Source organism: Papaver somniferum, chromosome 6 (genome assembly GCF_003573695.1).
Source record: "Papaver somniferum cultivar HN1 chromosome 6, ASM357369v1, whole genome shotgun sequence".
Classification (NCBI taxonomy): Eukaryota; Viridiplantae; Streptophyta; class Magnoliopsida; order Ranunculales; family Papaveraceae; genus Papaver; species Papaver somniferum.
This window is the reverse complement of record NC_039363.1, coordinates 149579938-149652026: the sequence shown is the minus strand read 5'-3', so window position 1 is coordinate 149652026 and position 72089 is coordinate 149579938. Positions and strand designations below refer to the sequence as shown.

At 37.7% G+C, this 72089-nt stretch overlaps 1 pseudogene; it reads right to left on the bottom strand.

Moving 5' to 3' along the window:
• Positions 1–39031: 39031 nt before the first annotated feature.
• Positions 39032–45719, bottom strand: LOC113291654 (annotated as a pseudogene).
• Positions 45720–72089: the final 26370 nt, after the last annotated feature.

Sequence of the window (72089 nt, the reverse complement as noted above, 5' to 3'; positions counted from 1 at the left end):
CTCGGACATGATTGTAACCTAGCATATATCTCGCCCATACAGAAAATTCTGCTAAAGGTCTTCGAGAAAGCTTAAACTCTATAAGTGAAGCAGAATAATGTCCTTCTTGCAGACATAATCGAATTATCGCTCGAGGAGATACTAATTTCTTCTGAGTAATGTCCCTGGGATTGACAAGAAGACGAAATGAAGAGCCTCGAAGACGTTTTTCAGGTTTATATTGAACTATAAAAAATTCGTCATTCGTGTTTGGAGTATTCTTGATCCTCTTCATCAATTGAAGCAGCGTCATCTGTGTTTGGAGTGATCTTAGTCACCGCTTCTTCCTCTTCGTCAATTAACAGAGTCTCATAACCATCGTTCGACATCTCTGCAAAGTAGTTGTGACATCCATACAACATTTCTGCTTCAGTACGCCATTCGTAGGTACAAATTTCATCAAAGAAGTGTAATTAAAGCACGAGGATATAATAAGGATGTTCACGTCAGCGTCTAAAAAAATGGTAACTTTCCAACAATTACCTGTTTACAATTCCACTAACATTAGTGATTGTGATACAAGAGTTAATACTTCAAAACTTGCTCGTTTCTTCAAACCTGCAAACACGAGCAAAAAACACGTTATTCAAAAATAAAAACTTGATTTTCATAAAACCATGAACATAGTTTTTATTATGTGAATATCCACTATTGAATTGTGAAAGCTCACACTGAGACAATATTTCATCATAAATAAGTGTCCACTTTCAATGATTATTCAAAATCGATTTTGGTATTCAATAAAAAAAATATATAATATAAAACATGAATTATTCACGTAATTAAAAAAAAAATTGACGTGAGCAAACTCATAAAAGAAAATTTCGTGAATATGTCACGTATTGTTTTTTAAAAAAAAACTTTTCTCTCATACGAGCATTCGCCTTTGAAATGAGAGTTTATTCAACTTTCGTGAAAGTTCACACTTTTAAAAATAAAATTTTGGTTCACATGAAAGCTTGTAAAAAAAAATTATCATTAGCCGCATGTCTATTTCCAAAAAATCTCTCATGAGTTAGGGATTATTGTTCGTTTCTTAAACTAATGAACGAACGTTCGTTCCTAAAACATGGGTTTTTTGTGAAAAAATCACATTCACATATACTTATATACATATATAATTTTTTAACATGAATAACACATGAACAACTCATGAAACAACAAAAAAAATAAAAAAATTCACGTACCTGGTCGGTGCCGGCCGAACATTGGCGGCTATGGTCGGACGGCGGCGGCTTCGGCAAAAAAAAAAGAAACCTGATATTGGGGCGTCACATTCCAATAGAGGGGCTTCACTAATAGGACAAAAAATGGGTCACCCGCTAGTAATTTCAAAAACGCCGTATCTAAAATATTTTCATAATGACTAAACATTCCTTATTTAATTAATTAGTGTTAATAATCTAATTAGCTAATGACTAGATTAATAAGCTTTTTTATTTTGTATAGTTAGTGATAAAAAAAACAGATCAAGTGTAATATATTGGTATGAAGGAAAATTAGAAAAATAAATTGGATATTTTTTTCTAATTAAAACCCTAGATTTTAATTCAACCAACCAATTTTCTTTTTATTTCTCAAAGGAAATCAATGAAAATACGTAAAAATATTTTTTTTATTTGAATTTCAGACAACTTCTGATCAAGTTTTTTTCTTCGTAGCCAATTGTAAGAGAGATTTACGGTTAGTTTATGACGAACTCCTAACCGTAATTGGGTAAATTTGGGGAAAAAACCAAACCAGAACTAGTTATGGTTAGGTTTGGTTAATATGTTACTATCCGTAAGTATTATTCTGTGTTGGTTTTAATTTTTACGGTTGGGAATATATAGTTATGGTTGGGAAACTAAAATTACAGTGGGTCCAATGCATTTTAAGTTAGGCCAAATTTACTTGATTTATGTGATCGGCTTGGTTTAAGCCGAACTAATTTATCCATATCTTAATGATACAATTTAGCGGAAGAAAATATATTTTATAATTGTTTTGTTAGGTAATAAAATCTTTTTTTTTTCCGAAGAGAAGACGTGCTTAAGAATCCGAAACTTTATTAAGTTACCCCATTGAAATTTAGGTTAGACGAGATACAATCCGGTGGAGAACAAGCATTCCACCTATGAGTTACATTTTCATGCATAGCAAATTTGCATAAGTTATGAGCCAACTAGTTAACTGGTTTTGGCACATACATAAACTTAATGTTAGCAAAAGAGCTAGCCTCCCTACGAATATCCAATATCACAGATCTGATACTCCATGGGATGTCCCTGGAATCACCTAGAATAGCAGTCACCACATTCTTTGCATCACCTTCAATGATAACATGTTGCAGAGACAGATTCTTAGCCAAGGAAACCCCCCAATTTACATGCAATATCATGTGCCAGTAGAGAAGAAGTCGCAACATAGGTAGACGTTTCACACCCTAAGAAGAGACCTTAACTATTTTGTGCAATGGCTCCAGCAGCTTCATTGTTTGGGACAAACGCCGCATCCACATTGATTTTAGTAAACGGCTCCTCCGGAAGAGACCAACACATATTATTTGCACATTGAGTAGTATCAAGCAGAACTGATTCACGCCGTTGATTGCAGAGGTCAAAATCCAACGCCGCTTTTCGTAGAATTACATCCATCGAGAAGCTATGTCCAGAAAATATCATATCGTTTCTAAGTTTCCAGATATTCCAGAGAATACAAACCCTGTGAACGAAACTGAACACCGTATTTTCCTCCATCCAAGTTTTTATTATATTCAACGGGTTGTCATTAAAGCCTGAAGGATCAAACTCTAGAGAAGCATATCTAAATGTCATAATAGAAAGATGACATTCAAATAACAAATGATAAACAGATTCTTCCTTTTGATTATATAAGGAGCACAAACCATCATCATGCTGCGAAAATCTGTTGGTATTTTGTTTAACCGCTATAACACCATGTAATACTTTCCATATAAAAATATGGATCTTTTGTAAAATTTCCGTGAAAGACCAAAATTTCTTCCACGGAAATTGACTAATGGCAGAAGATATGGAAATATCATTTGCTAATAAGTGATAGCAGGACTTCGCAGAGAACTTACCCGCTGTAGTGCACGACCAAGTTAAGATATCATCTTCTTCGGCACTTGGAACCATAGCAGTAATGTTTTGCACAATATCTGGAGAGAATAACTCCTCTAAAATATGAATTCTCCAGGTATTACTCTCATGATCAATAAGATCCGAAACTGTCTGAACATCAATTGAAGTTTCTGTATTCCTTGTTAGCAGATGCTCCATGTGATCAGGTAACCATGGATCTTCAAAAATTTTGACTTTTGTACCGCTAGAAATATGCCAAAAGACCCTATTTTCCATAATATGCCTTACTTCCAACATGTTGTCCCAGATCGAGGAGCATTTATTAGGCAGAGTAGTTATCCAGAAAGAAGATCCCCTTTTGTATTTTGCTGCTAAAAGTTATACCCACATGGCATCCTCTTCTTCCAGGAATCTCCAAACCAACTTACAAATAAGAGATATGTTCATCATTTCAGCATTACGAATACCTAAACCACCTGATTCCTTAAGAAAACCCATTTTCTGCCAGTTGATGAAGTGCATCTTTCTTTCCTCAGGAGAATGACCCCACCAGAAACATCTTTGGATATTATCAATGTTTTTAGTGATCCCCTTTGGAAGAAGATAAATTCCCATTGCATACACAGGAATAGCTGACAAAGAAGATTTGCTAAGAACATTCCTACCCGCCAAGTTGATAAAATGTTGCCTTTATCCTGACTGTTTAGAAGCAAACATATCAGATAGAAATTTGAAGCTTGAGATTCTGTAATCAGATTTCATAGGGTATATGCCCAAGTACTTGTCTTCTTCTGACATTTCCCGCACACCCAAGTCTTGAATAGTAGACTGTTTTTTAATTTCAGACACACCTCTGCTGAAATGAATAGCAGACTTTGTGTAATTTATTTTCTGACCAGACACCACCTCATATTCTTTCAATAATTTCTTCAGATTAAGAACATTCACTCTTGAGTGATCACCAAAGAAAAATAGGTCATCTGCAAACATTAGGTGGCTAACTGTTGGAGCAAGACTGTTTATTTTATAACCTTGGTATAGTCCTTGAGTTTCATATTTATGCATCAGAATTGATAATCCCTGCGTGCATATGATGAATAAAGAGGGCGATAGAGGACAACCCTGCCTTATTCCTTTCTCACTCTTACAAAAACCTTGAGGAGATCCATTAATATTGATAGAGAAAGTTGCAGTCTTCACGCAATTCATGATTAGAGAATGAGCCATATCTTGAATACCCATTAAATGAAGCATATCCCCCAAGAAAGACCATTTAACCCTGTCATATGCCTTTGACATGTCTACTTTCAAAGCAAATAGGCCATTGACAGCATAGGAGTTGTTCATTAAATGTAGAAGTTCCTTCGCCACAATTATATAGTCCAAAATTTGCCTCCGTGGGACAAAAGCATCCTGCGACCTACTTATGAAAGAATAAAAGTATGGTTTAATTCTATTTGATAGTATTTTGGCCACTACTTTATTTGGGAGTGACCGAGCAATTGATTAACGTGTAAAAAAGCAATTGTATTTGGTCTTATCAAGAATCTTTTAAAGATAAACAAAATCTTGTTAAGAATCTTTCCATTAACAAATTAAACAAACTTCTAAGATAGTTAAGATAAATGAATAAACTAAACCGACTTTTAAAATAAATTTACTGTTTTAGAGTTGACAACTAATCGGAGAAATGAATGATTACGGCTAAGTTTGTAAACTCGAACCTAACCGTAAAAACATTTGGACAAAATTTGTGCACCCAGAATTTTTTACGGTCCGGTAAAAGGAAAGCAACCTCAACCATAAATTAGTTACGGTTCTTTCTTTAAATTTCAAGCCTAGCCGTGAAAAAAATAACGTAGTACCAGGAGTTTTTACGGTTATATTTTTTACAACCGAACCCAACCGTAATTACGGCCACAAATGGTTAGGATTTAATAATTTGTGAATCGTAACTTCTTCAGGAAAATAGTTTTTTTCTCTTAATTGAGTGGATTTAACAAAAAGAAAAAAAAAACATGTGAAGGAGATGAGGTTTATGAAAAGACGAGGGTACCCAAATACACCACAATCCTTTATTTATCTACCTATAAGTCCTCTACCAAAAGTGAGTGTCTATGGACAGAGTCGAGACAATACAACGAATCGGTTCACACTTCGTGTGATCGTCTATGGATACGAGATCGAGACAATACGACAACAAGATAACTTGTGTGATTGAGTATGGATACAAGATCGAGACAATACAACAATGAAGTATGATACTTGATAATAGGTTCGGACTTAACCAAACTCTATAGGATCACTATAGAGTTTGTGTATTTTACTTCTAATTATAATAAAAAAATTATAATTGCGAAAATAGAAAAGTAAAAGACACAACAAGATTTTGTTAACGAGGAAACCGCAAATGTAGAAAAACCCCGGGACCTAGTCCAGAATTGAATACTCTAAGAATGAAGCCGCTATACAAAATATATACCAACTTCGTATAGTTGAGACCAAGCAAATAAGCCTATAGCTCACCTAGTTTCTTCAGTATCCCTGCGCTTCCGACATTCAATAAGTGCAAGCACTGGAACAATTCCTTTGGATCATATTCCAAACAGTAAAGGAACAACAAATCTGTTTGGTAACAACTCTCTTGATTCTTTCCAATGAAGATATCTCAAGTCATATGCAAAGGCTCTTCCGTTTAACCAATAAACTCTTTTGCCTGGTTAGATCAATCCAATCTTCAATTACCGAAGTAATAAGATCCGGATTCGTAACAATCAAATCGAACTCAAGAGATCTATTATTATTACCGATCTAATGCAACTAATCAATCAAATAAATCCGATATTAGTTGGATCCCAGCCGATCAAGTTTTGTGCACACCAAAGATATAGAAACCAAATCAGAAATCTTCTTTGTCTTCAAATCTTCTTTAATCTTCAATAAACACCTGCACAACACAACTTGAATCTCTTGTGATCAATCACACACAGAACGGAGTCTGTTAACAATATATTATCATAAAACGTCTTTAAATCTACAAATAGTTCTAAAGATCCCATCGATACGTCGATTTAGTTTGAGTGAATCTTATATCAGAAGAGAAGATTCTCAAGAATAAACAAACTAGGTGCAATCAAAGTTCAACAACCGTTAGTCAATCAAATCAATCGAAAACTAAAATAAACTGCAATTATCTAGTTTCCCACCAACGGTATTCGTAGAGCTTCTTGATCCCACAAAACTCTTTAAACGAGCGGTTGTAAGAGATTTCGCCTAATGAGGTTACTTTCCTCTCCGGATAGACGTCTCCACCACTAACTAACAAAGAGATGTATTTTCTCTGGCTCTTAAGATAGTTTGCTCGAAATGCAAACTTGGGTATTTATAGACCAAGGAAGTTTGGACACCAAGGACTTTCCAATACCGAATATTCTCAAGATATGCAATATATGCCCAAATCGGTTTTCATAATTCCTGGAAATGATTTGTCCAATATTACCAAAATATCACTAGAAAATCTCCAATTAGTAAATGCACGCTACCAATTTTTATTCTCCAGAGATATGCGTTTAGTTGCTGGTAATTAAAGCATATAAAACTAATAACCTTAATAAAAATATTCTTAATTTATTTCGGTCCGGGATCTCCTTGAGTTGTTAAGGAGAATATCTTTGAATAATAAAAGATAATAATTACTGAGCATGTTGAAAGTATGTCGACATCTTTTCTTATGTAAATCCTCTTTCATATTTACAATCTTGGAACCTATTATACCACACTTCTAAACAAGTTTAGAACTGGTTCATCTATACTCCAAGACAACTATGTGATTGATCATATATCAATTCACTAATCACGGTTTTAGGGTTTTACCAAACACAAGGATCGATTCTACCTCCATATGGTTACTGGGACCGATTACATCAGTTACCAGGATCGGTTACATCAATTACCAGGACCGGTTACCATATTCTCATGGTATTACTTGTGATCGGTTACACAAGGTGAAAAGCGGGGGTCTAACAACACCACCCAATATTTCGCTTAGCAATCTTATGGACTAACTCCAATATACTTTAATAGAGAATCAACTAGACAGTAAGACTCAATATAGATTAAAGTATATCGAGGAGTAAATATCTCTCTCTTGATTTGATTTACTCGAGCTAATAGAATCAGCGAGTCTTTAATAAAATACAAGGAATAACTTAGATGGTACCAAAGACCAATATCCAAGGATCAATCAATGACAATCAACAACCAAAGGTTGGATTACTCTAATTGATGATCTAACGCACAACCTGTATTATCTCAATTATAAAGATAAAACAATATAATGCGGAAATTGAAATAACATAGACACCAGAAATTTTGTTAACGAGGAAACCGCAAATGCAGAAAAACCCCGGGACCTAGTCCAGGTTGAACACACATTGTATTAAGCCGCTACAGACACTAGCCTACTCCAAGCTAACTTCGGACTGGACTGTAGTTGAACCCCAATCAATCTCCCACTGATCCAAGGTACAGTTATGCTCCTACGCCTCTGATCCCAGCAGGATACTGCGTACTTGATTCCCTTAGATGATCTCACCCACAACTAAGAGTTGCTACGACCCAAAATCGCAGGCTTTGACAATAAACAAATCTGTCTCACACAAACAAGTCTATCAAAGGATCAATCTGTCTCCCACAGATAAACCCTAAAGGTTTTGTTCCGTTTTTTGATAATAATCAAGGTGAACGGGAACCAATTGATAATCCGGTCTTATATTCCTGAAAAACAGCCTAGAGTTATCAATCACCTCACAACAATCTTAATAGTATGGTAGCGAAACAAGATGTTGCGAAATCACAAACAATGAAATGAAGATGTTTGTGACTACTTTTTATATCTTGCGTATCAGAGATATCAATCTCAATCCAATCAATCTGATTGTACTCGTACGATAGAAGATGCAAGATCATATCACACAACTACGATAAAAGTCGCATCGGTCTGGCTTCACAATACCAATGAAGTCTTTAAGTGTTGTTGATGGTGGATTTTCAACAAGGGGCAAAACCGTAAAATCATGAGGCATGTTTTTGACACGGCTTTCAGGCATGCATCGATTCATATTTTACGAAGCCATGATGAATATGTTTTCGAAAAGCCTCCACTAGCTGAGCGTTTCGATCCCTGGCATTTCATCGTGACCTATGTGCAGAATAACGTATTTGGGAGGTTCTCCGTAGATGGAGATCTTAGTGCCTTCAGGACGTCGGTGATACTCATTGTTCCCCGACTGCAGGAGAAAGACCCACCTCCACATAGAAGAATAGTTGGGCGGCGGATTTCTTCAGGACATCGGTGACACTCACCGTTCCCTGATTATGTGGAGAGACTGTGCATAGATTCAGGCAGTTCTCTGTAGATTGAGAACACTAATGCCTTCAGGTCGTAAACAACATCGTGACTCCCTGACTATGCACCATTCAGAATAGATGCGACGCTTTAACTGGCTAACATCTTTTCTGCAATAGGTTAATTCTTCCGTGACATTCACTACTGAACACCCAGAATAATCTATTATTGCTCCTATTCCATGGTCGAATCCACGGTCTGATCCCATGGAATGACAATAACAACTGCTCCGATTCTATGATCGAATCCACGGCTTGATCTTATAGAATGGCAATAAAACAACTGTACTATCTCATTATTCCGATTTCATGATCGAATCCACAACTGATCTCGTGAAATGGTGATAGATAATTTTAATTACCCCGATTCTATGGTCGAATCTACAGTCCCATCAGGTGGTAATGCTTGTTTTATTATTCTGAATTCGTAGTTCGAATCCATAGCTGATCTTATGAATTAATAAAGAACAACTATTCATTTTTATTACTCAGTTTCATGAATTAGACTCCACTGAATTTCATAAATTAGTAATAAACACTCAACAATTGGGCATCTGGACCATTACTGAGTAAGCCCCACAAAAATGGTGCGAGTGTACTCGACAAGGATGCACGACTGAGCACCCGGATGCACGAACGAGTGTCCAAAAATATGAAATGATGAGGAATCCTTCGCAGAACACGAGAAAACAATAAACAATAATAAAATAATAAGAGGCGCCCAGGGTGGGCCCACCAGCTGGCCGGCCGGCCGTGCCCTATCCATGGTCGGTCCATGCCTCTCCCATTATTTTCCCTATTTTTTTTTTATTTCGTGAACTCCCGAAAACTCCTTGGTTTTAACAACTTTCCTTGTTTTTGCAAAACTCGTGAATTCTCACGAAATAATATTATAAAATAAGGAAAGGTATGCGGGATCGGGCAACCTAGCCGTCCGGCCATGCCTAAGACGTGGCCGGTCACACACTTTACAATTCTTAGCTTTTATAATTATTATTCCCTAATCTCACGAAACTCCTCCGTTTCAACAAAACTCATGGATTCTCCTTAACTTCAAGGATTCTCCATACCTTCAAGGATTCATGAAAAATAATGAAATAGGGAAAGGTGTGCGGGACCGACAACCTATCCGGCCGGCCATGCCCTAGCCGTGGTCGGTCCCACACCTTGCAATCCCTAATCTTTGATAATTATTATTTTCCTCAATTCATGAAACTCCTGGGTTTGAGCAAAAATCATGATTTCTTCATATTTTCTCAAATATTACTCAAATCACGAAAAACCAAAAGCCAACATAGTCACACGACTAGCTAGCCTCTCACGAAAATTCTAAATATTAAAACATTTTATTTTAATATTTCAAGATATTGATGAATTGAGCATACATGCTCATTTTAACAAAAATCGAGAATTCTCAGTCAAGATGAAACTCTTCTGAAGATTCACTACGTTGCTCAAACACACATCAGAAAATACTGAAACTCTTAGTATGGAGACATGGACACCACGACAACACGTGCATGCCTTCATGACCGACCAGAGTCATTCCTAGGGCTCGCACAAAGTCGGTCCCACATGTTTTCATAATTCTGACCTAATTTGCTCAATTGCTCGTGCTGGGCCCAAACTCTCTCCAACCAACTGGAGGATTCTCAAAACGGCCAACAATTGGTCACGTGAACACCAAGAGCCGGTTCCATGGCCTCTTGATTGGTTCCCATCTCTCATACTTAGGTTTTATCACCTAATGCTGAATCCAGCAATTTTTCAGTAAATGATGAAACCACCATTTAATCATCATTCTTTCACCAACTCTCAAACTGAGAACCATGGTGCGTGCTCACTTGAGCACTGGGCACCACATGGACGCTCATCATCCCATGTGGTCGGTATCTCTTCATTCATGACCAATCCTCACCAATTCGCTAATTGATGAAGGATTGATCAAAAATTAGGGTTTCGAGTAAACGCTTAACGAAACCGTCATTCTGAGCAGACACTAATAAATTTATGTTGATCCAGCAATCAACATCTAAATTAATTATAAAATATTCGGTAATCCACCAATATTCTAATTAATATTTTATTGGGTCACGTCACCAGTAAATAATTCGTTGAATTGAGCAAATACTTGCTCAGTTGCTCGAATATTGATCCAACCATCAATATTCGGTAATTCATCAGTAGTTTGTCGAATTGAACAACACTTGCTCAATTGCACGTCAAATTACCCATATTCAGTATTTTGTTGAATTGAGTAACACTTTCTCAGTTGCACACCAAAATTATCAAATTTGTCGAATTAAGCAATACTTGCTCAGTTGCTCATCAAACCCTCAATATTCAGTAATTCGCAGAATTGAGCAATACTTGCTCAGTCACTCGTCAGTAATTCATCAGTGAATCAACAATAGTGACATCATTTTAGATAACTACATGTTCGACTCATGAATTGCTGAGCATTCATCACTCATGCTCGATTCAACAAAATCTAGACTCATTGTCTAAACAGTCAAGAACTGACTAATTAAAACACGTCTGCCTTGCAGACTCCACGATTCGTGAGACATCAATCACGTCACAAATGGGGGATATCACTTAGGGTTTTGGTTTGGAGGTCTACAGCACGTGGATTCATCCACAACGAGAAGTGTGCGTAAGTTGTGTAAACAGTTGAAGGAGTTAGAAAAGTAGTGGATGCACGATCAGTCAAGTCTCCACATGACATAGAACTGACTTTACCACGATCTTCCAGTTTCCCAATCTTTCACTCAAGAAAAAGACACACTTACATGGATCAAGCTGTTCACAACTCTGACAATATAAATAAGTCTCTGAATCCATGATTGAAAAACAACAGATAATGAATGATTGCTAGTTATCAACTGTCTACACAGAATTTCTCGAGTTACTACTCTCAAGAATTCATCAATCACTCAGAACTTATTCGAACTCAACAGTTCATTACAAATTGCAGAAACCTTTCAACACACCCATAATCCTTGATCATCATTGATCCTACACAATTCTCAGCTTCCCTCTTACAGATCAACCCATCTCCCTATTTGCGACCGAATTGACTCTGGAACGGCCATTGTCTTGGTTTAGGCCGGAGTCATACATATTGATTTCCCGAATCTAAGCACCCCCTTTGCAGTGGTGCATCTGTGTGAGGATTAACATTTTTCCCGACTGAGGAGTCTCGACAACACGCTCGTCTCTTCACTTCCCCAAAAAACCGACGACTCGTTTTTCCCCATCCATAGATTGGCGACCACAGTGGGAGATTAATCTCTCGGTTGAAATCTCACTTTTCGCAAAATGGTTGATCTGAGGTCAGGTTCAGTTACAAATCCTAACACGAACAATTCTGGCACTAGCAACAACAGTGGAATTCCCGAAACTATTCCTGCTTCCAACAGTGGTGGTGATACTATGCCTCTTCACAACAATGTCGAAAATCATCCTCTCTTCGGACGACATCCCGAGGAAATCAGAGACAATCCTCCTACTACTGCTGATCTCATGAAAGTTCAGGAAGTTCTCGCCAAGAATCAGGCTGATATGGCTGCTACTCAGAAGGAACTATTCGACTATCTCAAAATTCTCACTGACAAGATGTCATACAAAACTCAAGAGAAAGGAAAAGACAAGGAAACGTCCCCAACTGTCTCGAAGTTATTCTAGTCCCTAACGATGATGAAACTCGCAAAGCTGCAGAACCTGAACCTTCCAGTTTCATCACTCGTGAAGACCTGGAATGTTTTATGGAGAATCGAGGAAAAGGCGACGCAACATCTGTGCACCGTCACCAACCTCCATATCCCGCTGCTACACAAAGGATTCCTCTCCCAAAAGGTTACACTTCTCCAACGTTCACACTCTACAACGGAACGGGGAATGCCCGAGAACACGTTTCTCGATTCTTGGAAGCATTAGGAGACCATGAACAAAACCATGTCGTCCATTTGAAAGAGTTTTCAAAATCCCTGACGGGACGAGCGTATACTTGGTACAATAACATTGCACCAGGGAGCATAGCTAATTGCGGAGAAATGATTAATGCTTTCTACAGGAAATACTTCTTTGTATCTGAGCAAATTACTCTTTCTGACTTGGGAAGGATGGCTCAGAAGACTGCCGAAAATCCGAATGATTATGTGAAGAGGTTCCGGGTTCAAGCTTTGGATTGTCATGATCCCAACGTTACTAAACAACAACTGGTGGATTTGTGTATCAATGGGATGTTCCCAGTTTACAGAGCTTTGCTGGAATATCTTCGCTTTCAGGCCTTTTCAGAACTTCATGAATCGGCCAAGCGATCAACGACTACTGCTTCCGCATTGCTAGAAAGAACGAAAACTGTCAAAGTAGAGAAATCGAAAGACAACTGAAGCAGCACTGTCCGACGTCTGATCAACAAGCAGTACAACGTTGAAACTTCCATGAATGTTGCTGAAGAGAGAAATAGAAAAGCCGAGGCACAACAACATAAGAATGCTTCTCCGACGTCTCACCCTCCGAAAGCTCCAAGGAAGGACAACCAGACTATAAATACACAACCTCAGCAGGATGATCAAGAAGTTCCTGACTTCCCTTTTCCCATTGAAGAAGTGATCGAACTACTAGGACTCTGGGTCCAAGATGGTGCAATCAAAATACCTCCTGTCAAAAAAGGAACCAACTGCGGAACAAATGGAAAACTCACGCTACTGTCATTTCCATAGGTATGTCAGTCATCCAACAAGTGATTGCAAAAGTTTGAAGCGCATTTTCAAAGAGAAGGCCGACTCAGGAGAACTGGTGACTGAAGGAGTGTATAGAAATCCTCTCCCAATCAGAACATTCGCACTCTCCGAGCAGCCAATCAAGGAAGCAGTTCAATCCTTAATTGAGCACCTCTGCGAGTTGCTGTACTTGTCAAAGGATCAAAGAGATGATATGTTTGTTGCACTGAATCATATTGTGTCAGGCAAGAGACTGACAATTCAGGAGACACTCCCTGAACCGCCGGTGACGGACAAAGAGATGTACGACTGGGGACTTCTCACTGTGGTCTATCTCAATGGAAATGAATTCAAGCGAGTATTGGTAGACGTTGGCACTGTTGTCAACATTATCCCTTTGAAAACCCTCAGATCTGCTGGCATCACTCGACAAGAAGCAACTCATGCTCCCATCTCAGTCAGAGACCATGAAGGAATCTCCAGGGATGCTTACGTATACATCATTCTCAACATAAGAAATGATTCAACCTGGACAGAAACTAAATTCTTCATAATTAAGGAGGATCCGGGATATGACATGATTCTTGGGCGAGCATGGATTCATGATGGAAGAATTGCTGCGGTATCTTCATCCTCAGTTGCACAATTATCCGTCGAAGAAAATTCTGACTCGGAAGATGATCAACCTTTCGAGAATTTGGATAAAGTAAAAACCTTAACAGGACTCACACAAAAGCCCGAGGAAAGCGCACATGAATTTATCAGGAAATTCCGCATGCAGACAAGTTTTATTCCCCCTCATAATTCCATATTAGCAACTTTCAAATATGCTACCCCTATCTGAAGACTCAATCATAATCATGACCAAGCTATCATAAAATTCTATGAGTGGGTAGTCTCGCCTCAGCAGTACTATACTAAATGGTTGGAATCTCTTCGAACTGAGGACCCCATTGGAAGGTTCATCGCTGAAGATCTGGCTCGGTTCCACAAGCATTATCCAACATATTCTCCTCTACGTGAATGTCCACATGTGACGCAAAATTTTAAAGCTCCACCAACATGGAATCCACGAGGAATTCCAAACCAGCAGAAGATATTCAAGGCGCGTACAACCAAGCCTAACAAATTTCAGGAAGGAGATTTAGTTCTTAAGGCAGCTAAACGTGATCTCTATTCTGCAAGGAGCTCCAATTGGGAAGAACCTTTTATGGTTGCAAGATCCATAATTGGAGGATACTACAAGCTAATTAACATAGATGTCAGGACCATACCAGTAATTCATGAGAATTAGCTCAAAGCTTTTGATGTCTGAGGTATTCGGCAATTCAGGCGTTCCTTGCCAGACACAGAAATATTTGGTTTGCTTTTAGGATTTTCTTTCACATGTATTTTCAATTCCTCCAAAACGTTTGCAATACTTGCATCCAACATTTGAATTCAGTAATTTATCAAAGTTCTTTATTCAAAAAAAAGTCTCTATCAGATCCAAAATTCAAAAGAAAATCCTCAGTCACTCATGAATTCACAACCAATCAAAAATTCAAAACCAAAATAAAACCTCACATCTCTCAGAAGTTCAATGTTCGAAGATTATCGGAAGAAAACTAAAGGAAGCCGTCGAATTATGATTCCTGCTTCTCAGCATTCTCCAAGACCTGCAAAGCCGCTCTCTCCAACTCCAGCTTTTTGGTCAGCTCAGCAATCTTGGTCATTTTCTCTATCACAGCATTACTAGTAAAAGGGATGTTCTTCACTACTGCATACTTGATAATTTTGATCTTCTGACGAAGCCACTTCAAGTTAAAGCCAAGTCTCTCAGAATTCTCCAAGTTGTACTCTCAATCAAAGAGTACATCTCGAGTAACAATACTTCTGGCCCTGGTTCGTATGTCATCTATAACACACAATATGTTCCCCAATTGCATTGTCAAGAAGTATCTACGATCAGGATCCCTGTCAACAACAATATGACCATGCATTTTCCACAACTTCTCATACATATTGGCATACCCAGTAGGAACGTTGAATCCACCAGCATATACATGATACGGGAGTTGAGCACCAAATGGAGGCTCACAAAAAATCCCTGCATTGGGATATTCGTGTATTACTACACGATTCTCAACTACTGGAGCATCCTCTATTGTCATTACAGCATCTTCTTCTGGGACAGTCTCTTCTGTTGTTTGCTCGGTTTCAATAGCAATTGGAGTCTCAGTTTCCTCCACGGATTCAACAATGATATTCTCATAACCTGGAGGTGGATAGTTGGTAATGTTACTTCTTTGATTCACCACATTGCTCGAATCTTCAACATTGTTTCCGTTATTCTCAACTTCGGTATTTGGTACCTAATGCGAAGATTACATGAGATTAGAGCAGGAAAATCAAAGGCAACATAAAATTAAGAATTTAAGTGAACTAACATCATCTAAGTTCCTTATTTTGCACCCAAAACATGAGCAAATGGTGTAGGATCCATGAAACACGTTTTCAAACAAGCTCATCTGAAGAGATTCTACACTGACCTGTATTAAACGACGAACTGGGAGAAATTGGTAAGGAATTTGAGGTTGGGTCATATACAATTCTCTTCGTATGGAAGTCCTCTTCAACATATCAAATTTCGTAATAATAGGATGAACGAGCAAGGATATTTGGCCAAAACATCGGATAACATGCAACCTGGAAAAATTCTGAAAATCTCCTGGAAGTTTACTGTCTCGCCTTTTTCAGACCCTAAACATACTCAAAAGTCAAAAATATTCTTTTCAAAAGCTTGGAAATTTCCTGGGATTGAGGATACATATGAAGATGTCGAAAATCCGACTACAAACGAAGATTTTACGGTGTTTTTACTAAAAGCTGAAGTCTGAAATTTCCTGGTGACGTATTCCGGCAAAATTACTCGTACACTCGCATGGATTTTCACTCATTCATTCATAAATCAGCAATATCATATATCTATGAAGATTTCGCAGGAGGTATACTTACTAGTGGAGTCTCTAAACCATTTGAAGGCTCTGCGATGTTGGAATCTCCGTTAGCAACTCGGTTATCTTCATTCGGTTCGGGATTTCGGGAACTCTCCATATCTCCATGACTCAAACAAGAGTGTGCTTCATCAACATGCTGTTTATCCGCAATGATTTACTCCTGGATATATCAGCGACAATCATCACTAATTCATTCAAGAGCATATTACAATGATTAATGCAAAAAGAGGATACTTACATCGACTTCCACGTCAATACTGGATCCCTGAAGTATTCGACCAGGAGCAAAATGAAGACCGTCAATAACCGATGGAGCAAAATTCTGAGACAAATTAATAGTATTCAAGATCCTGATAACATGGACAAGAAAATCGCAACGATAAAGGATGTGCTAACAAGTCACCAAAGAAGCAGCCGGAGACTGCACATCATTTGGTATCATCCTATGAGATTTTTTGCTCCTACCCTCTCCTCCTTGGGGACTCTCTTGGGGTTCTGAGAAGTCTACACGAATTCGAGGTCTCACAGCACGACCATCCTGTCACAAGATCAACAGTACGATTAAAAGTGTGATTGACATACTTTGGCTAAAATCACGAAAAAGGGACTTACATGTGTCGCATTTGGAGACGTCTTCCTCTTGTCGCCACTGGAAAGGTATCTCAGCCTGGGTCGATCAGAAATCATGTCAAAGGAAGGGAATTCTCTAATTGGGGACTGAACATCCATTGCAAACTGGTACACACGCTCAAGTTGCTGACGCCAAAAGTCTATGTAACCAGGGGTTACGAAAGTATCTCGGTCAGAACATGGAAACAAATAATCTTTTCCTTCCACATGTGTGCAGTCTAAGTGAGCTTTCAGGTAATCAATCCCTGGCTTATTTGTCCGTTGACCCGGAATACACTGGTCAAGGCCCATCTGTCTAGCTGCTCTATCAATGTTGTATTCTTCTACCTGGAATTCTCCATTCATTATTGATATCAAGAAACCAGGAGTACAACTCGAGAAAAAAGATCTCTCTCCTTCGCTCAGACCAGCGCCAATACTCAACATGATATTCTCTTCAACAGTATTGAAAGTGATCAATTGTGAGAAGAGAGAAGGAATCGACACCCAGGGGCGAAAGTTGAACTCAGACTCAATATCCAAAACGTCAGTAATGCATATATTATATTGTGGTTTCTTTCTCGACCAGCGCATGATCCTGGCGTTATTCTTCTCAAGGAGGGAGTGACTAGTGTCGACCTTGGGTCCTTGCAAAATGCTACGGCGAATTGGGGCATAACTCTCGAGATGCTCCCACATCAAGGCTTGGAGGAACATGGTATTGGCATATGTCTCGACTTTCATGAAGCCATCAGAAACACTGGAGTCTATAACTAAAGAGTCTAAATTGGCGAACAATGAACCCAAGAATAGACTGCCAATGGGAATTTTCTCACCTTTGGCCATCTTTATGGCAAAGCGAATCACAAACGGCGTCAGCAAGTGTCCACAATCTTCAAAGATATCCCTGGAGAGCCACATGCATAAGAAAGCAGCAATTGTTAAAGTGCCGTCAACCGGTTCTTCAGGAATTATATCTCTCGGCCACCAATGTGATAACCATTGAGCAAGCAGGATGCGGGTGACTCATTGAATTCGTGCATCTTGGCCTCTAATATGTTAGATATATCCTTCTCCTCTAACAAAATCTCTTCAAGGAAATTACTGGTAATTGGAAGGTGCAACAAAGCAACTACATCTTCTCAAGTAATGGTGAATTTTCCCCATCTGCATATAAACGTGTGAGTAGGAACACACCAACGGGCGAGCAGGTATACCATACCTGGTACATCATGGTTGATGATTAAATCTCCAGCAGCTTGAATGGCTCGTGTTACCTGGGCAACTATTCAATATGGTCCTAACACGGCTATGACCCAGCATGTGTCTTGCCCATTCAGAGAAGTGCATCAGGGGATTTCGTGAAAGCTTGAACTCCACATGAGAAGCCGAAAAGTGTTTTCCTTGCAAACAAAACCGGATTACTGCTTTAGGAGATACCAATTTATTCTGAGTAGTGCTCCTGGGATTTATTAACAACCGAAACGAGGATCCTAAGGGACGCTTTTCAGGTCTATATAGATACGTAAAGAACTTATCCTCAGCAGTTGGAATGTTCTTAGTCTTTGGACTTCCCTCTTTCTCCTTGGAAATCTCAGAATCATCATTTCTGGGGAACCATCACCTTTGGAAGAGGCGTCTATGGAAACATCCTCTCTCGAAGAAGCATCATCTTCAGAAGCGCTACGGGACTGAGCAATTTTCGCAAAGTTGCTGTGACATCCATACACAAATTTCATCAACAAAATCGAAGCAAAAAAACAATTATGATGCTCATACCGACGTCTACAAAAATGGTAATCCTCAACTCTGACCTATTTACGATTTCACGAACTTAGTGATAACAGCGTAAAACCCCAAAACTTGCTCGTTCTTTCAAACCTGCAAAGCCGAGAAAAAAACTTATTATTTAAAGTCAACATTGGATTTTCATGAAACTATGAATAATTCACATAATCTTTCATGTGAACATTCGCTGATTTTTACGTGTACATACACTAAAAAATCACTAAACTCATACATACACTACGAATTCATCAACTCATAAATTGTTTGCTTTCAACAATTTTCATAAATCAAAACTTGATTTCTATTTAATAAAATGTGAATAAGTCACATACGTTTTCTAAAAAAAAAAAATCGTGATTTAATAAGTCACGTAAATAAAAAAAAAACTTTTTACGTAAGTTAACTTTGCTCAATCGAGCATTCACCTATGAAACGAGGGTCTTTCCTATTTTGTAAAGTCCGAATAAAATTTCGAAAGTTCTCAAACAAATTTTCATCATGAACTCCAGGTCTTTTCGAAATTCCTTTAATCCTAAGGATTATTATTTATTACTTTTTACGAACAAACCTACATTCCTAAAAGTATTTGCAAAGTTCATGCTTCCAAAACAAAATTGGGTTTTCATGAAACCTAATAAACAAAACTTTTGCTACTGCAACTAGACCATGTCTGTTCAAAGTTTTATGTATCTCTTCCATATTAGGGATTTTTGCTCGTTCTTTTAACTAACGAACAAACGGGCATATACATACGTTTTCTAAAAATCCTTCATAAATCCTACGCATGCATGCAACTATGTGATTTTTGGTTTTGTGAAAAACTCATGAATCATAAACTTACAGATTTTTTTTTTGACTAACCTGTCGTCGGCCGGAAGTTGGCCGGACGTTGATCGGCGGCGGTGATCCGGCGAAAATTTTTTCTCCTGCTGAACTCGTGAAGTGATGATGAGAAGAGTGGTTGTCCAATCAAAACACAAAAAGAATTTTAGGGCTTCTTCCCTTTTATATCAAATTTATTTCCAAAACCTAATAAAACATGGGTTTCCTTTTTTGGGCTCGGGCCCGTAAATCCTAAAACCGACCATAACTAGGCTTCTCAATGCTCAAATCAGCAGTGCCTCATCTCTCCATGATCATGAGATGACACTCTATCTTGCTATCAGAGTCCTTATCTGTGCATTTACTCGTACATGACACCATTGGAGCAAATCGAGGATTCTGAGGCACACCTTTGTAGATTGAGTTCAACCACTGATCTCATCGATTGAAAATCACCATTTAATGCATTACTGCGGAACATGAATGTTCCCCACTAAGCAGGGGACTTAATGTTAATGGTGGATTTTCAACAAGGGGCAAAGCAGTAAAATCATAAGGCATGTTTTTGACACGGCTTTCAGGCATGCAACGATTCATATTTTACGAAGCCATGATAAATATGTTTTCGAAAAGCCTCCACTAGCTGAGCGTTTCGATCCCTGGCATTTCATCGTGACCTCTGTGCAGAATAACGTATTTGGGCGGTTCTCCGTATATTGAGAGCTTAACGCCTTCAGGACGTCGGTGATACTCATTGTTCCCTAACTGCAGGAGAGATACCCACCTCCACATAGAAGAATAGTTGGGCGTCGGACGCCTTCAGGACGTCGGTGACACTCACCGTTCCCTTATTATGTGGAGAGACTGTGGATAGATTCAGGCAGTTCTCTGTAGATTGAGAACACTAACGTCTTCAGGTCGTAAACAACATTGTGACTCCCTGACTATGCACCATTCAGAATAGATGCGATGCTTTAACTGGTTAACATATTTTTTTGCAATAGGTTAATTCTGCCGTGACATTCACTACTAAACTCCCAGAATAATCTATTATTGCTCATATTCCATGGTCGAATCCACGGCCTGATCCCATGGAATGGCAATAACAATTGCTCCGATTCTATGATCGAATCCACGGCTTGATCTTATAGAATGGAAATAAAGCAATTGTCCTATCTCATTATTCCGATTTCATGATCGAATCCACAGCTGATCTCGTGAAATGGTGATAGATAATTTTAACTACCCCGATTCTATGGTCGAATCTACAGTCCCATAAGGTGGTAATGCTTGTTTTATTATTCTGAATTCGTAGTTGAATCCACAGCTGATCCTATGAATTAATAATGAACAACTATTCGTTTTTATTACTCAGTTTCATGAATTATTCTCCACTGAAGTTCATAAATTAGTAATAAACACTCAACAATCGGGCATCTGGACTATCACTGAGTAAGCCCCACAAAAATGGTGCGAGTGTACTTGACAAGGATGCACGACTGAGCACCCGGATGCACGAACGAGTGTCCAAAAATATGAAATAACGAGGAATCCTTCGCAGAACAGGAGAAAACAATAAATAATAATAAAATAATAAGAGGCACCCAGGGTAGGCCCACCAGTTGGTCGGTCGGTCGTGCCCTAGCCATGGTCGGTCCATGCCTCTCCCATTATTTTTCCTATTTTTTGTTATTTCGTGAACTCAGGAAAAATCCTTGGTTTTAGCAGCTTTCCTTATTTTTGCAAAACTCGTGAATTCTCCATAACTTCGTGGATTCACGAAATAATACTATAAAATAAGAAAAGGTATGCGGAACCGGGAAACCTAGTCGGCCGGCCATGCCTAAGCCGTGGCTGGTCCCACACCTCACAATCCTTAGCTTTTATAATTATTATTCCCTAATCTCACAAAACTCATCCGTTTCAACAAAACTCGTGGATTCTCAAGGATTCTCCATAACTTCAAGGATTCGTGAAAGATAATGAAATAGGGAAAGGTATGCGGGACCGACAACCTATACGGACGGCCATGCCCTAGCCGTGGTCGGTCCCACACCTTGCAATCCCTAATCTTTGATAATTATTATTTTCCTCAATTCATGAAACTCCTGGGTTTGAGCAAAATTCATGATTTCTTCATATTTTCTCAAATATTGCTCAAATTACGAAAAACCAAAAGCCAACCACACGACTAGCTAGCCTCTCACGACAATTTTAAATATTAAAACATTTTATTTAATATTTTCAAAATATTGATGAATTGAGCATACATGCTCATTTCAACAAAAATCGAGAATTCTCAGTCAAGATGAAACTCTTCTGAAAATTCACGACGTTGCTCAAACACACGTCAGAAAATACTGAAACTCTCAGTATGGAGACACGGACACCACGACAACACGTGCATGCCTTCATGACCGACCAGAGTCATTCCTATGGCTCGCACAAAGCCGGTCCCACATGTTTTCATAATTCTGACCTAATTTGCTCAATTGCTCGTGCTGGGCCCAAACCCTCTCCAACCAACTGGAGGATTCTCAAAACGGCCGACAATTGGTAACGTGTCCACTAATCTCCGGTTCCATGGCCTCTTTGTCGGTCCCCATCTCTCATACTTAGGTTTTATCACCTAATGCTGAATCTAACAATTTTTCAGTAAATGATGAAACCACCATTTAATCATCATTCTTTCACCAACTCTCAAACTGAGAACCCTGGTGCGTGCTCACTCGAGCATTGGGCATCACATGGACTCTCATCATCCCATGTGGTCGGTCTCTCTTCATTCCTGAGCAATCCTCAGCAATTCGCCAATTGATGAAGGATTGATCAAAAATTAGGGTTTCGAGTAAACGCTCAACGAAACCATCATTCTGAGCAGACACTAATAAATTTATGTTGATCCAGCAATCAACATCTAAATTAATTATACAATATTCGGTAATCCACCAATATTCTAATTAATATTTTATTGGATCACGTCACCAGTAAATAATTCGTTGAATTGAGCAATACTTGCTCAGTTGCTTGAATATTGATCCAACCATCAATATTCGGTATTCATCAGTAGTTTGTCGAATTGAGCAACACTTGCTCAATTGCATGTCAAATTACCCATATTTAGTATTTTGTTGAATTGAGCAACACTTGCTCAGTTGCACACCAAAATTATCAAATTCGTCGAATTAAGCAATACTTGCTCAGTTGCTCATCAAACCCTCAATATTCAGTAATTCGCAGAATTGAGCAATACTTGCTCAGTCTCTTGTCAGTAATTCATCATTGAATCAACAATACTGACATCATTTCAGATAACTACATGTTCGACTCATGAATTGTTGAGCATTCATCACTCATGCTCGGTTCAACAAAATCTAGACTCATTGTCTAAAAAGTCAACAACTGACTAATTAAAAAACGTCTAGCTTGCAGACTCCACGATTAGTGAGACATCAATCATGTCACAAATGGGGGATATCACTTAGGATTTTGGTGTGGCGGTCTACGGCACGTGGATTCATCCACAACGAGAAGTGTGCGTAAGATGTGTAAATGGTTGAAGGAGTTAGCAAAGTAGTGGGTGCACGATCAGTCAAGTCTCCACAAGACATGGAACTGACTTTACCAAGATCTCCCACTTTCCCACTCTTTCACTCAAGAAACCGTCACACTTACGGGGATCAAGGTGTTCACAACTCTGACAATATAAATAAGTCTCTGAATCCATGATTGAAAAACAACATAGAACGAATGATCGCTAGTTATCAACTGTCTACACAGAATTTCTCGAGTTACTACTCTCAAGAATTCATCAATCACTCAGAACTTATTCGAACTCATCAGTTTATTACAAATTGCAGAAAACTTTAATACACCCATAATCCTTGATCATCATTGATCCTACACAATTCTCAGCTTCCCTTCTACAGATCAACCTATCTCCCTCTTTGCGACCGAATTGACTCTGGAACGGCCATTATCTTGGTCTAGGCCGGATTCATACATATTTATTTCCCGAATCTAAGCATCCCCTTTGCAGCAGTGCATCTGTGTGAGGATTAACATTTTTCCCGGCTGAGGAGTCTCGACAATACGCTCGACTCTTCACTTCCCCAAAAAACTGGCGACTCGTTTTCCCCCATCCACAGTCGTTAACCTGGTTTTAGAAGAAGAAAACCAAAGGTTAAAGGATATTCAACTCTAGCACGCAAACTAGTATCACACGTAAGGTGTGGGGATTGGTTTTGCACAATACTAGATGTCTCCTTTATATAGTCTTTCAAATCAGGGTTTGCAATCAATGTTAGCTTAGTAACAAAGAATTCAATATTCACCATTAGATGAAAACCTGATTTAGATTCAAGCTAATAATTCTCAACCGTTAGATCGAAAACTTAGCTTGTTACACACACTTGATAATGCATGCTTCTAGGTTTGTTAACCGTACCCAAACGCATGCACTTGTTGGTTCAACAATAGTTAACCAAATGGTTATCCATATGAGCATTTCATATCAACCATGTTCTTCTTCACCATAACTGGTTCAAATGACTTCAAATGAACTAGTTAGAGATTTGTTCAATTGCAAGGAAATCTTATGTACTACACAAGACACAATTGAAGCAAAGATGGTTTGATTCACTCGAATCGGTTCATGAACTTTTATAGCCACGGTTTGCAAACTGCATTCCTTAGTATTTTTAAGTTGAAGTTCAGAAATCATCTTCAGATATATAACCTTCTCAAGTTCGCAGACTAGGTTCGTGGACTTAAGTTACCGGGCAGAGTTTACAAACTCCAGCAGAAATTCTCGGGTATGAAAACTTTGCCGGTTTGCGGACTGAGTTCGCGGACTTATATTTACGCAAGTAGTTTGTCAACTCCAGCAGAAATTCTCGGGTTTGAGAACTTCGGGAGTTCGCGGACTTGGCTCACGCCAATCTTCCGGTTCTCTTGATCAACAAAGTTCACAAACTTTGGTTCAAAGAATAGGACTTATACATAAATGTGTTTCCACAACAATGCTTATGTCCACCGTTGGTTATGTAATCTAAACTCTCATTTCAATCATTGAAACATTCTTAGAGGACGTTATATAGTTGTTACACCATTTCTCGTCAATGCAATTGTCAAGATGATTGAAAGATATTATGACTTTCGTCACATGATAAAGATAACCTTGATCTAAGCGAAAAGCTTACCAACAAATATTTCGATATATAGATAGGCGAGGTATACTTGGCTCGAAATACCAAATGTTTATAATCTAAGTCTATATATATATAATACGAATTCTTGTCTCAAAGAGTAGGAGATATAGTAGATAAACTTCTGAGTGATAGATAAGTTCAAATCTTCACATACCTTTTTGTCGAGAAGTTCCACTGGTTCCTTGAATAGTTCTTCTACTTGTATGATGAATCGCCATGAAGTCCTTGAGCTCAACTACACTTTCTATCCTAGTCCGATACTTAGATATAATAGACTAGAAATCAATACTTATAGTTTTGATCACTAACATTGACAAACATGCTTGAGATAGCAACACATGCGAGTTCGACCGAGCAATGCTCTAACAATCTCCCCCTTTGTCAATTTTAGTGACAAAACTATCAATACATATGGAATACAAAAAAGATAAAGAAACTTTAGTAGCTCCTATTCCACATGTCTAATCTTCAACATTCCTCGAAATCTTCGTCACTTCCAAGTACTCCAATGATCTCAAAGGTTGTAAGTTTAGCATCACCGCTGTTGAAGATCCGTAGCTATAGCAATGAGAAAACATAGTTCTCGATCATTGTTATACAATGTTATAGTATTATTACACATCGTCAAAGTTCAATTGTATCACAACTTCAACAATAATACTACGGTGATATGTATCACTCCCCCTTAGTCAATACTCCATCTCACATGGAAACCACTCCCCCTTACATAATGATCCGAAAACCATATGTATTTGTAGTACGAACTACATATTAATTCTCCCCCTTTTTGTCAATAAAATTGGAAAAGGTACAAGAACGAGATCATAATGAAATTTCCGAAAGAGACATTTCATGACAAAAGGAAAATATACATACCAACTAATTTAGATGCAATCATAAAGCCGAAGCTAAATGCATTCATCAAGGAGTTTAAAGATACAAGATAACCCCTCTAATATTCCACAACCGCACTCCCCTCATGATATGACCATTAAGTACAAGTTCAAAAAAACTCTCCCCCATTAGATGTCATTCCCGAAAGAACAACAACATCGACCTTAATTTCAAAAGAAAAGAAGGATTTTATTGGACATCAAAAACCATGAGAATGATTTTCTATTATCCAAAAAACTCAATCAAATTAATCACAAGTAAACCCATGATTAATTTAATCGGAATACGCAATCAAATTAAACACAAGATGTGATCAATTCAATTGATTGTGCTCAACATAAGAGGAATTATGGAGACACGAAAATACTCAACTAGATTAATTATAAGAGAACCCATAATTAATCTAATTGGAATACACAACCAAACTAATTATAAAAGTAATCAATTTAATTGTCAAATGTTTTGCTCGACATAAGAAAACTTACGGGGCAATAACTAAATAACCAAACAAGATGATTAATTTAATTTAATATGCTCGTCATAACACATCTCATGGAACACCAACTAAGCTAATAAATCAACTTGGTTGTATAGTGCTCAACATAAGATGCATTACGGATCCTCACAGTAATACATAAAAATATGGATCAGGGATGATCAATACTGCGGAATACACAAGGATTCATTCTATCTTCAATCATAACGACACTAATAGACATAATCCTTGTCAACAAAAGATTTTAACCTATCTTCCATCAAAAGTTTGACAATATAGGCTTAACTTTTGTATTTTTCAAAAGTCTATTCATTCTTTTACCAGTACGTGAATACCGATCACAAACGAATTTACTTTTGACAGAGTATGAGACAAACATAGTTCACGGACGTAAACACCAATATCCCATAAAAAAATTGAAATATATCAAATCATAAAGATTAATACTGCAAAAACATCATCCTCCAATTATTTTTTAGAATATAAACAAAAAAACCTAAAAAATAACAAGAAGATGAAACATAATAGCTATGTGTAGTCACAATCATTGCTATTCAAGCACTAGTTATTCTTCCAACTAAGCCAAAAATAAGACATATTAGGCAACAAAAAGAACCAGGAAACAAGATTTGAAACACCTTAAACCCTGTCAGCAACTAGAGATTGAACATGGACGAGTTCATCAGTTGCTTTCTTTAGTTTGTTCTTCAGAAAATCAAGATTCCTTGTTGCAATCCCGAGTTGTTCACGAACTACTTCAAAGTCTCGAAGAAGGTTTCCTACCAGTTGCGATGACATCTGAACTGGTAGTTTGTTTTCATGATCAACAGCTTGAAAGCATGTTATGGAAACTGGAATCAACTCATTAGTTTTTCCCTTCTCGTCTTCATTAATTTTGTTTCTTCTATCCATTGTGCACCCGCCAAAAGAATTCAGTAGAATCTTTTCATCTTATGGAACACAGTATTTAAGGTATTCCAAATAAACCCTAGAGATTGTGAAGTCTGTGTGGGTTTGGTACGTGTACTTTTAGGTCAAATCCTATGTGAGACCCGTAGAAGCCCAATTGCACGAAATAATTTCGAGATTGAGATTCCGAGAGGCAGACACTAGGAACAAGAACTCTTAAAACAAATGAAAAACTTTGACAAAGAACACAACACAAACTTGACAGCTTTCTCATGACAACTTTCTTGAGACTCATGAGCATCCTTCCCTTTTTTTTTAAAGAAAAAAAAGAAAAGAAAAAGAGAGATGCAGTCTAAAGCAGTCATGGTGTAATAAGATGAGCATCTTGCTCATCAATATTCACTTCTTCTTCTTTTTCCATTTCACGGGTGTTTAGAGAAAACTTACGTGTCATATCAAAAGAAGTGTTATCAAGAGAAGAGACAGGAGTACCCGAGTCAACTGTTTTCCATGTTTTCTTGATGCTCCATTTGAGTCGATTTACGCTGATTTTCAGTTCTGAGACTCGATTATTGATATGAATGAAGTTTGGTGCAGAAGTCTTGGATTTACAGCTTTCTTCAGGGAGTGAAGAGGAACTTAACTTTTCTTTCCTTCTCCTATGCCTTTTTCTTTTGTCAGGGTGATTTACCTGATCAGTCATTCTTTTGCCACTCTTTCTTCTATTATTGTAGGCATTTTTCGTTTTGAACATGTAATTAAGAAGGGACTTATCACAGTGCATTCTTCGAGTGTTCAAAATGCCTTTTACTTCAACAATATGGGAAACCGGTTTAATAACTTCCTTAGAAATCCATTCAAGAATGTTATGAAGTTTTTCATTCCTCGACCGATAACGACATCTTTGCTCAGAATGTCCTTTATTTCCACAATAATAGAAGTTAAAGGAATTACTTTTAACTATTCTATTGCGAGTAGATTTAGAAGGAGTAGAATCCTGTTTTTTAGAATCATTGCAGACTGCCAAGGGTTTTTCACATGAGGAATTATCACAAGCTTTAACAAAATTGATCTTACCATTTTTTGGAGCGTCTATTCCTTTATAGCCAAGACCACGTGTATCACGATGTTCTTTACATGCTCCAAGCATAGAAGATAATTTTGTGGAGCTAGAATTTAATTTTTCCAGACTCTCTTCTAGTGAATTTACTTTATTATGGGCAGCTGCAAGTTTAGTCTCCAAGGATTTTTCTTTGGCAAGAAGACTGCGTTCTTTGTCGTTAATACATTTTTGTTGAGATTCACATCTTTCTTTAGTTTCTGCAAGTCTTTCTTTCAACATGAAGAGATTTCGAAGAAGGTTATCACATTCGATCCTTTTTGAGCAAACTTCTTCTTTGTGATCTTTAACCGTAGATTGTAAGAGCTTGTACCCACCATCATAACCTTTAAAGAGTTTTCTCAACCTCATGTTTTCTCGACAAAGAGGACCCATGTATTTTCTCAAGAAAGTTGTCGACTTATTTTCTTTCAAAGCACGATCAAACAACTTGATATATTGAGAGACTTCCTCATCAATACTCTGTCCTTCTTCTGAATCACTATCGTCTGAAAGATCATCCAACCGTTCATCAAGAGATTTTTCCCAGTTGAATGTAGATTCAGTTGATGGACGAGAGTAAGGGATTTTCTCAGAAGTTTCAGGTCTTTGAAACATATCTAAAAGTCTCTGAACCGATATTGCGTTATCATAGATACTCTTATCCATAGAGTCAGATCTCTACAAACACAGACTTGTAAGGTCTTGAACGTGTTTGCCTGCTCTGATACCAATTGAAAAAGCAGGGGTCTAACAACACCACCCAATATTTCGCTTAGCAATCTGTATGGACTAACTCCAATATACTTTAATAGAGAATCAACTATACAGTCATACTCAATCTAGATTAAAGTATATCGAGGAGTTAATATCTCTCTCTTGATTTGATTTAATTGAGATAATAGAATCAGCGAGTCTTTAATCAAATACAAGGAATAAATTGGATGGTACCAAAGACCAATATCCAAAGATCAATCAATGACAATCAACAACCAAAGGTTGGATTACTCTAAATGATGATCTAACGCACAACCTGTATTATTTCAATTATAACGATAAAACAATATAATGCGGAAATTGAAATAACACAGACACCAGAAATTTTGTTAACGAGGAAACCGCAAGTTCATAAAAACCCCGGGACCTAGTCCAGATTGAACACACACTGTATTAAGCCGCTACAGACACTAGCCTACTCCAGGCTAACTTCGGACTGGACTGTAGTTGAACCCAATCAATCTTCCACTGATCCAAGGTACAGTTATGCTCATACGCCTCTGATCCCAGCAGGATACTGCGCACTTGATTCCCTTAGATGATCTCACCCACAACTAAGAGTTGCTACGACCCAAAATCGCAGGCTTTGACAATAAACAAATCTGTCTCACACAGACAAGTCTATCAAGAATCAATCTGTCTCCCACTGATAAACCCTAAAGGTTTTGTTCCGTCTTTTGATAATAATCAAGGTGAACAGGAACCAAATGATAATCCGGTCCTATATTCCCGAAGAACAGCCTAGAGTTATCAATCACCTCACAACAATCTTAATCGTATGGTATCGAAGAAAGATGTTGCGGAATCACAAACAATGAGACGAAGATGTTTGTGACTACTTTTTATATCTTTCCTATCGGAGATATCAATCTCAAGCCAATCAATCTGATTGTACTCGTACGATAAGAGATGCAAGATCAGATCACACAACTACGATAAAAGTAGTATCGGTCTGGCTTCACACTCTCAATGAAGTCTTTAAGTCGTTAACCTGGTTTTAGAAGAAGAAAACCAAAGGTTAAAGGAGAATCGACTCTAGCACGCAAACTAGTATCACACGTAAGGTGTGGGGATTATTTTTGCACAATACTAGATGTCTCCTTTATATAGTCTTTCAAATCAGGGTTTGCAATCAATGTTAGCTTAGTAACAAAGCATTCAATATTCACCGTTAGATGAAAACCTGATTTAGATTCAAGATAATATTTCTCAACCGTTGGATCGAAAACTTAGCTTATTACACACAATTGACAATGCACGCTTCTAGGTTTGTTAATCGTACCCAAACGTATGCACTTCTTAGTTCAACAATAGTGAACCAAATGGTTAGCCATATGAGCATTTCATATCAACCATGTTCTTCTTCACCATAACTAGTTCAAATGATTTCAAATGAACTAGTTAGAGAGTTGTTCAATTGCAAGGAAATCTTATGTACTACACAAGACATGATTGAAGCAAATATGATTTGATTCACTCGAATTGGTTCATGAACTTTTATAGCCAAGGTTTGCAAACTGCATTCCTTAGTCTTTATAAGTTTAAGTTCAGAAATCATCTTCAGATATATAACCTTCTCAAGTTCGCAGACTAGGTTCACGGACTTAAGTTACCGGACAGAGTTTATAAACTCCGGCAGAAATTCTCGGGTATGAGAACTTCGCCGGTTCACGGACTGGGTTCGTGGACTGAGTTCGCGGACTTAGCTTCACGCAAGTAGTTTGTCAACTCCAGCAGAAATTCTCGGGTTTGAAAACTTCGGCAGTTCACGGACTTTGCTCACGCCATTCTTCCGGTTCTCTTGATCAACAAAGTTCTCAAACTTTGGTTCAAGGAATAAGACTTATACATAAATGTGTTTCCACAACAATGCTTATTTCTACCATTGGTTATGTAATCTAAACTCTCATTTCAATCATTGAAACATTCTTAGAGGACGTTATATAGTTGTTACACCATTTCTCGTCAAAGCAATTTTCAAGATGATTGAAACATATCATGACTTTCGTCACATGGTAAAGATAACCTTGATCGAAGCGAAAATCTTACCAACACATATTTTGAGATATAGATAGGAGAGGTATACTCGGCTCGAAATACCAAATATGTATAATCCAAGTCTATATATATATCATACGACTTCTTATCTCAAAGAGTAGAAGATAGAGTAGATAAGTTCAATCCTTCACATACATTTTTGTCTAGAAGTTATACCGGTTCCTTGAGTAGTTCTTCTACTTGTATGATGAATCTCCATGAAGTCCTTGAGCTCAACTATACTTTCTATCCTAGTCCGAGACTTAGCTATAATAGACTAGAAATCAAGACTTATATTTTTGATCACTATCATTGAAAAACATGCTTGAGATAGCAACGCATGCGAGTTCGACCGAGAAATGCTCTAACACAAGTCACTAGGATCGGTTACACCAATTACTAGGACCGGTTACAACAATTACAATGATCAATTACACAATACTTTTGTGATTGGCCGGACCAATTACTAGGATCGGTCACACCAATTTCAAATATCGATCATACCATCTTAGGTGATTACTTAGGATCAGTTACACTAATAAAAGTCATACCAAATCATAAGTCAGGCACCGTGACTACTTTTACCAAGATACATAACAAGTTATGATCGGTTCTACTAACTCACACATATTGGTAATCCAAACATATGCAATGAATAACAATACCAATAAACCTAGAGATTTCCCTTTCTATTCATAAAACAAGTTCATGAATGTACTTCCTTTAAACAAATGTAAACATTGTTTCCTAGGATGAAATCTTCACCTTTACCCATACACATAATCACAATAGCATTCATACGATTATGTCGATGTCTTATATACGAAGTTCAAAAGATAAGCGTTATACTTCGTACCTATTCCTTAACACTATGATCATGTGATCATGTCTTACTACCAGAGTATAATCATTCACAGCTTCGCAGTTATGTTTTCAATATATCACGACTTGAAAGATACGTTAGGAATGAAACAGTTCAAGTCAAAATATTACTAACCTCAAGAGGAAGGATGACGTCGTTGTAGCTTGTTACTTCTTCAAATTTTTCAAGTCTTTGAGTAATACTTGTATGTATCATAATCCTAGACTTTCTAGTCTAACCTATACGAAGTTGTCTCTAATACATAATCAAGCGACTCTTTAAATGAGTTTTGATTCACTAAAATTTGACAACCAAACTTGACATTCCAACGCTTGGTGGGTTCAACCGAGCTATGCTCTAACAGTTTAGAAGAAGAAAAGAAGAAGATTTTTTATTTGAGTTAGGTTTTGATTTTAGTTTTTAGGGTTTTATTTTAGATGTAGGGTAACTCATGCATTTGCTATTGCATCAAGACACCCCGTAGCCAACTTTTTAGTCACTAGGAATCCATGTGAATCCCTTCTATTGGAATTTGAAGCCCCAATAATATGCTTCAAAAAAAAATTCCTGCTCTCCTCCTATGCTTCTCGAACGTGAAGAAAGGTGAAGGGAGAAGGGTGGTCGATCGTGTGAAGAAGAAATAAAAAAATAGAGGATGTTTATCCCTTTTATATCAAATTTTATTTCCAAAACCTAATTCCACGAGGATTTCCTTTCTTGGTCCCGGTCCCGTGAATCCTAAATCGACCAAGATTACACGTTGTATCACCAAAATCACCAATTGATGCTCATCAGACAACGCTCTATCATGCTACTTGGATCTTCATTCAAGAAATAGCTCGCCCGTACATGATGTCATTGGAGCAAATCAAAAATACGGTAACATTATTTTACGACTAAGTTCAATTACTTATTTTGTCTATGGCTAAAAAATCACCATCCAGTGCTGACTGAGGAGCATGAATGTCCACTAAGCAGAGGACTTAATGTTGATGGTGTATTTTTGAAAAAGGCTAAATTCGTAAAATAATAACCTTGCATATTCATGATCCAGTAATCAGACGAGTATGGAGACTCATGTCTCTCTTTTAAGCATGAAAGCTCATGCCACGATGATTTCTGACTAAGTGTATTGCCTCTCAGATCATCCATAAGAACCCCTGACTGCGTGTATTGCCTCTCAGAGAATATATGAATATTTAGTCTCTCAATTGATACCGCGACATATTTATCAATACTGAACAATTTCAGTAATCACTTTTATATAGAATCGAAAACGATTGGACGGCTCCTAGACAGCTTGCCTGCTAGTATAGAGCGATAACGTCTTCAGGACGTAACAATGTTTTCCCTAACTATATAAAAGACATATTTATAGAATCTTAATAATTGGATGGCTCCTACAGATTGCGTGCTAGTATAGAGCGATAACGTCTTCAGGATGTAACAATATTTTCCCTTACTATACATAATAAATATTCAGGATAAATATGACGCTTCAACTATCTCATATCGCTCAATTCTCGAATAATCATAATGCTCCTAGACAGCTTACCTGCTAGTATAGAGCCATCAATTAATTATTTCTAGTCGCAAGATTCATCAATTGAACACTTAGAAAATATTCTACGTTCATCATAATATTTCGTTACTTCAATTCATGGCTTTTCCCAGTATAATTTCATGGGTTAGTAATAAATATTCAACGTACGGGCATCTAGGACACCATCGAGTAAGCCCTGAGAATATGGTGCAAGTGTACTTAGCAATAATGCACGAACGAGCACCCGAGCGCACCCGCCATGGATGGTCCCACGCCTCTTCCTTTTATTTTACCTTATTTTATTATTTTTCCTAATCTCATGAAAACTCCTTCATTTGAGCAAACTCCCTTGTTTGAGCAAAACTCTCAGTTTCTCCATATTTTCTTCACACGATGAAAAATAATTAAAAAATAGGCAAAGGTGTCACGGGACCGGGCCTACTAACCGGACGTCCATGCCCGAACTGTGGCCGGTCCCAAGCCTTGTGATCCCTTATTTTATTATCATTATTATTTCCTTCATCTCATGAAACTCCTTCATTTGAGCAAAAAACCCGGTCTTTCCATATTTTCTCAAATATTGCTCAAACCATCAAAAAGCCAAAAAGTCAAATGGTCATTGACCGACTAGGCTACTCACAGTAAATATTAAAATACTATTATTTTAATATTCTCAAAATATTGGTCGCGCGAGCAAAGTTCTACCTGCTCATTCGAGCAAATGAGAGTTTCATCCAAGATCAAACTCTTATGAAAATCCAAAATATTGCTCAAACACGCACCAGAAAATACCAAAATTCTGAGGACTGGGACACAAACACTACGGTGACACGGGCATGTCACCTTGACCGACCAGGGTCCGCCTTTTGGCTTGCAAGGAGATGGTCCCACATATCTTCATAATTTAACCTAATTTGTTCATATCGGGTTCAAACTCTTTCCAAAATAATTTGGAATTTCATCAAACGACCGTCAGTCGGTCCCATGACCACCAAGGTCCGGTTCCATTCCCTCTTGGTCGGTCCCTCATCTTTCCAAAATATGATTTTATTAGCTAATGCTCAGATGAGCACTGATTAAACCAGCATTTAATCATTCTTTCATCAACTGGTCTGTAAAGGACTTTGGTGTTTGCTCATTCGAGCATCTGGGCGCTACATGGATGGCCATCATTCCATGTAGTCGGTCCCTCCCTCACTCAGTGATTGATTTTCAGTAAATCATCAATTGATCGATAATCGATCAAAATTAGGGTTTTGAACTGAATGCTCTGCAAATTATAATTCCGAGAAAGTTCAAGCACCAATAATTTTATGTTGATCCAGCAATCAACATCTTGATTAATTATTTAATATTCAGTTCAGCTACCAATAATCATCAAACGAGCAGTATTTGCGCATCTTATCAATATTGATTCAACTACCAATATTTAATAATTACTCAAACAAGCAATATTTGCTCAAACTAATAATATTGATTTAACTATCAATATTCAACAATACGAGCAATATTTACTCAGCCTGTCAATATTCGTCATGTTGATTCAACTATTAACATTCATTTGAGAACTATACATCTGTCCCAGCAGACATGCTCAATTCATGAATCTTAGAGCATTCGTCCATCATGCTCGAATCAATAATACTAAGAACTCATCGTCTAGTCAAGTCAACAACTGTCTAAATACACGTCTGCTTTGCAGACTCCACATTCATGAGGCATCAATCACGTCACATGGGGGGATATTAACTAGGGTTTTGGTTTTTCGGCCTACGGCATGTGCGTTGTCCCACGATGAGAATGTGATTAAGTCGTGCAAGCGGTTAGAGGAGTTAGAAAAGTAGTGGGTGGACAATCAACCAAGTCTTCGCACGATGGGTAACTGGTTTTAACACGATTTCCCATTTTTCCACTCTTTCACTCTAGCAACCATCACACTTACTGGGATCAATGTGTCTATTATTCTTGCAATATAAATTAGTCTATGAATCCATGATTGAAAAAACAAGAATGCTCGTCTGAACAAAAAATTCTAATCACACAAGAATTCTCATCGTTTGAGCAATCACTTTCAACAGAGCAAATTCAATTAATCAGAACTTATTTTATCTCTTCACGCAGAATATACAACACATCCACAATCCCTGATCATCATTGATCTCACACACTTCTCGGCTTTCCTTATACAGATCAACTCATCCTCTCTTGTGACCGAATTGACTCTGGAGCGGCCATTGTCTTGGTTTAGGCCGGAGTCTTACGGATTGATCTATCGAACTCAAAGCACTCTTGTACGGTGCATCTGTTTGCAAAAGGTTAAAGAAATTTGCTCGGTCGAGGAGTCTCCTCCGCACGGTCGTCTCTTTACTTTCCTATAAAACAAGCAAGTCGTTTTCTCCCATTAACAAGTAGTATCTTCAGTAAATTAGCGGTAACATATGAAGATCATTGAGGGTCTAAGTAATTTTATCTCTCATCAAAAAAAAAAAAAAACTTGTCCATTTTTAACCAATGGAAGATGATTATAAATTGAGTATTGTTAAAAATCCAACTTGAGTATGATAATATACCAAATGCTTTTAACTAATAAAGAATTCTAATCACACAAGAATTCTCATTATTTTAGCAATCACTCTCAACAGAGAAAATTCAATCAATCAGAATTTATCTTATTTCTTCACGCAGAATATACAACACATCCACAATCTTTGATCATCATTGATCTCACACACTTCTCATCCTCCCTTCTACAGATCAACCCATCCTTTCTTGTGAAGAATTGACTCTGGAACGACCATTGTCTTGGTTTAGGTTGGATTCCTACGGATTGATCTATCGAACTCAAAGCACTCCCGTGCACTGCATCTGTTTGCAAAAGTTTAAAGCAATTTTATCGGTCGAGGAGTCTCCTCCGCACGGTCGTCTCTTTACTTTCCTATAAAACCAACAAATCGTTTTCTCCCATCAACAAGTAGTATCTTCAGTAAATTAGCGGTAACATATGAAAATCATTGAAGGTCTAAGTAATTTTATCTCTCATAAAAAAAAATTGTCCACTTTTAACCAATGGCATTTGATTATAAATTGAATATTGTTCAAAATCCAAATTGAGCAGGATGATATAACAAATGCTTTTAACGAAACTGAGAGCTTATACATATTGATGCATTAGTGTCGCGTTGTTGTGCAATCTATTACATGTCCTTTGCATAGTCTCTCCTTAGCTTGACCAGATTAGGCTCACAATCACGTGTTAAGTATATCGCATCTGTTTTGTTAAAAAAGACATACCATATTGTACTTTCGAAGTAAAGCACCCACAATTTAATTTTTAATGGAGAAATTTGATCACTCTTCTCTATCATTCTCCAAGTATATTTAAACATGTTTATTAGATAAAGAAGTCACCTCATTTTTTGCTCTCTCATCGTTATCATCATTACGTGCCAAACTAAACTATTTTCCGTCTTCACTAACATGATTGGTATTTAAAATTAACCAATCAAGGATAAATATTGATGATAATCAAGTGATTAATATATTATTTTTTCGAGATATATATTTGTTGGAACTGTATAGTATAGACTGATTCAATTAGTACTGACGTTGTTAGGTGTTTACTAATGTTATAGAAGTATGGGTACCCTGAATTTACTAAATGATATAAGTTATCTATTATATAGTTGACTAAGTTGTAGTCTTTCAAAAATAATCGAGTTTTAATATTTTTTTAATGTATTGTTACAAAGAAATAAAACATGTACGTTAAAGAAAGGTTGAGCAGGGGCCATTAGGCCTCGGTGATACCTAGTTCCGTTACAATATTATGAATATATTGATCTTAGGTGTGATACCATTTACAAACTTTATTTATATTTTCACGACATGTGAACTTTTAATAGATTGTACTCTATTCCACCAATAAGAATAGGTAACCTAAGCTGAAAAAAGTCTCCAACAATAATCAAATGTATTCTCAGTCGTTCTATTCAAAGAAATCTTAAATAGTGGGATGAAAACTCATAACGTTTCTAATTGTCTTTAACGTCCAAAATTGAATGGGTTGATTTTAAAATAACAGTGTACGCAAAAAAAAAAAAAAAAAAAGGTCAGAAATTGAAGAGGCTCACGCAAAAAATAGAAGTAACCACTTATAATGACTAGATACATGTATAAATTGATTTGTATTTATTCCTTCCATACCTTCATAATCATCTCTAGCTCATACTTTAGGTGGAGTTTTAACGCATGCAACAACCACAACATTGGAGAATTTAAGTGAGATGGGAAGAGATAGAAGTCCATAGATGTTATTGGAAGTCATGTGTGGGTTTTGTGGTTGGCTCACATTGATAAAAATTGTAACAACAATATTAATGAATCCGATACAACTACAACTTAGTTTATAAGGATTTTTGAATATAATATTTATATTGGTTGTGGCTGAGGCCTGAGCGTTAAGTCCAGTTTTTTCTATTATTATTCACATTTTATAATGGGGATTTGAAAAAACATCGTAGTCAAATTGTCGAATGCATTGCTTCGGGTGCTGTAGTTTTAGATTCCTATAATTCTGAATTTCGAACTTGACGATAGACTAGACATCAAAAACCACACATCCATTTAACCCATCAAAATTATTATAGGTTTTCCGTACTTTTTATATCATTTTTTTCCCATACTAATTTTTACTAAAATCATGTTACATTAGTTTAGTCTTAACCAGTACCGTTACAACATGGGTTATTTCAAGTTTCCATTCAATACTAAAATAACATTCTTGCGATCTCCTTCCAAGTGAATATTCTGAATTCCTTTTGTTTGAGGCCACATCACTACCTTCATCAAAGGCTTTACTCTAGCTTGCAATAAATGAAGCATCAAAATCTAGCTTCTTGAAGAGCTAGCAGGCCCTTCCATTATTAACGATGTGTAGCCAAAGGGATTTTTCGTTTCAATTGATACTCCTTGATTGTAACTTCACTGTACATCGGAAGTAATACCCCAAGTTTTATTGTTTATTTTGTTCCCATTTTAAATGTAAGGGAAAGGTATAACTCAAAAGAAAAATACTATTTCTGTGGTCTGAAATCGGAGAAAAAAAAATACTATTGAATCTTTATGTGGGACTGTCCCATCCGAAAAGAAAAATGTTCAAGACACAAAATGAAGGGGCACGATGTAAACTACTCCAAATCCAGATCTTTTTCCAATAACAAATACCAGGTAGGCTAGAGAGTATCTCATAAAAGTACTACTCCCCCGTCATAAATTAATGGAGCTAATTGGTTTTAAATTTTGTCCCATAAATAATTGAGCTATCACACTAATCAAAGGGACATTTCTAAAACTACCCCTTTCAATTGATTATTGTTACTATAAGAAATATGTATAATTTGATAGTAATTGTTTATATTCGTTACGTAAGTGTTTTAAAATGATTTTTAATGGTATAAAGTTTACAAAAAACTGTAATATGATTTAAGAGATAAACCATTTCTAAGTTTCATAGTTATTATCTATAAGGATATATTTGTAAAAAAAAATACTTAAAACATACTCCCCTTTTCTCCTTACCTTAACAATTGTGCAAACTACAAATAGCTTAATTAATTTGGGACGGAGGGAGTATTATGTAGTAAATTAATACATATTTAAACACACACCTAGCAAACTACAAAATCAAGCAAGTAGGTAAAGAATAGAACATAAGAGGAAGGAAACTTTTTTACTTGAAAAAGTTTATAGTATCTTTCAATGCCTCTGCGAAGGTATCAATATCTTCCTTGGTGTTGTAGAAGTATAGACTAGCACGTTAACTTGAATTTACACCTAGATGGCGATGTAGAGGTTGTGCACAATGAGTACCTGATCTGATCGCCACACCATGCTACAACACAAAAATAACAGTCTGGATCATTAAGTGAATAAGATGCAAGACCAGGACTGCATTATGGTGGCGTGGTCTTTCTATGTGGAACAGGTCTTTAAAAGGATTTCCAACTCTCTAAAAACAGACAATTATTAATGCTTAATGAAAATAGTGAGGATTCATCATTAGTCATACTCGGTTATCAAGGATAATGGCAATATCTGTTGGGTTGACATCAACATTGAATGCACAAAGAGCAGCTCGATGAACAGTTCGGGAAGGAGCAGGGCCATATATGCGGATATTGGAGATGGAACGAAGGCTTTCGTGGAGATAATCAGCCAACTCTATCTGAAAAAGTGATATCGACAAGGGTTTGCATGAAGTCAGTTTATAACAACATAGTTAAAGAACCTCTACATATTACCAAACCTTGAACCAAATTATTTGCACAATCCATTATTTACAAATATTTCCATATATCCAATTCAGTATGGGAGAACAAGAAGCAACTGTTACTACCTCAATGGCATATATGGAAAACTAATCCATCATATTCTTCATAAGAGTCAAACAAGTACGATATACCATAGGCAAAGTAGCAATTTGAACTATTGACTTCAACTACAAATCTATCCAAATAAAAATAAGTATGAACTGATAAGGAATCGTCAACAAGAAGGAAAATGGCACGAGAACACCGTCACCTCATAATCATGGATTTTTTGCATGCCAATTTCTGATAGGTAATCCACTGCTGCTCCAAGACCTACGGCCTCTCCAATTGCGGGGGTTCCAGCCTCAAACCTAATTGAGTCAGACGATTGGTATTTGCTTAAGAAAGTGAGTTAACAGTGATCACACTAATGTAAAACTAAATCTCCTTACAGAAACTTTCAAATTCTCAAAGGGAAATTACTTCTGTCCGGGGGGAAAAATCTCTAAATAACACTGCCCCAGTAAGATATCTCCCAAGATTCAGAATAACTGATCATCTGCCATTCCAAAAGAAGTAGGCATTCCTACTGTCAGGTTCAAGATTAGTCTACCCTAAGCTTGTGCCTTGGTCAGTTAAGAGCTAAAATAATCAGGAAAACATACTGAGACTAACGGATAAAGAAACTTGTGATGTACATTGCTGGTGGCATCCCCGCATTACCAAGAGGAATTCAAAACATATGGATATTGGTCACTTATTTAGTTATTTGCGTCTCTCAAGCATGGCAAATTACTCTCTTATCCTCATGTATGTATCCTCTTATCAAGCAGTAGCGTATTCGTCAGGTATTCTAACAAGTTTATTCACCTGGAAGGAGGTTCTGCATAAGTAGAATTGTTTAGAAATACATCAGCAATCATTTCACCGCCACCTGGAACACGAAATCAACATCAGGCATCCTACACTCACCGTATTAAGAAAATGCAAGCACACACAGAACAAACATAAGAAAGAATGATCTAAGAAGCACTTCTTCTTGAAGATTCAGTACACCACTTCAAGATCATCTATAAGTTTTTGACAGCTTTCAGCTTTTGAAGGAATTCAATCCAAAAGTTTAGGAGGGGAAAGAAGGGCGTTTGGAGCAGGGGGTGAGATACGAATCCATCTATGGATAGGCAAAAAAAATTGCCAAAATTTTAGGGTAGGCTAATATGTCAAAATGGGCTTTGGAACCCATAACAAAAAACTAATTAGGCTTGGGAGTCACTCGGGTTGAAACTACAGGCATCAGCTATCTTTAGTCTCAAGACTCTGTCCCCAACTCATATTTTGAAGAACCACGTTTGATGATTTCGAGTATTCCAGGGGGTCTAATAAAGTGTAAGTCACTAAATTGCATCCCAAGTGGTCAATTCATGTTGTCATCAGCATTATGTGGAGACAGCTCTCGTCTAGTTTCCGTTTCGTGTTGCTTTTCTTTCTTTTTTGACTACTATTATTGTTTGTTTATCAAAAACGTAACTTTTCCAAGAAACAAAAAGAGAATTCTTCAGAAGACTATTACCAGAAAAAGAAAAGGGAATATGATCATTTTCACATACAACATAAAATTACCTAAGAAAGGAGGCATGACTAACAAGAGCTCGCTTTTCCCATACAAGAATCCAATGCCTGTGGGCCCACACATCTGAGACACGTTTGCGGGATGTGAATCTTGAATTTAAGCAAAAGTACAAGGAGTGTATTTAAAAATCAGAAGCAGTGACCTTTACACCTCATACCTTATGTGAAGATGCAACAAGAAAATCAACATCCAGGCTCTGCACATCAACAACCATGTGAGGCACACTTTGACAGGCGTCTACTAATACCTTTGCTCCCAATATATGTGCCCATGCTGCGATATCCCCGATGGGAAGCAAAGAGCCTACAAAAGGAGGAAAGTGTAATTAAAAATTTGATTGTTATATATTTTTGCGTAATCAACAACTGTAAGAAAGTAAGAAACTATTGCCGTGAAGACTATACTTTTCCTCATGTCATGATCATCCACAGAAACCAACAGTTGTGAAAAGCACGACTTTGTTGTTTTGCGCGGTACAACAAGGTGCACTCAAGCTTAGTTTCATATGCTATGAACTATTTTTGTATGTCAGAGCAGCTAGCTGACTTCCTTTATTAGTCTACTGACACCAAAAAATGATAAAGTCTAGCAGATAAACTACACTGAAACCTTTTCCAGAGGAGGTATGGAAGCAGTGTACAATCAACTAACCACATAATGAGTTTCCGTTAGATGGTCCCTGAGGAAAACTTGTCCAGTGTTGGTGTTCATAGCAAGTAGTAAACACCAAAGCTTTTGAGATAAAATGAAGTCTACCCTCTTTGTACTTGAAAATTTGTTATATACATCATTACCAAAGACCATTCAGCTGTGTACAATACTTTCAGTAAAATAACTTTTCCTTGCTCAAACTTTAGACTTGAAAATCTTAGAGTTGCAATTTCTTGACAATTATCATATATATAACATGTAATCTTGATGAAATGCCTTCAAAACTTGGAGAATAAAACCTTATCAACAAGATGCAAATTAAGAAAGGGAAAAAGAAGAGCCTTTACAGTTAATGGAGCACCTACCAAGAACGTTGGACACGTGGTGGACTACCACAAGCCTCGTGTTTTTAGAAATCATCTCCCTCAATTGCAAAACATCTGGAACTTCCTCTTCTGTTAAACGAACAAATTTCAGAATGGCGCCAGTTTTTTGAGCAACAACTTGCCAAGGAACAATAGCGCTATGATGTTCGGCTACCGTAAGGATAATCTGTAAGAGAAAAAATTAAACAAGAGAAGAATGAGTGGCAAGTCCTGGGATGGTGACAGTCAAATAATTATAAAGAATATTTTCTTCATAACTTCCAAAAATCTTAGAAAGGAAACAGTTACGCAGTCACAAGTTCATAAGAGAATACATACCTCATCTCCCGGTTTTAAATTTGTAAGCCCCCAAGAGTAGGCCACTAGATTTATAGCTTCGGTTGCGTTTCTTGTGAACACAATATCTGTAGATTGTGGTGCATTAACAAAATTCGCCACCTTTTTTCTCGCTGACTCATATTCAATTGTGGCCTTGACACTCATAGAGTGGAGGCCTCGATGCACCTTGGCATTATAATTTGAATAATAATCATTTATAGCCTTCAAAACAACATACGGTTTTTGAGAAGTCGCTGCGTTATCCAGAAACACTAATTCCTTTCCATTATCAGCCTCCTGAGAATTTCAACAAAAACATTTTGCGACTTTCAACTACTAAAAAAGAAAAGTCGTGTCATGGCCTCTGACAACAGAGCGCCCCATATATTCTCAAGCCATGGATAACTCCAATTCCAATCTAAGGGGTGAAAATATAATACCATATATTCAGCAATGGCTAGCCGAATGGAACATACATAATATATGCTATAAACTATCACTACGGACTTTTCTGCATAATTAGATTCAGAGTTATAAAAACTATGCATTTAAGCATGTTTGGGCAGAAGTAATTCAAGGTTGGATGACCTCCTGAGCAACTGTCGTTGAATAGCCTTAATAATGCTCGTTGAAAATCCCACATTGATGGATAACCATTCTGGTTAATGGGGGACAATATCTACAAACAAGGTCACCCTCGCGGCAGTTATTAAGGGTACACCATTTGGCCTTTATATGTATATACTATAGATAGTGTACATAACTATTTTATGTAACGAATTTCATAGGAAAGAGTGAAAGTAAGAATTTATTATCACAGGTCTAAGGTCCGAGTTTGATTTTATAGAGGGATCAAGCAACAAATAGAACGAATAAGATTATACATAGGATGTGATACAAGGAATTAAATGAAACCTATATATAGGATTGCCTAGCGGCAATGTAATACGGCTCGGCAGAGACGGGCGAGCTACTCGTGAGTAACTCGGGTATCGGCCTCTTAGCTATACGAACCTTACATACTTTGCTGAGCCGGGTTTATTTCCTTTACCCGCCGAGTCATCGGCGAATCAGTCCGAGTCGCGGGCAATGTAATACGGCTCGGCAGAGACGGCCGAGCTACTCGTGAGTAACTCGGGTATCGGCCTCTTAGCTATACGAACCTTACATACTTTGTTGAGCCGGGTTTTATTTCCTTTACCCGCCGAGTCATTGGCGAACCGGTCCGAATCACGAGTCTACCGACTCTATCTAATAGATAGACTATCAGTCAATTAATAATCGAAAACTACACTATTAGTTTGTTTTTTCCATTATTAATTGACTAATAGTGATTGACGATTAATTACATCCGTAGAAAACAAAACTAACCATAAACACTACATAAATTTTTAATAAAATATATGACAAGACATCCTTAAAATTAGAGAGAAAAAAAAATCATTTCCAACGGTATTCTATTTGACCTCTTCTTTTGATAAGTATATATTTTATTTCTAATAATTTAAAATTTTATTAGATTTAATCAGAGCTAAAAATGGTTATTTAATATATTAGTGTCAATTTAATTAAGTAAAAACTGACTAGGATGAGTTGACGCCCTCAAGATCAAGATAAATGCCTAAAAATAAAAATAGACATTCACCTTGAGGATGTCAACACAAATTTAAGTCACATCATCTATACATTAATTAAAGAAAATAGGGTTGGAGAAGGATTTTAGAAAAGATGGACGTGCATTTTATACGGACTTAGACAATTATCCTCACACACATTTTATTGGAAAAGCTCTAATAAACTGGAATACGTATAATTTTCTAAATCTTAGCTTTTCTTGCCATAATTGTCGATTGATTGACAACTGATTTTTCCATTATTAGTTGACTACTACATGTGGTATAAGATAAAAACTAATCATAAAACTTAAATATACTCGTATAATCGTGGTAAACATAACAAACTCAAATAGGAATTTCCATATTTATGAGCTTATTGACGAGTGTTAAATGTGAAATTCTAGAAATCAGTATAGGTAATGACTCGCCGAGTTATTCGGTGGGATCGGCTAGGATCCTGGCCGATCTGGGACCAACCCCCAATCATACAACATTGCCTAGTGTCAGAAGTATTGTCGTTCAGCGGTTGAGCTGTTGTCCCGCAGCACAGCCATCACTGCGTGGCATACCTATGCCGCCAACGACTCCATTTTCTTCCTGCTTGGCATACCCATCGCCCAGCAGCAAAAAAAAAAAAAAAAAAAGAGTATTCTACCTAATATTCTACGGCGCTGGGAAAATGCTCAAGTTTGACGATTTGAGCACTCCCATAGTGGGGCTTAAATCAACAGATTTGTCAATTTGAATGAGCATCCCATATGAATTGTCCTTGGTTAATTTCACTTAAATGGCTGTCATTGAAAGATGAGTTATTTATATTGATCTTTGTACAAGCCTTTTCAATAATAGGAGAAGGAAAAACTGGACTGAGCTTTGTAAGCTGCAGTTATTCAAAAGCGTAAACAATCGTGGTATTTGAAAATTCTCTTTTTATCTATTAAAGACGCAGAGATACCTCTCTGCATCATCCTATTCTCCGTTGGTCACAATATCCTCAATATTTTTCATGAAATACAGCGATTCTTGCTCGAATCTTAAAATATCAAAATCAACCAAACCTAGCTAACAAGATTCAAAATAACCAATTAAAAAAATAATTAATAGTTCTAGTGAACAGGTTCCTTTAACTTCTTTTCGTTTAGAAACTGAGGTACGAGAATAACATATAGTCTATTGGGAAGATCAAACCTACGCAACACTAAAAATAAAATAAGAAAATAGGTCGAATTAGGTTCAAAAGGTGAACCCGAGGTAACTTTGACATACACATATACAACAAATAATAGAATCCACTGACCTAATGAAGAATTGGGAAATCAGGTTTAGTAATATCCCCAAGTGAAATTGATTGAACTGGTTTGAAAGAAACTACTGAAGAAAACCTTTTAAATCCTTTGTGGATTGGTATAGAGGTAAAATTGGGGCTTACGTTTTTGAGAGGAGAAAGATGTTTGGGAAGTAGAGTTCCCGCTGGAGAACGATAACAGGAGATTGGGCTCCAGATCATCTTTATTTTTAGAAAAATTTGTTGTTTGGTCCTAGGCCCATATAGTTATTTATAGTAGGGTCCAACCGGATTTTATCCTTACCCTAAGGTTCAAAGTTTTTTAAATCAAGAAAATGACTATTATACCCTACAACTAAACACGTGTGAAGCAACATATTTCTCAGTATTCCATATATGTACTGCTGATCTATAATCTAAAAAACAAATACATGTTAAAAACAAGTAATAAGTCAATGAAAAACAAAATCAAACACTTTTATTTCAGTATTCCATATACATATACTTGTGGATCAATTTTTTTTTTTTATGAAACTATAAAGAATAACAAAACCAAAGCAGTATGTTTCAGTATTCCATACATGTACTGCTGATTCATAATCTAAAAATCAACTGCATGTCAAAAACAAGTAATGAATCTATAAAATTACAGTACTGAAACACTTTTATTTCAGTATTTCGTATACGTACTTCTGGATTATACAAAAAAATGATAAAACTATTTAAAAAAAACAAACAAACTAGCAATAGACTTGTATCCCACACTCTCATTTCTCATTTAATTTCCCATACAAACACCACCTGCAAAAAAAGGTTCAATATTTATTAGGCTATAACATTCGGAAATCGATTTCAGAGAATCCAAAACCAAATCAAAGCAGTATTTTTCAGTATGTCATACATGTACTACTGCATTCATAATCTAAAAATCAACTGCATGTCAAAGAAAAGTCATGAATCTATGAAAAAGCAGAACTGAAACACTTTTGTTTCAGTATTCCATATATGTACTTCCGAATTAAAAAGGAGAAGAAGAAGATAAAACTATAAAAATAGCAAAATCAAAGCAATAATTTTCAGTATACCATATACGTACTGTTGATTCATAACTTAAAAATCAATTTCCTGTCAAAAATAAGTAATGAATCTGTGAAAAACAGAATTGCACACTTTTATTTCAGTATTCCATATATGTACTTCTGGATCAAACAAAAAAAGTAATAAAACTATAAAATAAATAAAAAAATCAAATCAATATTCTTCGACATGCCATATATGTACTGCATTATTTTTCAGTATGCAATATGTGTACTTCTGAAACTCTTGTATTTCAGTATTCCATATACGTACTTCTGGATAAAACAAAAAAAAAGGCAACAAAACCGTAAAAATTAACAAAATTTTCAGTATGCCATTTATGTTCTGTTGTATTTTTCAGTATGCCATATATGTACTTCTGAAAAGTGAGAAAATCAAAAGCAATATTTTCCAGTATGACGTATATGTACTTCTGAAAAAAGCTTTTATCTCAGTATTCCATATATGTACTCCTGGATTAAACAACAAAAGTGATAAAATTCTATAAAAAACAATAACAAACCAAAGCAGTAATGAATGTATATATGAAAAATCAGAATCTGAACACTTTTATTTCGGTATTTCATATATATACTTCTGGATCAGACAAAAAAAGTGATAATACTATAAAAAACTAACAAAATCAAAGCAGTATTTTTCAGTATGACATATATTTACTGCTGATTCATAATCTAAAAACAGTTGTATGTCAAAAACAACTAACTAATCTATGCAAAAACAGAATTGAAACACTTTTATTTATATATTTTGTATATGTAATTCTGAATCAAATAAAAAAACTTTGTAAATCTAGGTTTTTGTCAGTACTGCAGATATGTACTGTCGATTCATACACAAAAACAAACTCAAACAAATCTAAAACCAACAAGATGAAACTGATATAATCAAATCTACTGAAGAAATGAACAAAAAACGTGATTATTCATCTAGATCTGAAATATTTTCATAAAAATAAAATAAACAATCAAGCATTCATAAAACAATTAGATATTAAAAATCCTAAAAGAACAATCAAGCATCCATTATACGAAGATGAAAACGTCAAGAACTCGATCAGATCTTCATGTTTCAGTTGAGAAACAAAAAAAAATGGAGAGAAGATTACGTACGCATAATAAGAGAGAAGATTACCTGGAAACCACGAAAGATCTTCGTAAGCAATCTTCATAAAAAAATGAATTGGAGAGAAGATTTCGTAAGAGGCAGTAGCAGAGAAGATGGGAGGGAGAGAGAAAAACGGATCTGAGCATGGAAAGAAAAATGAAAAAACCTAGATTATATTTGTGTTATAGTAGAAGGCTATTTCGGGAAATCTAAATATCTACTTAATAGGTTCCGCACGTGTACAGGACCTGAGCTTAAAAAATTGGGTCCATTTTTATGTTTTCTTTTAATTATGGACCTCCGGTTATTGGGCTTTAGTGGGTGGACCTTCCACTAATTAGTATCACTATATTAGTACCTATAGGTAATTCCTACTTATTTTTATTTTATTTTTGAAGCAAAAATTAAATCTCTTCTTTGCCAGATACCTAACTACCTAAATTTCGTGCCTTTATGTTATACTGTATGTATTCTTTTATATATGTACACGTGGGTTTTCAAAGGAGTTCAAGGGGCGCTAGGAAAAGGAGGTTTAATCAGAAGACTCAAAACTGAATCCATTCTAGTTCTAGGTACGAGGTTTGTCTCCGTGACAAAAGCTATCAGACGGACGATGTTCAACGGGGGACATCATCCGGCGGTGGGGAAATTTCGGCTGGAGTTTTTGCTTGGACGGCTGGGAAACTTCGTTGGTCGGGGTAGGTTAACGAAATTGGGGCGGTGTAAGATTCCAAAGCACCCTCTTTTCTCTCTTTTGCTTCTCTGAAACTATTATCTATCGGATCCGTAGGTGTTATCATGGTTAGGGGAAGGTGATGTAGTGCTTCAAAGAGGGTTGAATCTCGAAGATAATCCTTAAAAGGTGATGCAATTGTAGTAAAAAATCCTTCTCAGAAGATAATAAATTAATAATCTAGCATATATGATTGTATCGCCACCTAATTTTTCAATTTTCTCATATGATATCTAGGATTTTTGATTCGTTGTTATTTCGAATTATTCTTAACATTGTTGCAATATAGGGTATTAGGTTTAGGCAAAGTGTTTTTTCCAAATTGGGGTTTTTCTGGGTTTAGCAAATTTTAGGGTTTTGAATTGGTGTATTTCCAGTTTATCTTGGATCAATTATAATTTTTTGAAACCGTATGGAAACCGAGGTAACCAGCAATAAGATGATTTATTCTGTTTACCTTCAAACTGCTTTAATTCATATCGTTTTGTTGTTTTTTGGTTGTACAATCACATTTGTGGTGAATATATTCCGGTCTTATTTCTTTTTAGATTTCTTGAATGTATTCTCCCTTTGTTTGTAGGTATACCAAAAGTTGACACATTTATCAGTCTAAACACTCAGCACACTCGAAGGCTCCACCGCCAATATTCCTGTTTGGGGTCCAACCAGTTAACTCACCGGTGCACATGAATAACTTCAACATGCTGAAATTAGTTACATGATCTAAATTTATGTTGGGTTAACTGAGTTTTTCTAAAGAGAATTAAGAATCACTAGCCTCTGTCACCATCAGCACCACCAGGCCTGTTTTAGTGGAATGTAAGTAAACCCATACCGTCTCCTTTTATTTATTTCCTGATGAAGCTTCTAAACCAACATTAGTTATCATTTTCGACAGACCCGATGACAAAGTCACAAAGCTTCGCCTTTTTACGAGCAACAACAGGTCACTGCTCTTACCCTTTCTACGAGAGGGAACAGGAAGGAAAGGGCTGAGAAAGCGAAGGATGGTGAATATTTACTTCTTTTTAAAGCCAATATGCACTTCACATTCGAGGAGGAGATGATGCCTGAGATTGGAGATCTGCAATCTAATTTACTCTAATTGGGAAACTAAATTTCTCCATCCAGGTATTTTCTACTCTTTTGTCTTCAAATTTCAATGGTATTTAGCTAAATTAGCTAAATTTGTTCAGGATCAAAAAGTACTTGCTGAATATGTGTAATTTTCATTAACATCTTGAGTTTTGCATACTTTAGATTCTCTTCTCCAATTTTCGCTGGACACTTCATTGTATTTCTATAATTCAACTCATATCCAACTCTTTAGCTCCTGAGAATTTCAAATGATATACACAATGCCATGTGATAATTTCTTATCTTAATGCGTCTTAAGGCCTATTCCTATGGGTATGCCAAACCAACATATTTGTCATATTAGCACCCACTATGGGTATGCCAAAGTGCCAAACTCATATGCCTATTGTCAGTTATGACATATAGGCATACACGATGGAGCTTCCACCGAGCGATAGAGGTTCTATCGCTTTGCTGAGCGATAAATATTTTATTGCTGGCGATATTCTCTTTATCTCCGGCTATATTCTCTTTATCTACGAGTATTTTTATATATTTTATACTTTCCTCTCTCCTGCTTTTTTATTATCTTAATATATTTTCATAAATAAAGGGACCCACTAAAGATTTTATAATGCATAATATCCCACATGGATCCCACAAAACACACACCAATATATTTTATAATACATAATATCCCACATGGATCCCACCTAACACAATTAAATATATCATTTTAATCAAATTTGCCATATCTACCATGATGGAGGAATGAATTTGCCATGCCAAACTAAATTTTATACCACATCTCATAGGAATAGGCCTAAGCAATTTATTTATTTATTTTTCATCTGGAGTCTGACATTATTTGTTGTTCAGTTTTTTAGAAGCGAATAATAGACCAATCTCCACTCGTATCATTCCCATTACCATAAGAATATATATAAGCATGTATTCTTCTTTTAGTTCCGCACTCCTTACTCCCGCTGTCCTGCCATTGATTTAATAAGTTATTTTCAGTTGTTAGCAGAGAGCAGAGCTGCGGTCCTCTTCTTGACCGACTCCTGTACAATTGCTGTGCTATTTCCATGCAAGTGTGTTTTTGTCTCTATTTTGATCTTGCAGGTGATAATAAGTTAATGCTACTAGAGTTTTACTGTAAAACACCACGGGTTTATAGGTAGGGTTTTTATTGCACTTGAATAGCTTTGATGATGGAATCTAAAACCCCAGCGCTCACGAGTCACGACTTGAATGGCCCTATGGTATATAAGTTCTTCACAATTGGTTAATGGGGTTACCTTCTGCTATATTTGTTGCTTTTGATCTTCACTAAAAATTCCTTTAGTTAGCATCAATTAGTTTATTTTATTTTGGCATGTTCTTTCTAAAGAATAGTTTAATTTATTTATATTGGAAACGTGGGTTTGGATGATAAGGTTTTAGGGGATTTGGATCATATTTGGTAGAGATGTATGATGATTTTAGGCTTTCTATTTTTCATGGTATTGCTGACTACCATGTAGGTTATCTAATTGGATTGCAAAAAATTAGATACTGTGCATATGTAACATTATTCTGCAGGACCTTCTTTGGTGCTATTTAGAATATGGTTGAGTACTTAAATTCATTCTCTGTTGGATCTTTTTCAGGACTAAATGACACTAACGTTGATTCAAAAACATTGTTGAGGCCACTGGATGATGTTGATATGGAAGGAAAGCCTTCTACGTAGTTTTATCCCTTCAACTTCCATTCGAGATATCTACGACGTACATCAAATGCTCAATCACTGCTTTGGAGGTCATGAATAATATAGCTCAATACATATAGATAATATGTATATGTATCCTATCTTGCTGCGATTCAAGTGGTCTTTATTGACAAAGTTAGTTTCCTTATATAAAATGCTGCTCTACTTTTTGATACTAACCATTTACTTCTATTCCTTTTCCATGTCATAATTTTTATCAGGCGTCGTCAATCTGAGTTTTTACACCTTTGAGGCAGAAATTACAATCTAAGTTGAATACTCCTTCAAACTGGAGGTTCAAATCACTGGGATAACATCTGATTTTTTCTTGTTTGCTCTCTTGCCACCCATGTAAGTAGATCTCTTTAGATGAGTAGGAAAAAATAGACTTACCAATTCAATTTTACTTCTTCATTGGTTTTTTCTGAAACTAAAGCTGTGAATGCTAAATGCTTTAGTAAAATTAAGTCGATTGGTAAATCTATTTTTTCGGGGTATGAAATGTGCCCAAATGGATAGTATGCCTGCTGCTATATATATTCCTTTGAATAATGTGGTTGATGTTGATATCATACGCAGTCTAGCATTTCGGTTTTATTTGTGTAATCGATATAAATTGTTTACTTTTCTCACACGCTGCTGCTATATCATACGCCACCATGCCACGGCTACTGGCACACTGCTATGCCACGACTACTGGCATGCCGCCATGCCACGGCTATTCGCACGCCGCCATGCCACGGCTACGCCACTGGCATACCACTAGCATGCCGCTATGCCAATGGCGCCACTCCGCTATACAACAAGATGCAGACATAATCAATGGCCATCCTTCCTTATGAGATGCAATCTCAGCCATTCAAGTTCGCCACCGAACTGACAGACTTGTGGCAAGTTTCAGGCGACCAGCTGCCTAAATCTAGTGGCCATGGCTACGCCAGGCGCCACTTGCATTAACGTGCCACTGGCATGCACGAGTCATGCCAGCCACGCCAAATTGCCACTGCGCCATTATCATGCGCCAATACAAGGTAGCCATAATCAACGGCTACCCTCTTTCATGAAATGCAATCTTAGCCACCGAAGTTCGCCACCGAACTGACAAACTTGTGGCAAGTTTTAGGCAACTCGCCAAAACGAGCCCAATAGCCTTACATGTTATTTTCCTACGGTAAGTCCCTTGACTTTGACTTACCACACGTAGCAAAGTGCTACATATTTTCCACGAAAACACTCGAGATATCAAACACGTCACAAAGTGGGGGACGCTCATCAGGGTATTGGTCTGGAGGTTTACAGCGTGCGGCGTGCAATGCGCCCTTTACAAGAAAGTGTCATGAAGTGGGACAATTAGTGGTGATAAAAGTAACGGTGTAAACAATTCATTTCCTTCATCATGGAAGTGTAATGTCTGACAGTTACACGAATTCACTTCCTTCATCATGGAAGAATAACGTCTGACAGTTATACGTTACCCTATTCTTCACCACTCAATCGTTTCCACTTCCTACGAGACCAGGGTACGTTTCAATATGGCTTGTGTAAATAGGATTCACCTATTTTCACCAAAGGACAAGTTTTGGTCGGCAACAACGCAGTATCTAAAAATCACCTGGTAGCTTTCCATTCTGCTCGCCAGTTCTACTTTCAGATACAAGTCATAAACAACCACACCTTCAGAATCAACTATTCTGGTCTCAACACTCTCTTTGTTTCCCTCCCTAAGACCAATCGTCCTCCTTCACTTTGTGACCGAAGCAAGCCTGGAACGACCATTTCTTGGTTTAGGCCAGGATTGTATAGATTGATCTCTCGAATCAAAAGTACTCCCGTGCAGTACATTGTTTAGGGTCTAGACTCATTTCTCATCCACACACCCAAAATTACCAAAATCAGCAGAAACGGTTTTCACCCACAAACAATTGGCGACCATAGTGGAAGATTAATATTTCGGTTACAATATCAATTTCCAATTCCTAATTTCATTTTTCAACACCGATCTCAAGATGGTAGAACTCAGGTCCGGATCAGCAACAAACCCTTAGAATGCTAGCGCTAAAATCATCCCCGGTACTAACATTCCTTCCAGTGACATTAATATGCCATTTGCCAACACCAACGGCGCGGAAAATGTTCCTTCAGGTGTTACACCGCCGATCACCAGAGCCAGAGTCGATGCTGCCACTCCCAACGTTTCTTCAAGTGTGACATCTCCAACCGTCACCAGAACCGCTGCTACTCCACCATCAGGAAGAGAGACTGGAGGATCCAGAAGAAGCCGATTTCCTCTTACCACCGTTGATTTGATGGAAAGACAAAAGGTTCTCGTAAAGCTCAGACATACATGGCTACAACTCAGAAAGAGATACCTATTTTCCTCAAGACACTAACGGAGTGGCTACCACAAGAGTCACGTCAACCCCAGATGGAGCTGACAAGGAATACTTTTAACATCCGACGCAGGCACTTCAGTAGGACGCGCGTTTACAGATGAAGAGGCTCGCGTTTCTCTTGAAATCCCAGTAGAAAGGAATCAACAATCCAATTTCATCACACGTGAATATCATGAACGACTTCTCCAAAATCGGGGCAAAGAATATCACCAACCCTCCTGAGTTCACAGAGACCCTCTTCCCGTCAGGAGATGCATGATTTATGGGGACTTCGCCCACAAAATCATGCAGTCTATGATGAAACATTTATGTGAGATTCTGTATTTCTCCAAGGCGCAGCGTCAATACATATTTGCAGCCCTCAACCATATTGCATCAGGAAAACAGCTGTTTCCATCCAGGGAAGCCGTTTACAAACCCCAACCTCTCCTGGAAATCACGATTGATAGATGGAACTGGGGACTCCTAACCACTGTTCACTTGAAGGATGTCGAATTTGACAACACGCTGATTGACGCGGCCTCCGACTTCAACATTGTCACTGTCAAGGCTCTGAGAGTTGCAAGAGAAAATCAAACAGAAGAAGCGTATTCTTTCCCATGAGGAGAAAAACACGACTTGCCAACCAACACTATTTATGATGTCTTCCCATATGTCATATCGTATCAAGTCGTTTTTCGAAGTCAACGGTTAATAGCGCCCTCATTGGAGTTTTCTCCAGGAGACGCTTCGACGTTTCTCTCCAGGAGCCTCTTCAACATTCTCTCCAGAAGTCGTTCCACTTCAACGTTCTCCAGCAGCGGCTCCACTTCAACGTTCTCCAGCAGCCGCTCCGCTTCAGCATTCATCCATAAGCTTCTCCAGGATCGAAGCCGAAGCTTCAGCATTTTGTTCCATAAGCTTCAACGTCCTCTCCAAGAGCCGAAGCCGCTTCAACGCCTCCTTCCTTCCAAGGATCGTGCCGTAGCCGCCACTTCTTCCTGCCAAATATCGTGACGTAGCCGCCACACTCCCTCCTTCCGAGGTTCGTGCCTGTAGCCACTACACTCCTCCCTGTCATGGATCGTGATCACAACCACCCAAGGATCGCAGTTGTGGCCACTTTTTGATCCATCTCGCCAAACCTCGTGGTCTTGGATAGTTTACTCGCTTACGCATCCAGCTGATCCCTTTGCTTCCATGGACGCCCATGCAATTCCAGCCAACCTATTTTGGTTCCCACGACGATGTAGTCTCTTTTGATTACATCTTCTGCCAAGAACTGTTGCTGCTCGTTTGTCGATACCAGCCAGAGCTTTACCATAGCAACAATCATTACAAAGTTTCACGTGGAAGAAGTAATAGAGTCACCAGTACGGACGCAAGAGGATGTCTTTATCACGGCCAACTCACCGAACATACAAGATAGAAACATGTAAATCATACTTGGGGAGTGAGGCTCTACACGGGATCCCTTAACTGTCAAAGCTCAGAAGACACGGTCAACCAAAAAGTCATAACCACGACAAGGTCATCCACCCTTCAAAGGTGTAGCGTAAGAATATCATCACCTCTCTGTCTAGAAGGAGCCTGCAACACTTTACGAGTCCGCGGCGGATCCCAAGGCTACTTAGAGAAAACAACTTCAGTAACCAAAGATAAGTGCGACTGGGGACTGCTCATCACGGTCCATCCCCGACAACAATCAAGCATTCATGAGATAACTCTAGAGACGCGACTGAAACATTTTTCTTGAAGAGACAGAGGGAGCCACGATTAACGACATAACTCTCTCACTTTTACTTCTTCGTTATCCATAATGTTTCGTCCATGTGATATTCCAAGCATCCCAGCATCACATCCAGTAGAGTATGATAAGATTGTATCAAATCCCATAGGCGTGGATTCAAAGCGATGCAATTAAAGTAGGCTACACCTGGGGACTGAAGCCTCCTTCATGTTTAGAAGCTTAAACGCAGTCACCACCTTACCAGTGAACGCAGCAGAAGTACATCTTCCACGAGAAAATAGGCTCAGGATCATTACACATGGGGACTACTAGAATGGGATGCCTTCACTGCCCTCAACCAGGTTATTCCCGATTTCAACATCATCACTGTCGAAGTTTTACGATCCGCAAGAATTTCTCAACATGAAGTCGTACACGTGCATCAAAGACTCCAAAAGCACGCCACAGAGATACACTCACATATCCGGCCACGCCATCGGATCTAACAGAAGTATAACTGGGGACTTCTCACCGCATACCATTCCATACAATAGTCCAAGATTCAAAAGATCGTTCAAAGGATGTCGTTTGGAACGAAGTCCTTGAAGACTTGATAGCAGCACATCGGCAACGAAACGTCTCTCAAATCATCTATTTCACCCAATGGCTCCGAAAGATTTCGACCATACAAGCATCCACAACATATCATCATCGCAATCAGAAAGTCTAGGTACCAAATAACCTAAAGTCAAGGATGAATCAACAACGCAACCACAATCTCCAAGATTAGCCTGACATTATTTCATCCATACATCCCAAGAGTGCAATGGAATTTGGTAAATTTTGAAATCCACTGGAGAGGTCAGATACTTATTCTTCTGGAGTCAGAACCTTATTACACATTCTGGAGAAGATCGATGGTACTGTTCGGTGGACACATGCGAGAGCACCTACTTTGAGTTCTCCTGGATCGCCTTGCTGCTGATTATAACTATTGGAGATTGCTTTGTTGCCATTAATGATCGTTCTACCACCGCTAACAAATGACGAAGAGGAGACAGATACTGCAGATGAAAGCACGGAGCCGGATGAACAACAAAAAACAGAAGAGGGTCGATACCCCTTTTCATACGAACGCAGTTTCTAGAGTTTGAACAGAATAAGGATTCCCTATTGCTCTATGAACGGGAATAAATGACTGGGCGCACCACACTCATGCTCCATAGCCGAACAAGTAGTATGCCAATATCTTCGCTCCATGACCGAACCAGCAGCACGCCATCACGAGGAACACCAGTCGCTCAACCTGCAAATCTCCATGGCTCCAGCACTCTGCAGTCAATTCAACTCTCCTTGGCTCCAGCACTCCGCATTCAAGTCAACTCTCCATGGCTCCAGCACTCCGCGGTCAAGTCAACTCTCCATGGCTCCAGCACTCCGTGCTCAAACCATCTCTCCATGGCTCCAGCACTCCGTGGTCAATCCAACTCTCCATGGATCCAGCACTCCTTGGTCAAGCCAACTCTCCATGGCTCCATCACTCTGTGGTTAAGTTAACGCCAACAGTCCATCATTCCGTGATCCAGCCAGCAAGCTTTCCAAGTGCCATTTTCACCATTCCACGGACTGAAGCCAGCTTCCACCATCTCATGGACTGAGGCCAGTTTCCACCATTTTGCGGACTGAAGCAAGTTTCCACCATTCCGCGGACTGAAGCCAGTTTACACCAATACTGAAGAACAAGTAAAAGAAGAAACACTGGGATACGTACCTGAAATATGCTCGCCTGCTTTGCTGCTACTTCTTTTCCGCTAACACTAAGATGTGGAAACAAAACCAGTAATACGAGATGAAGAAGATAGGTAGTGCCTTTTTATAGGCACAACCCTTTTGAAGTTCGAGTAGAGAAAGGTTTCTTGTTTAGGATACACATGAAAAAAGGCAACCGGGCCCGCACTGACAATGCTCCATGGCGCCAACAGGCCGCGGCCAAGCCAGCGCCCACAGTTCACGCCTAAGTCGGGGCCAACAGTCCGCGTCCCAGCTAGCACCACGACCTGCGCCAACAGGCCACTCCCAGCGCCAACAGTCTGCGTCCTAGCCAGCATCCATCTTTGCCATTCCGTGTCCTATCCAGCAGTGCCATGGGCTATTCCTTAGTCAGCCAAAGCAGCGCCCTCCACCTCTCTGTATCCAGCAACGCCATTGACCGTTCCCTGGCTAGACAAAACAGCGCCATAGCCACTTTCTCCTGGCCATCCAAAAAGAACGCCATTGACCTAGCCAGCCAAAGCGGTGCCATCTTAGCAGTTCAAAGCAACACCATCTTCACCATCCAAAGCAGCGCCATCTTAGCCGTTCAAAGCAGCGCCATCTTCCCGCTCCACAGCCAGCCAAAGCAGCACCGTTCACTTTTCCGTAGCAGCAGCGTCATTGACCTAACCAGCCAAAGCAGCGCCATCTACCTTTCCTATCTAGCCAGCGCCCAATCCGCGTACCAAGTTCCATTACCATCTCATCCAATTAGTAGTCAAAATTTCAGCGCTAACGCCAGCACCTTATGGCCAAGTTGGAATAACGTAGAGCCGCCAACATGGATTACTCATGCCTTCCACCAAAGTTAGTTGAATTTCCTTGGAAATCTCTTCACGTCTTGCTCTTTCGATTTTACTCTTGTTTGTCACCATCCCATGCTTACCCTGCAAAAATTCCACTGTTACGTGCTAAGCAGGGGACTTAATGTTGACGGTGGTTTTTAGCTTAGGGTTAAAATCGTAAAACCTTGCATCTGATGTGACGTCACTCTGCAAGGAAACGGTGCCGTGAGTGCTAACCTCTCCACCAACATATTTATTGAGCCGTTCAATATATCTACATGAAATTTACCTAGACTGGCGAATGTAGCAACCATCCCAAATGTCCTGTAAATTTCGTCGCCTTGCCTATATTTAAGTTCCTTCGAATGCCTTATATGCTATGTTCTCCGGCTGAACCCTTAATGTTGATATGGCATCACGATTTGTGTTCACTCGCAGCAGAGTGGCAAAAATCTCCAAATATCAAGGATAAGATCTTTGCATAAGGTATTCAATCATAAAAACATGATGCTCTCTGGAAATGAACTTAAAAGAACTCTGTGTCAACACATAGAATTCAATAAATTGTCCTGATTGGTTCCCTCTAGAGCCGCCACACTCTCTCCAGAAGTGTAGCCGCTCCTTATGTTTGGTCGGCCCCCTTTTCGTGGCCAATCAAGTTTCTTTAAACTTTCCACCATACATTAAAGGCCAAACGCACCCTGCCGCGCCACCATACTAACTGGCAAGCCAAACACGCCCTGCCACGACAACATATTGATCGGCATGCCAACATGCCACTCTACCGCGGTAACATGCCAACATGCCACTCTACCACGGTAACATGCCAACACGCAACTCTGTCGCGGTAACATGCCACTTCATGGCAACCTGCCATAAATAGCCACCACAAGGCAAACCCTACTCCTGTGGCCGTTTACACACTACAGACTTGCCATAGTTCCTTTGGCATAGCCATGGCGCCATTCACACAAAAGTATCGCTATGCCGCGGCCGCATGCCACACGCACTAATTAGGGTTTCGACATGCCAAACCCTAATTTGGGAAAGTTGCTACCAAAGACAAATAACGTTTCCCAGAGCAATGGGATTGATGTGGAAACAAGACCAATGTTTCCGCGCCACATGTGGGTCCAACACAACGACGCCAGACCCTAGCCTTGGCCATGCCACCAAGCCCTAACTTTGGCCACAAAGCCAAATCTTAGCTTTGGCCGTGCTACAACACCACAGGCGTGGCCATGCCACAACGCCACTGGCATGCCGCTATGCCACGACTACTAGCACGCTGCCATGCCACGGCTACTAGCACATTGTTGTGCAACGGCTACTGGCACACCGCTATGCCACGACTACTGGCACACTGCTATGCCACAGCTACTAGCACGCCGCCATGCCACGGCTACTAGCACGCCGCCATGCCACGGATAAGCCATTGGCATGCTTCTATGCCACGGGTACGCCACTGGCGTACCACAAGCATGCCGCTATGCCAATGGTGCCACTCTGTTATAAAACAACATGCGGCCATAATCAATGGCCATCCTTCCTCATGATATGCAATCTCAGCCATTCAAGTTCGCCACCGAACTGACAAACTTGTGGCAAATTTCAGGCGACCAACTGCCTAAATCTAGTGGCCATGGCTACGCCAGGCGCCACTTGCATTAACGTTCCACTGGCATGCACGAGCTATGCCAGCCATGCCACATTGCCACTGCGCCATTATCAGGCGCCAATACAAGGTATCCATAATCAAAGGCTATCCTCCTTCATGAGATGCGATCTCAGCCACCGAAGTTTGCCACCGAACTGACAAACTTGTGGCAAGTTTTAGGTGACTAGACAAAATAATCCCAATAGCTTTACATGTTATTTTCCTATGGTAAGTCCCTTGACTTTGACTTACCATACGTAGCAAAGTGCTACATTTTTTCCACGAAAACACTCGAGACATAAAACATGTCACAAACTGGGGGATGCTCATCAGGGTATTGGTCTGGAGGTTTACAGCGTGCGGCGTGCAATGCGCCCTTTACAAGAAAGTGTCATGAAGTGGGACAATTAGTGGTGATAAAAGTAACGGTATAAACAATTCATTTCCTTCATCATGGAAGCGTAATGTCTGACAGTTACACGAATTCACTTTCTTCATCATGGAAGGATAACGTCTGACAGTTATATGTTACCCTATTCTTCACCACTCAATCGTTTCCACTTCCTACGAGATCAGGGTACGTTTCAATATGTCTTGTATAAATAGGCTTCACCTATTTTCACCATACGACAAGTTTTGGTCGGCAACAACGCAATATCTAGAAATCACCTGGTAGCTTTCCATTCTGCTTGCCATTTCTACTTTCAGATACAAGTCATAAACAACCATACCTTCAGAATCAACTATTCTAGCCTCAATACTCTCTTCGCTTCCACTCCTAAGACTAACCCTTATCCTTCACTTTGTGACCGAAGCAAGCCTGGAACGTCCATTTCTTGGTTTAGGCCAGGATTGTACATATGGATCTCTCGAATCAAAAGTACTCACGTGCAGTATATTGTTTAGGGTCTAGACTCGTTTCTCATCCACACACCCAAAATTACCAAAATCAGCAGAAACGGTTTTCACCCACAAAGAATAGTACTCAATACGGTAGAATAAGTAATATCAGAACACGCAACTACAGAGAAAATAGTTGGGTCTGGCTTCAGAATCCTAATGAAGTCTTCAAGTCCTTAACCTATAACAATTTTAGGAAAAACCTAGATTAAAGGAGAATCAACTCTAGTACGCAACTAGTATCACACAGAAGGTGTGGGGATTAGGTTTCCCAGTTGCTAGAGTTTTCCCCTATATAGTCTTCGAATCAGGGTTTGATAGCTTTGAAAAAAATAATCAATATTCAACGTTAGATGAAATCCTGATTTAAGATTCAAGCTAAGTTTGCTTAAAACCAAAGCAATATCTCTCAACCGTTAGATGGTCTTAGCTTGTTACGCACAAATGAAATATACCTTCATTTAGATATGGGTAACCGTACCTAAATGTCTATATTGAGTTGGCTCAACAATAGTTATCTGAAGTTAGCCATATGAAAACTTTTGTATTAACCACATTAATCTAACACTTCTATATCAAATGATAATCAAATGAATCTAATTGTGTTACTCATAGAATTGTTCAATTATTTATATTCTCGTAGAAGTATACAAGACACAATTGAAACAAAATCGGATTGATTCAAGAGAATCAATTCATGAACATTTAGCCACGGTTTGCAAAGATTGCATTCCTTAATTTATAGATGTATTTTTTCATGAGTATGAAATCATACTTAACCGATTTTAGAACTTAAACCAACTCAGTTTGCAAACGAGTACACAAACTTAAGTTTCGGAGTTTGGTCTTGTCTGACAGTTCACAAATGGGTACACATACTGTCGTCACGGACCTAACTCAGTAGAACCGTTCGCATACTAGTATGCAAACTATATTCCTGGACTTTAACAGTTAAAACCGTTCGCATACTGGTATACAAACTTGGTTTCCCGGCCTGAATCATACCATAACGGTTTGCATACGGGTATGCATATTGTGCTATATCCAGACAATGGTTAACAAGTTCTAAACTCTCATTTCAATCATTGAAACATCCTTAGAAGACGACAATAGCTATCTCATACAAACTATTAGCTTATAGGTAATTTTCAAGTGATCGAATGATCAATACGAAATATTCCGAGTCGACATCAAATGACTGTCTCACACAAATCATGTAAGATGTTTCAAGGAAATTTTCACATGATCATCTTTTGACTTATTATTTAGTTTCCAACAATATAAATTGTTCCCAACTAAACTCATCAAGAATAATGATGAACGTAGCTAAAGAAAAAAGCTTCCAACACATATTTCCAGAAACATATAACCGAGTTAAATTCTACTCGAAATATCAAATGTGTATATGTAAAAGTCTATATAGCTATATGACTTAGTCTCAATAGGAGATATAATACAATAGACTCCCGAGTGATAGATAAGTTTTAGTCTCCACATACCTTTTGTTGATGAAGTTCCTCCAAGCTCTCCTCAGTAAATCTTCGTCTTCAATCGATGAACGTCGTGAAGTATAAAGCTCAACTACACATTGTATCCTAGTCCGAGACATTACTATAAGTAGACTAGAAATCAAGACTTATAGTTTTGATCACCTAAACTTGACAAACAAGCTTGAGATAGCAACGCTTGCGAGTTCGACCGAGCAGTGCTCTAACAATTTTGACCGGTGAGAACTATGTGATATGGAAGGCGAAGATGGAAGATTAGTTATATTGTGAAGATATCTATGGCCCAATAGAGAGCAGGGGAAAAAAAGCCTAAGAAGATAGAAGATGAAGTGTGGAGTGTTGTTAACCGTAAAGTTGTTAGTTTTATTCTACAATGTGTTGATGATTATATTATTCATCATGTGTAGTGATAAGATAGCATATTCTTTATGGACAAGGTTAGAGGAGTTATATGATCAGAAATTTGCTTGCGGCAAAGCTTTTGACTGTGACAAGTCAAGAAGTAAATCAAAGTCTAAAGAAGACGTGGATTGTTGTAAGAATGGTAATTATTCAAATGAATGCAGGTAGGAAGAGCAAGATCCAAGGAAAGGGAATGTAAATGACAGACAAGTCAATGATGTTACAGTTGTGGTAACAAGTTGTGATATTACTTGATTTTCTGATTGTAATGATATATGTATGAGTTCTGCAGTTTCCAATTCAGAGTGGATAGTGGATTCCGGTGCATCCTATCATGGTACTCCTTGAAAAGATGTGTTTACCTCCTACAAGGCTGGTGATTTTGGTTCAGTCAGAATGGGAAACAGTGGTGTTTTGAAGATTGTAGGAATGAGTGATGTGAAGGTTGAGACCAGTGTTGGTTGCACATTGGTTTTCAGAAATGTGCGACATGTTCCAGATCTTCGTTTGAATCTAATGGCACTAGGAGTGTTAGATGATGAAGGGTACAACAATCACTTAGGTGATGGAAAATGAAAGATAACCAGGGGCTCCATGGTTATTGTAAGAGTCAAGAAACGTGGCACATTGTATAAGACACGAGTGAAGGTGTTGAAAGGTGATTTGAATGTTGTTGAAAAAGATTCAACCTCCGAGCTGTGGCATAGAAGACTTGTTCATCTTAGTGAGAAGGGAATTCAAATCCTCACCAAAATACAAGTATTGCCCAAGGCCAAAGGTATGCAATTGGGTAAGTGCACTCAATGTTTAGTTGGTAAACAAACTCGAGTTTCTTTTCATAAAGCTTTACCTAAGCGTAATTCTGGTATTATTGATCTTGTTCATTATGAAGTATGTGGACCTTTAAGGGTCAAAACACTTGGTGGTGCCTTTTATTTTGTTACGTTGATTGATGATGCTTTAAGGATGGTCTGGTCATATGCAATCAAGACCAAAGATGATGGTGTTCCAGTGTTCAAAATGTTTCACAGCATGGTGGAAAGAGAACCATGTAGAACCTTGATGTGACTTCGTTCGGAGAACGGGGGAGAGTATATTGGGCCACTTGAAGAGTATTGCAAGAGCATGGGCATATTTCATGAACAATCAATCGCAAAGACTCCACAACACAACAGTGTTGCAGAGAGGATGAACCGCATTATTCTTGAGAGAATTAGATACGTGTTATCTCATTCCAAGTTGTAGAAGCATTTTTGCGGTGAAGCAATGAATACTGTTTTGAACTTGATCAATCGATCACCTTTAAGACCGTTAGATGGAGAAGTAGCAGAGAAGTTGAAAATACGAGGGTACCCCAATATACCTCAATCTAAAACTTTTCCACCTATAAGTCCTTTCTCCGAAAGTGATTATCTATGGACTGAATTGAGACAATACAACTAATCGGTTCGCACTTCGTGTGATCGTCTATGGATACGAGATCGATACAATACGACAATAAGATAACTTGCGTGATTGACTATGGATACAAGATCGAGATAATAAAACAACGAAGTATGTTTCCTTGATAATAAGTTCGGACTTAGCCAAACACAATAGGATTGCTATCAAGTAAATAGGAATTAACGTTTGTGTATCTAATTATAATAAAAACAATTAAAATTACGGAAATAGAAAAGTAAAAGACACAACAAGATTTTGTTAACGAGGAAACCGCAAATGCAGAAAAACTCCGGGACCTTGTCCAGAATTGAATACTCTCAGGATTAAATCGCTATACAAAATCTAAACCAACTTCGTATAGTTGAGACCAAGCAACTAAACCTATAGTTCATCTAGTTCCGTCTGTATCCCTGCGCCTCAAACTTGCAATAAGTCACGCACTTGGAACAATTCCTTTGGTTCGTATTCCAAACAGTAAAGCAACAAAAAATCTGTTCGGTAACAATTGTTTTCAATCAAAGTGATATGAGTTTGACAAAAGGATCTTCCGTTTATCACAATAAACTCCTTTGTCGGGTTTCAAGATCTATCTTTTCAACAACTACCAAAGTAATTGTTAAGACTATGCAATCAATACTTCGAATCACAAAGAAACGTATTGATGCCGATCTACACAACTAATCAATCAAATCTATAAAAAGATAAACCGATTATAGTTGGATCTCCAGCCGATCAAGTTTTGTGCACACCAAATATTATGAACCCAAATCAGAAATCTTCTCAGATCTTCAACAAACACCTGCACACAATCAACTTGAATCTTTTGTGATCGATCATACACAGAACGGAGTATGTTAATATTGGATTATCACAAGACGTCTTTAGAACTACAAACAATTTAAAGATCCCCGTAGAAACTTTGGTCTAGTTTGAGTGAATCTTATATCAGAAGAGAAGATTCTCAAGCATAAACAAACTAGGTGCAATCAAAGTTCAACAACCGTTAGTCAATAAAATCAATCGAAAACTAATAATAAACTGCAATTATCTAGTTTCCCATCAACGGTACTCGTAGAGCTTCCCAATCCCAAAGGGGTCTTTAAAACGAGCGGTCGTAAGAGATTTCGGCTAATTAGGTTACTTTCGTCTCCGAATAGGCGGCTCCATCAGTAACAACACAACAAGGTAGTTTTGCTGGCTCTGAGGATTAGTTTGCTTGCAATGCAAACTTATATATTTATAGACCAAGGAAGTTTGGACACCAAGGAATTTCCAAAACCGAAAATATTCTCAAGATATGCAATATATTTCCAAATTCAGTTTTCATAATTCCTGGAAATGGTTTGTCTAAATATTGACCGAAATCTCAGCAGAAAATCTTCAATTAGTAAATGTGCATTACCAATTTTAACTTTCTAAAGATACGCATTTAATTGCTGTAAATTAAAAGCATCTAAAATTAAAAACCTTAATTAAAATATTCTCAATTTATTTCGATACGGGATTCTCCTTTAGCTATTAAGGAATATCTTTGAACAATAAAAGATAAAAGTTACTGGACATGTTCAAAGTATGTTGACATCTTAACTTTGTAAATCCTTTTTCATATTTACAATCTTGGAACCGATTTGCCACACTTCCAAACAAGTTTAGAATTGGTTCATATGACTTCCAAGAACTATGTGATTGATCAAGAACACTCAATCACCAATCATAGGTTTCATGGTTCTACCAAAACAAGTTTCGGTTATACCTCCATGTGGGTACTAGGGTCGGTCACACTAGCTATACAAAATTTTGTTGACTAGGTACTAGGATCGGTTACCACATGTACTCGGTTTCACAAGTCATCGGTTACCAATATCTAAGACTTGTTGGACCTCTTACAAGGATCGATTCCCCTTTCTTGTGATCGTTTGCACCTCTTACTAGGATTGGTTCCCCAATGTATAGAGTTGGTCATACCAATTACAACAAATCGATCATACCATCTCAGGTGATTACTTAAGATCGGTTTCACTAATAAAAGTCATACCAATACAAAAGTCAAGCCTTGTGAATAGTTTTACCAAGAACATAAATAAGTCATGAGAGGTTATACTAATCACACATATTGGTAATCCAAAGATTTGCAATGAATAACAAATACCAATAAGTCTAACGATTTCCCTTTCACAAAATAAGTTTATGAATTTACTTCCTTTAAACGAATGTAAAACATTGTTTTCTAGGACAAAATCTTCACCCATACCCATACATAATCATAATATCATTCATACGATTATGTCAATACCTTATATACGAAGTTCAAAATATAAGTGTTATACTTCGTATTGTATTCCTTAATACTACGTCTAACTAGAGTATAATCATTCACATCTTCACAGTTATGTTTTCAATATGCACGACTTGAAAGATAAGTTAGGGAATGAAACAGTTCAAGTCAAATATTACTAACCTCAAGAGGAAGGATGATGTCGTCGTTGTAGCTCCTTACTTCTTCGCTTCTTCAAGTCTTCACGTAATACTTGTAATGTCTCACATCCTAAAACTTTCAAGCTAACCTATACAAAGTTGACTCTAGCATATAATCAGGCGACTCTTTAAATGAGTTTTGGTTCACTAAAATATGAAAACCAAACTTGACATACCAACGCATGGTGGGTTCAACCGATCTATGCTCTAACAATCCCCCCTTGGTCAGTTTTAGTGACAAAATTCTTACATCATACGGATAAACAAATTACAAGAATTCATTACACATACGCTTGATTCCCAAATTCAACAGCACAATAACTTGTATACATTGAATCCATAAATGCCGTTTTTCACATTATAATAACAAACCTAATATTCCCCCTAAATGTAAGATAGGTAGATTTTTAATCCGCACGTCTTTGTTATTTCCTTTATCAATATGATATGCTACTCCCACTTAGTCTATGCTTTACTCTTTTCGTTAGATAAACAATAAAGCACCATTGTCCTTTCCTTAGTGATACCAAATCAATACTAATATCACTTGTTTACTCCATATATTTCTCCCCTTTTTTCACAAAATGACAAAGATACGAGCAAATAAAGGACAAACCGAAAGGATCTTACAAATCTCAAAAGACTTGCAATCTATAAGAGTTAAGCACGAGGGTTCCACACACCATTTTAGATAACCAATATCAAAACCGAAACTACAAAGTAATTTTGTTTTGATATGTTACCAAGGAAACAATTGCCCAAAGCAATTTTCCCTAATAGTTTAGCAAATCAAAAATTGACTAAGCACCTTAGTTCCTTTGGTAAACCGATTGCACAAATACAATCGCTTGTTCGATAAGACCAAAATAAAGATCAGAATTAACTCTATTTTTCTCATCAGGTTCTAATTATTCAAACAATAACTTAGACCTTTCACTTTTAAACAAGACAAGTACTAGGTTAGTTAACTAGCATTTCTTGTTAAGGCATTCGATTAGACTTGAATAACCGAAACCTCCACTTTGATAGTCTAATTAACTAAGATCATAATTAACTTAGTTTCTCTTATCCGGAATCGAATTGGACTAAACAATTCATCCCGAAAACCTTTTGTGAAGCCATAAACAATTCATAAAAACCAAATAAATCAACTTGCATAATTATTTATCTCAACCGGAAGCAATCGAAACAATCATAAACATTAAAGCACCACAATTGCACTGTAATTTCGTAAGCCTAAACAATTGATACCAAACAATAAAGCAAGATAACAATAATTTTTCCTAGCCGGAAACAATTGAATCACACAAACACATCCATAAACACATAATGGAATAAAACATCAATTGTAACGAAAATTTTTTAAGCAAAAGCAATAGATATATGCAATAAAATTAGACTTTTCTTAAACAGGAAAACAATTAACTAACAAAGTCGTTACCTCAAGTTCTGCATCCTCTTCTCCAATTATTCGCATATTTCCAGGGAGGATATCATCATGTTTTCATTCTCTTCCAAGAAAAAAGAACAACAAAAACAACAACCAACCTTTACCAGAGAAAGGTTGAAAACCGGTTTTTAACTAATGCAAAGCAAAAGTTGAAAACCCCGAAACACATATGCTTTTATGCTAAACCAAGACGATTCAACATATTGTAACTTTTTTACACATGAGTTTCAATCGTAACCCCTTATGATGGCTAGAACTTAATCCCGCTAAACCAAAAAGTCACCCAAACCATAAGGGTTCACAACATATGAGATCGAATATCAAGGTTAGAAAACCGAAATCAAACATCCTATGAACATACATAGCAATAAGATAAAGCATTCAAGCACAGGCTATGTAATCGAAAACTATCACAAGCAAAATTATAAACTAATATTTTTTATTCATAAAAGCTAGATAGTTTTATTCATAATAGGATTTACATAAAGTAGCCTAATTTCAAATAAGAATTTAATCTTATTTTTGCTTTGCATGCCTTGTTGGAGAATTCCTTTAGAAGAATCTCAGTTTCGGTTAGATCCTCTTTAGAATATTCTAAATTTATTTTAAATTCTCCAAGGTCTTCAGGCCATCTATATTTAACAATATATTGTTCATATCCAGAGATACTCATCTTAGCTGCAGCAATATCATCTTTGAGATCAAGATCTTTTCTTTCAATAAGTTCCATTGTTCCCTCAAACATATTTTGAGCAAAAATAGTTGAGAGAGATATCTTGATAGGGAAAGAACAATATTCGAAACAGAGTCCATATTTTCTTTTCTCATAATATATGGAGCTAGCCTCAAGAGTTCTTGCAATATTTTCACACACAAAAACTACATACAACATCATTACATTCTTTTCCTTCCATAATGAAAGAAATGAAAAAGAGAGGGTCTAACAACACCACCCAATATTTCTCTTATCAATCTGTATGGACAAACTCCAATATACTTTTTATTAGAATCAACTAGACAGTCAGACTCAATAAATAAAAAGATATATCAAAGAGTTTATATCTCAATCTATCGATTTAATCTTACTCAAGCAAACTGTGAGTCTCGATTAACGAGAGATAGATTTGTATGGTACCAAAGACCAATATCCAAGGATCAATCAATATCAATCAACAACCGTTAGGTCGGACTATCCAATTGATTGATCTAACGCACAACCTGTATTATTTCTATTATATAACAAATATAATGCGGAAAAGAAATAACACAGACACCAGAAGTTTTGTTAACGAGGAAACCGCAAATGCAGAAAAACCCCGGGACCTAGTCCATATTGAATACACACTGTATTAAGCCGCTACAGACACTAGCTTACTCCAAGCTAACTTCGGACTGGACTGTAGTTGAACCCCAATCAGTCTTCCACTGATCCAAGGTACAGTTGCACCCTTACGCCTCTGATCCCAGCAGGATACTACACACTTGATTTCCTTAGCTGATCTTACCCACAACTAAGAGTTGCTACGACCCAAATTCGCAGGCTTTAACAATAAACAAATCTGTCTCACATGGAAAAGTATATCAAAGGATAAATCTGTCTCGCACAGAAAAACCCTAAAGTTTTTGTTTCGTCTTTTGATATGTAATCAAGGTGAACAGAAACCAATTGATAATCCGGTCTTATATTCCCGAAGAACATCCTAGATTAATCAATCACCTCACAACAATCTTAATCGTATGGTAGCGAAACAAGATGTCGTGGAATCACAAACAATGAGACGAAGATGTTTGTGATTACTTTTATATCTTGCCGATCGGAAGACTCTCACGATCTCAATCCAATCAATCTGATTATACTCGTACGATAGAAGATGCAAGATTAGATCACACAACTACGATAACAGTAGTATCGGTCTGGCTTCACAATCCCAATGAAGTCTTTAAGTCGTTAACCTGGTTTTAGAAGAAGAAAATCAAAGGTTAAAGGAGAATCGACTCTAGATTACAAACTAGTAACACACGGACGTGTGGGGATTAGTTCGTAGAGTTGCTAGATGTCTCCTTATATAGTCTTTCAAATCAGGGTTTCGCCTTGCTCACAAAGAAAACGCTATCCACCGTTAGATGAACACTTGGTTTAGATTCAAGCTAATATATCTCAACCGTTAGATCGAAATCTTAGCTTGTCATACACAAATGAACTGCACGCTTCTAGGTTTGTAAACCATACCCAAACGTGTGCATTGTTGGTTCAATAATAGTCAACCAATAGGTTAGCCATTTGAGCATTTCATACCAACCATTTTATTCTTCACCATAACTAGTTTAAATGACTCACATGAACTAGTTAGATAGATGTTCAATTGCAAGGAAATATCATGTACTACACAAGACATAATTGAAGCAAAGATGATTCGATTCACATGAATTGGTTCATGAACATTATAGCCACGGTTTGCAAAAGCATCCTTCAGTATTTATGAGTTAAGTTCAGAAATCATCTTTAGATATATAACCTATACAAGTTGGCAGACTAGGTTCGCGGACTTGAAGTACTGGAAAGAGTTTTCAAACTCCAGCAGAATTCTCGGGTTCGAGAGCTTCGCTGGTTCGCGGACTGGGTTCGCGGAATTGTCTCACGCAACATAGTTTGATAACTCAACAGAAATTCTCGGGTTTGAGAACTTCGGCAGTTCGTGGACTTGGCTACTAGCCGATTTCCAGCATGGGACTTATGCACATATGTGTTTACACAACATACTTATGTCCACTATGGTTATGTAATCTAAACTCTCATTCCAATCATTGAAACATTCTTAGAGGACGTTATATAGTTGTTACACTATTTCTCGTCAAAACAATTTTCAAGATGATCGAAACATACATGACTTGCGTCACTAGGTAAAGAAAAACATGATCGAAGCGAAACGCTTACCAACACATATTTCGAGATATAGATAGGCGAGGTATACTCGGCTCGAAATACCAAATGTGTATATTCTAAGTCTATATATATAGCATACGACTTTTGTCTCAAGAAGTAGGAGATATAATAGATAGACTTTTGAGTGACAGATAAGTTTAAGTCTTCACATACCTTTTTTTCCAGAAGTTCCACCGGTTCCTTGAGTAGTTCTTCCACTTGTATGATGAATCGCCATGAAGTCCTTGAGCTTAACTACACTTACTATCTAGTCCGAGACTTAGCTATAATAGACTAGAAATCAGGACTTATAGTTTTGATCACTAACATTGACAAACATGCTTGAGATAGCAATGCATGCGAGTTTGACCGAGCAGTGCTCTAACAATCTCCCCCTTTGTCAATTTTAGTGAAAAACTATCAATACATATGGAATACAAAAAAGATAATGAAACTTTAATAGCTCCTATTCCATAAGTCTAATCTTCAACATTCCTTGAAATCTTCGTCCTTCCAAGTACTCAAATGATCCCAAAAGTTGTAAGTTTAGCATCACCGTTGTTGAAGATTCATAGCTATAACAATGAGAAAACTCGATATTATCGATCATTGTTATACAATTTTATAGTATTACTATACAGTGTCAAAGTCCAATTGTATCACAACTTCAACAATAATACTATGGTGATATGTATCACTCCCCCTTAGTCAATACTCCATCTCGATCATGGAAACCACTCCCCCTTACACAATGATCCAAAAACCATATGTATTTGTAGTGTGAACTACATATTAATTCTCCCCCTTTTTGTCAATGAAATTGGCAAAGGTACAAGAACGGGATCATAATGAAATTCCACAAGAGACATTTCATGACTAAAATAAAAGATGCACATCATCTTAATTTAGATGCAATCATATATCCGAAGCTAATAGCAGTCATCAAGGAGTTTAAAGATACAAGATAACCCCTCTAAAATTCCATAGCCGCATACCCCTCAAGATATGACCATTAAGCACAAGTTCAAAAGAACTCTCCCCCATTTGATGTCATTCCCAAGGGAACAACAAGAGCGACCTTAATTTCGAGAGAAAAGAAGGATTTTTAATGGACACCAAAAACCATGATAAGTGATTTTCTATATCCAAAAACTCAATCAAATTAATCACAAGTAAACCCATGATTAATTTAATCAGAATACGCAATCAAATTAAACACACAAGGTGATCAACTTAATTGTTTATGCTCAACATAAGAAAACTTACGGAACATATGACTACCAAAACCATTGGAAAATCATTAGGATAGCCGTTCATATACTCGACACAAGAAAAATCTTATGGAATATATGAATGCTCAACTAGACTAAT